This window comes from Protomyctophum parallelum (genome assembly GCF_964188405.1).
Source record: "Protomyctophum parallelum genome assembly, chromosome: 13".
Taxonomy (NCBI): domain Eukaryota; kingdom Metazoa; phylum Chordata; class Actinopteri; order Myctophiformes; family Myctophidae; genus Protomyctophum; species Protomyctophum parallelum.
The window spans coordinates 20,758,850-20,830,518 of record NC_139708.1 but is presented as its reverse complement, the minus strand read 5'-3'; the positions used below and the strand labels follow the sequence as shown (position 1 = coordinate 20,830,518).

The 71,669-nt window shown below is 41.1% G+C and overlaps 4 protein-coding genes across 5 annotated transcripts; 2 read left to right on the top strand and 2 right to left on the bottom strand.

Moving 5' to 3' along the window:
* Window positions 1-7,897: 7,897 nt before the first annotated feature.
* On the bottom strand, window positions 7,898-11,516 carry mrm2 (mitochondrial rRNA methyltransferase 2). Its single transcript, XM_083779684.1, has 2 exons — window positions 11,071-11,516; window positions 7,898-9,064 (listed from the first exon to the last, which is right to left on the bottom strand). Exons 1-2 carry the CDS (start codon window positions 11,372-11,374, stop codon window positions 8,631-8,633), a joined length of 738 nt encoding a protein of 245 aa, XP_083635810.1. The 5' UTR covers window positions 11,375-11,516; the 3' UTR covers window positions 7,898-8,630.
* Window positions 11,517-13,580: 2,064 nt separating this feature from the next.
* Window positions 13,581-17,239, top strand: nudt1 (nudix (nucleoside diphosphate linked moiety X)-type motif 1). Of its 2 annotated transcripts, none has more exons than XM_083779724.1 (4): window positions 13,581-13,765; window positions 13,915-14,062; window positions 15,229-15,374; window positions 16,355-17,239. In XM_083779724.1, the coding sequence occupies exons 2-4, from the start codon at window positions 13,920-13,922 to the stop codon at window positions 16,525-16,527; spliced, it is 462 nt and encodes a 153-aa protein (XP_083635850.1). In that variant the 5' UTR covers window positions 13,581-13,765; window positions 13,915-13,919; the 3' UTR covers window positions 16,528-17,239. The 2 variants fall into 2 exon arrangements, with proteins under 2 accessions (XP_083635850.1, XP_083635851.1); XM_083779725.1 differs by having other exon boundaries at window positions 13,581-13,786.
* A 553-nt stretch (window positions 17,240-17,792) lies between these two features.
* snx8a (sorting nexin 8a) lies at window positions 17,793-29,307 on the bottom strand. Its single transcript, XM_083779356.1, has 13 exons — window positions 29,254-29,307; window positions 27,776-27,903; window positions 26,281-26,410; window positions 23,645-23,835; window positions 23,214-23,334; window positions 22,761-22,897; window positions 22,594-22,674; window positions 22,338-22,498; window positions 21,376-21,505; window positions 21,207-21,275; window positions 19,552-19,701; window positions 19,068-19,217; window positions 17,793-18,684 (listed from the first exon to the last, which is right to left on the bottom strand). Exons 1-13 carry the CDS (start codon window positions 29,288-29,290, stop codon window positions 18,604-18,606), a joined length of 1,566 nt encoding a protein of 521 aa, XP_083635482.1. The 5' UTR covers window positions 29,291-29,307; the 3' UTR covers window positions 17,793-18,603.
* A 1,121-nt stretch (window positions 29,308-30,428) lies between these two features.
* ttyh3a (tweety family member 3a) lies at window positions 30,429-64,974 on the top strand. Its single transcript, XM_083780834.1, has 14 exons — window positions 30,429-31,378; window positions 33,971-34,143; window positions 37,365-37,476; window positions 38,426-38,646; window positions 43,259-43,354; window positions 44,517-44,589; window positions 45,446-45,521; window positions 48,573-48,628; window positions 49,693-49,785; window positions 51,329-51,421; window positions 52,894-53,030; window positions 55,883-56,059; window positions 57,741-57,825; window positions 62,075-64,974. The coding sequence occupies exons 1-14, from the start codon at window positions 31,253-31,255 to the stop codon at window positions 62,147-62,149; spliced, it is 1,593 nt and encodes a 530-aa protein (XP_083636960.1). The 5' UTR covers window positions 30,429-31,252; the 3' UTR covers window positions 62,150-64,974.
* Window positions 64,975-71,669: the final 6,695 nt, after the last annotated feature.

The window sequence follows — 71,669 nt, the reverse complement described above, 5'->3', positions numbered from 1 at the left end:
ATTCGTCTTGGTATTAATAGAGCTAATTATTGTTTTCTCGTATGAAATTTAGTGTGCGAATAATAGTCAACTGAAAAGGCAGTTAGGTGCCGCGACGTGCAAGGTTTTGCTGTTAATATCGAGATAACTTGGGACTTTTGGAAGTGAGTGAGGAAAGAGTAGTAGCGTAGGTCGATTCGTCATTTACTCGGGCCTATAAAGAGGTAGGCTACGGGATAATGTAATTGCAGCGTGCTGTTGTCCGGATCAAACTTCTGAAGGAAAATAGTTTCAAAGTATAAATGGATTATTAAGCGTGTCTGTAAAAACTTGTGTGTTTTAAAAATGGAAACACAGGGTAAGACAAAGGTGTGGTGTGTTTAAATGTCAGTTAATTGTGCTAAATCATGTTCCATTTTTGCATTGTTTGAAAGATTACCTAGTTGTCAGAAAAGTGGTTTAAATTGGAGTAAATAATTCGATAAATTGAGTCATAAGAATAGCCTATTATGAATCAAAGAGGTTTTCCTCAAGACGTAAAGAGAGTTTTCGTTATTATAGCTTAGACTCTGGCCTGTTAAGGTAACCTACCATGCCTTAGGGGAGCAGAGTCTGTATTTAAAGCAATATAAACGTAGATGTTATGACGTCCTAAATATCAAGAAAGCGGTAATATTCAACTATCAGGGATAAATGAGGTTAAAGAGAAATCATTTATGACAAGCTGTATATCCTAAAATGTAAAGTGCAATTGTCAATTTTCATATATGATGCCTGGAATTATTTTTGGGAACTTTTAAAGTGTAACTTTCTGTTGTTTTTTCTTATGTTTAGTATGTCATGTGATTGGGTCAAGGGGGGTGTAATAGAATTATTGTTCCATATTTTTATGTGACCATCATCTAGTGATGGTCAAGGGGGGAAATGTCGTATATGGACTCGATAATTCTATAACTGTAATCATTCTTTATCAACTACATTTCTGGGCTAAAGTTATTGTGGGAATTCAATCTGTAGAGGCAATGTGGCAATCTGTAAAGTCTAGCCCATTGTGCATATGAAATAGCCTGGCTCGACTAGGTGTGACAGGAAGTTTGCATATGCTATTGTTTCCACCAACAGGTCACTTGATTAAGTCTCAAGACAGCATTTCTATGCATCTCAATGTCATTTTGTATGTAAAGGTTTAGACCCCTCCCTGGAACACCTCTCTTTGATGTAGACCACATATAAGGTCTGTGTTTGCGATGTTAAAAGAGTCTTGTGGGGGCAGCCTGACCGTATGGTCAGGTGTGCTCTAGGGCTCCGCGGCTCAACTCAAGGGCCGCGGGAAGCCCTCTGTCTTTGTCTGACTTACTGCAATAAATACAATCCATCTACACTTCAGCTCATCTCTCTGCCTGCGTGTTTTTCCCTCCGATCGTCTGAGGTTTTTGATGCTGAAATACTCTTCGTCCTTTGTCTATTTTTGTCAAGTTAGATAGTGTACTTGAGGTAGAAATATTTACATCTGATCTTAAAGGGATTGTGACATTAAAAAAAAGGTTTTGGAATTGTTCTTGTTTTTTTTAGGTTTTCAAATCTCAATTGCACCCAAAAAACATGAACTTTTAACATTCAGTAGATTTTCTGTGATCTGGGGTTTTCTGGCTCAAACAGGTGCTCTGATTTGCCGGGAGTAAGTTACATCACTTACTGCAAATCCCATATATGTCAATGGGATTTGCCAGCAGATGTCACTGTTTCAAAAATATATATATATAAAAATAAAAAAAAATGAAAATTAATGTCATAAAACCTTTAACAAAATAAAAAATACAATTTTTTTTTAACTTGAAATGGGACATTCTGCAAAATGAGAATCAGCATGAGTGTGCCAAAACAACATTAAAATTAGTAACAAAAATAAATGAATTTTCTCTTCATGTATTGGCCGGCCTGCTGCTTTCCTTTGTGAGAGATTGTTAAATGTCTTGCTTTCCACTGCCTCTAGTGGAATGACTACTCTGTCAAATGTTGAGTGTTTGTACCCTCCAGGAATGAAACCAGGCAACCAACAGCTGAACTGTGGGCAGATCTGTCTACCATATAGGCGTGTAGAGGGAAACATTCAGCTACTGTAGTTCTACAGTATACAACCAGATCTCCATACAGTGCTGACAGGGCATGGGTCTTTGGGGTACTTGCTGTATAGTACGGTGTCACATTTTGCCTTCAGCATCTTTGGAAAGATTAATGACCATGTGCACTCCAAAACACTCCCTTGTTTCCACTCTGCCTTTTAAGTAATCCAAGGGGCTTTCAGTCATTACCTCATTTACCTGAGTTGCTAAGTGGAGAAAATTAACTAACTTGGATCACACTTAGCAATTAAATTGTGGCATATTGCCAAGAAGCAATTTGTATCTGTTTCTAAAAATATTATGCCTTGAGAAAATAGCCTATACATATTTATAAAACCCAGAGACAGAAAGAACCACATTCAACCAGTGTGTTCCTATTTTGTGCATTATAGGCTAAATTCTTCACGTATATATATCAAAAACATGTATTTATTTTATTTATAGCTATTCGGGATTATACTTCTACTACAGTCTCCCAGGGGTCTGTTTATATTAGGCGGCAGCCCTCTCCTTTTTTAATTCTACACCAAATCTTTTCGCTGAAAATAGGAAATGTACAAAGCATTCCGCTGTGATGCGCAGCTGACATGTTGTGATCTTGTAGAACTGTTCTTTCACCAAATGTGGACACAATACGGACAGTGACACTATAGGGTTGTTAAAACATTTTGCCTACAGTGGAATCCACAAACTTTAGTCTGTAACTTTCACAGTCCAGTGAAAGTTAAATATAATTTTGTACCATTTTGTCCACCAGCCAGCAGATAGCCCAATGACCCCAAAAAGACAGCTTCACACCTGTCCCTTGGAAAGTTAATTAATTGGAAATTAAATAAAAAACCTAATTATTAAATTCCTGTCAAAATGTAAAACTATTGTGCTTATGAAGCTATCTTTAAGCGGACATACTGTATATTGGACAATTAACACTGCATGAATGAAGAAACAATTTGCCCATACATGACAAAGGCTCAGTTTTACCCATTATATCTTAAGCTTGTGCAGTGAGCGCTGAGTAGCCAGCTGCCTTAAAGGAGAATTCCATGCTAGAATGCTTTCTTATCTTTCTTACCTTTCTTTGTAGTTGTTACGTCCCCACCAAAGAGGTCCAGGTGTTTTTTTGTGCAAAAACTCCTTATTGGCTATTTTCCCTACCATAAGCCCTAAATGAATTGCATTGCATTGAATGGGAATTGAATGGGGCTATGGGGTGTTATGCTAGTTCGCTTATTTCCATCGAAAGAAGTAGTAAAGTGTGCCGCTTGGGATATTATTTACATTATGAAGAGAGGATATATACAAAGAAATTATAATTTTGAGCGATGGAAATAAGCGAATTAGCACAACACCCCATAGCCCCATTCAATTCCCATTCAATTCAATGCAATTCATTTAGGGCTTATGGTAGGGGAAACAGCCAATAAGGAGCTTTTGCACAAAATAACACCTGGACCTCTTTGGTGGGGACGTAACAACTACAAAGAAAGGTAAGAAAGCCTTTTAGTATGGAATTCTCCTTTAAAGCCAGAAGCCTAATATCTACCTTGGCCAGAGATTATTCCCCTTTAGCTGAGGGGTACGTGTTTGGTTTTCCATGATGGACGTTTGGGTTTGAAGTAGTAGCCCGGCCTGCCTGCAGCCCGGAAGGCAGAAATCGTGATTCAAAAAGTAACATTCTGCTTGGAAAGGAAACAGTGAAACACACTTTCAGTGTGAATGTCAAAGGAGCATTTTTCTACCTTATCTGCAAATAATTGGTCCTCATAATGCTCATTATAAGATGACAACATTTGAACATTTCTCAGTGCTATCTTCATTATAAGATGACAACATTTCTCAGAGGTGGACTGTGGAGAATGAGCATTAGTGAGGAGTGAGGAGGACCAATTCTTCAATTCAAGATTTTGAAAATGTTTTAACTTAACGTCCTTCTCCCTCCCTGCCACCATTTTTGCAAGGCTCCTGCCTCCTGGAAACCCCCCCCCCCCCCCCCCCCCCCCAAAAGAAACATGCTTAATTAATATGGGCAGTGGGCACATAATTAAGACACGTAATCGTGTGGGGTGCTCTTGAACCATTTTGCAGTAACCTGGCAACATAATTAATTCTAAACCGGTATGAATGTTAAATTGTGTTACTTCACTTGACCATCCCACACCATTGAAGAGGCAGTGGTTTACAGAGAAATTAGCCTATGTGAAACTGTTTGGCAAAACAGCCACATGATGAATCGAAAGCAGCGCCAATAATAACAATAACAACAAATATAAAGATTATTATAGCCTTAGCAACTCTGGACTGAATTTAGAAATTGTGGCACTCCAACCGTTCCCCATATGATTTACTCTAATATTTACATTTAAACGACCAGCTGGCCAGACACGAGTGAATTACCCTGTGAATTAATCATCATTTCATCCCATCGCATGGCTGAGCTCCAATAGAATTTAGATAAATCCCAGAGTGATTTTGAAATAATTTGGATCAGAACACCAAAGTGAGGGCTAAACAACAAGCAATGAGGAGTCAAATTGGTCATCTGTTCACGTTTCAGTCACGTTTCATCTACTCTAGAGGCATAATCTAGTCTTCTACTGCTCTGCTGTTCTGTTGTGGCCGTTCTGGGCTGGGCAATATATATATATATATATCGTGATATGAGACAAGATATCGAGTTTGGATATTGTAAAAGTGTTTCCTGGTTTTAGTCACTTAAGCCTCATTTTAAACTTGTCAAAATGTTGAAACCTTTTCAAAGATAGCAAATCTAAAAGCTATGGGCATCAATAATGTTTTGGTGAATGACAATGTACATGTGCCTTTCATTGGCCTTTCAAATTCATACATAATAGCTTAAGACTTTCAAATGATGTGATATTCACTCTTTAAAATGACAGTAAAATACATATTTTGAAAGGTTTATTTCACAAATGTAACAGTGCAACTCTCCCTTGTAATATTTTAAAAGGAGTGTCTATACGATGACTCAAGGTTGAGCACTTTTTCCACCACTGGGTATAACTTGTTTAGTTATCTTTGCCAAGTTTATATTGGGCACGCTGCTTCTGTATTGTCATTTCAAAGGTTTATTTAATTATTGGCTCTGATGGAGTTCTATTTAATTCATAACCAACAGAATAGAATCAGATGAAGCATTAAAAGGCCCCAATGAAGAAAAACAAAAGTAAAAGCCATTCCCAGAGTATTCAGCTCACTGACTAAAAAGGGAATGTCAGATGGGAGCAGTCTACTGAACAGGAATTATTCCAAATAAGACCTCTCTCTTCTATAATCAGCAAGCAAAGCTTCTTGTTTTTCATTAGTCATGCTGTACGCGATTCCTTTATGCATTCAGTTTCCCCTTTATAAACTCTTAATGAGAATGATTATATATTTCTACTTGACTGGCAGTGCAAATTATTAACACAACCAGGTTTGGTAAACGACACTCTCCTGCTAAAACAAATACCAGATTGAATTATCACAACTCGTGGCCACAAGCCAATGAAAACTCAACCAAAGCCAACATGTGCCGCACCCGTCACTAGCTCTCAGCCCCTCCCCCTTCTGCCTCCTGGGATCATCTCATCTCCCTCTCCCTCTCGCACTCCGCAGGAGAAGGAAAAACCCGGAAGGAGAGGAATTGTCGCCGCACGATGTTGCTTATTCCTTCTAAATCTCTGTATATAAAATATAGCTTCAACAGCGAATCTCTTAGTTACATCAACATTGTTCCTCGACAATAGTTGTTTTTTGCCTAAGTAAAACGATTAGACTGTTCGCAACTTCACATTGGCTATTTCGCTACTGCACACACACACACGCATGCCTGTAAGCCACCCCCCCCCACACACACACACAACACTACCCCCTCCTGTGTGCCGTGTCCCACACACACACACACACACACACGCACCGAGAAAACGTGCCAGCAGACTCGCTGATTTAATCTTAGAGTAAGGCCGAAGATCACACACGGCAAGAGTTCACCAACATGCGATCCAGACCTGATACATAATAGGCAGTGGCTACATCATTTGTTTTTTTATTCCAATTCATTTTGACGTGCAGTGTCTCTCGGAGTCTCTCTCTCTCTCTCTCGCCACGCAACACACACTGGAATTGGGCTAATATAGGCTACCAATACAGGACGTTATAATCTTCAGTTTCATTAAATAACTGTCTTTCTCCGCACGCACGCACATAACATTATTCAAGTGAAATGCGTAACGCCAATATTGGGCTAATATAGGCTACCAACATGTGGGTATAGCCTACAGGGATTTACCGACGGAATTAATATATATATATATATACAGTGCCTTCGGAAAGTATTCACACCCCTTCACTTTTACCACATTTTGTTTTGTTACAGCCTCATTTCAAAATGGATTAGATTCGTTTTTTTCCTCATCAATCTACACACAATACCCCATAATGATGAAGTGAAAAAAGTTGTCTCAAATATTTTGTTAATTTATAAAAAATAAGAAACTGGAAAAACACAGAGACATCCTGGATGAAAACCTGCTCCAGAGCGCTCAGGACCTCCGACTTGGTCAACGATTCACCTTCCAACAGGACAACGACCCCAAGCACACAGCTAAGATAACGAAGGATTGGTTTTAGGACAACTCTGTGAAAGTCCTTGAGTGGCCCAGCCAGAGCCCAGACTTGAACCCCATTGAGCATCTCTGGAAGGACCTGAAAATAGCTGTGTAGCGATGCTCCCCGTCTAACCTGACAGAGCTTGAGAGGATCTGCAGAGAAAAAGGGGGGAAATACCCCAAATTCAAGTGTGCCAAGCTTGTAGCATCATTCCCAAAAAGTCTTAAGGCTGTAATTGCTTCCAAAGGTGCCTCAACTTAGTACTAAGTCAAGAGTGTGAATACTTATGTACATGTGCTTTCCAGCTTCTTATTTCTCATAAATTAACAAAATATTTGAGAAAACTTTTTTCACTTCATCATTATGGGGTATTGTGTGTAGATTGAAGAGGAAAAAAACGAATTTAATCCATTTTGAAATGAGGCTGTAACAAAACAAAATGTGGTAAAAGTGAAGGGCTGTGAATACTTTCCGAAGGCACTGTATATATATATATATCATCTATACCAGGGGTGGCCACACTTTTTTTTACTTGAGAGCTACATTCAAAACGACCAGCTCAACATACCCACCAAATAAAACTATCATCCCATTGCTGAAAATAGTTACAAAATGTAATTGAGGGGCCTTTCATAGGCTACATATAAGACAAACGCACATGGAATGGGAAATAGAGGGGGAAAAATGGAAATGATAGGGTTTTATTTTTGTTGGTAATTGACTTTGCTACTGATGATTGTAAGCAACAACAAGTATTGCATTGTGTGTTTGAGCTGACAGGCCCTTTTTGATGTCAATCAATCAAGTCATCTCAGGTCATCTAAAGCGGCAAATGCAAAAATTAAAATTATATATATTTTTAGGGCCATGTCATGTGGTCTACCTGCAAAGCCTTTGTGATCTATACTGGTAGATCGTGATCTACCTTTTGGGCACCGCTTAACGTCAGATCAGCGGTTTTGTCGGCCAGCGCCAAAAATGCTCCCCGACAGCATAATCGGAGCAAATACCGGGCAGTGTGTATGAGCCATAACGTGTTGACTACACTACACTACACTAATAAGGACACATAATAATAACTAATAACCCATCCGTTACTACATGTGGAGTAACTCTGGGATGAGCGGCCGCAAAGCGGCCGCGAAATTCTAGTAAAACAATATAAGAGAAAACTCAGGAATATGACACAGGTGAATCTTGAATTTAATGTTGATATTGCAACTGTTTAGAAGTAAATAAAAATCACAGCGTGTGAATTGAGTACATCATCATTCATCATCTCATTCCGGCCAATTACAATTTACGTAATGTTTGTGGTTACACAAACACTCAAAACTGGCTCAATGGCATTTAATGTTTGTGCTGGGACAATGACGTAAAACTAGCCATTCATTATCAATGGCATTTAATGTTTGTGTTAGGACAAAGTTTGTGCTTATGCACACACTAAAAGCTGGACATAGGAGGGAATAGCGCCCCTCAAATCACACTCGTGCAAAGTTGGGGGTGCTCTTATCGTCATACATCACATTCCGTGCTCAACCAATCAAATCATCACAATTTCCCGGCACACAATTTGCGTCCTCACTTTTCCATCTTCACTTTCGTCTTCAACCAGGCCATACTGATTTTCCTATAGCTTCAGAGCTGTCCTACTGATGCCTAAAGAGTGCCATCTGCTGGTCTTTTCTTCTTTTTTTTTTTACATAACTGAAAAGATTTTTACAGAATAGTTTCATTGCCCTCAGGATATATTGGATTGCTTGTCTGTTGGGACAATTAAGTTGTGAATTTTGAGGTAATATCAACATTGTACAAAGCCAAATCGCTACAATGCAATGTTTTTTTGCCTAGAGCTCAGTGTTTTATCCAAAGCAGACGCCCAAAGTAAAAACAATGTGAAAACTAGTAAAACTACAGTCATTTTATTTGGGTTTTGTACATTCTAGCAAGGAAATACAGCTCAGAAGATTCCTTTCTACTGGCTTTCGGCTTCAATGTTCTCACACTGCTAAAAGCACGACACAGTTTATCTCTCAGCGTGTGCGCAAGAGCCCCGTCCCAGTATTTACAAACCAGGGAGCCCCCAGGGTGTAAGATCTTTTCAGCCAAGTCGATCAAAGACAGACACATGTAGATGAGTCTCTCATGGTCCAGCTCTTTGAAACCACTGGCGTTATGCGCCATGTCACTCAGGATGACGTGCGCCTGGCCATTAGGAAGAAGTTCCTTTAGCTTGGCATGTGTAGCGGGGTCTGTGATGTCATGATTGGACAGGAAGTGCACACCGTCCAGCGGCGCAATGTGTTGAAGGACGTCGACCCCGACAACTGCACCACAGGGCAACTCTGGATCTGGGGAAGGTCCGGGGGGAGATAAAACAAAACAATCACCAAAATGTTAGACTTTATTCCCCCATTTCTACTATATACTGTACTCGCAGAGAATAAGTTGCAATCCAGAACCCCTTTTGGTGTTTTAAGCATTATGTTATACTTTAGCTATTGAAAAATAGCAGATCTACAAGCTCGTAGCGCGGCACTGAGTGCCACGCTACGAGCTTGTAGATCTGCTATTTTCTTTAATCTTTGAATATATATGTAACAGTATTATATAATTACACAAAATATGATACAAATTCTCCATGGTTCATGTGTATAGGAATACATAGTGCATTAGAGTGCATTAGAGCCCCTTTAAGTCTCCCCCTTTTGCCCCCTGTATAAATGTCCTGCGACACCTCCACCTCTTCCTTCTGTACTTCCGTCTTGGAACGAGGTGGGTGTCTTTGTTGACTTCTCTGTATAACAAGAATTGTATACAAGAATTGTACTTGCAAATTGATTTATAGTGTTTGTTTCACTCTGTTTAGAGAGGAGTCTGCACTAATAAAAACTAACGTGGAGACGTGTCTGTTGTTATTCTTTGTCAGGTAGGCCTATGTTACGTTTTATTATTTGTTGTGTTACTGTCGCTCAGCTTCTGTACTTCCGTCTTGGAACGAGAGAGGAGTCTGCACTAATAAGAACTAACGTGGAGACGTGTCTGTTGTTATTCTTTGTCAGAATAAAACGTGGTTTCCAAAGAGAGTTCTGGGTCCGTCTGTCCATTCAACACAACGCAGAGAGACAGATTACACCGGTTACATATATTCAAATCTTCGCTTCTGAGGGATCCCTGGAACTACATATTTTCAGATGCTGGTCCACGGCCAAATACACAATTCTGTATTCTGTTCCTTGACATGAAAAAGGTTGAGCACCACTGACATAGAAAGAAACAGAAAGTTTCAGAAAACTTTTAGGATTTAGAAGACATTGTTTCAGAATCGGCCTTAGGTCTAAATGGGTTAAACAATCTGTAGAGTATTTTAATACATTGTAACTGGCACATCTGCAGTCGTTGGAATGGAAGTGGCCTCCCTACTCTTCCAATGGGAAACGTAGTCGATGGTATCGGGTAGGACGCCTACTGGTTGCATGACAAGCAGTGGTGGAAAACGTCCTCAAATGAAAAAAATCGATACTGCAATGTAGAAATACTGAAGTTTACTTGAGTAAAAATATGAAAGTATTGGTATCAAAATGTACCTAAAGTACCAAAAGTAGAAAGTACTCGTTATGCAGAATGTTCCATTTGTTTTCAAATGTATAAACATCATTTGAAAATAGCTGATCTACAAGCTTGTAGATCGGCTATTTTCAAATGGCTGAAATGTATATATGGCTGAAGTGGATAAAGTATGAAATGTATGTTTTGTATTAATAATCAAAGAAACTAGTAATTAACGTTTTCAAATAAATGTAGTGGAGCAAAACTACAATATTTTGATCCGAGATGGTGGAGTTGAAGTAAACGTATTGGACATTGGAAATACTCAAGTAAACTACAGATACCTCAACCTAATACAGTAACTAATGTAATTAGTTACTTTACAGTTTACACCACTGATGACAAGAGCCTAAAAGCTCATAATATGTCCCCTGCCGGGTTAAGCAGGGAGAGGGACTCTGTCCTACATGGGAGGGGCATGACAAGCACTTGGAAATTCAAGGAGTTGTGGGATTACATTTAGTTTGACTCGGTTTGACCCTTACACTGCACTAACTATCAGAATATTGGGAGATACCTATAGCCTGACAGACACAGTGACAGACACATAACAGTTGAAAATGGGGGAAGCATACAGTTGGAGGGGGTAGTGGGGTACAGTATTTTGTAAACAGAGCTATGTAACATTGCGTCGTTATATGCATGTTATTATATAGGTTATAGGCTTAATTCTTGAAACAAATGAGAGAAAAAAAATTGCAGTAAGTTTTTTTTCCCTTTTTGTTTTGTAATCATGGAGGTCACTCACTTGTCCCTGCCGAGTTGACCTTCTGAGCCGCCACCTGACTCCATGCCCCAGGTGCAGCGCCGCAGTCCAAGACGCTGTGGCCGGGTCTCAATATCTTGAACTGCTCGTCTATCTCCAGCAGCTTGAAGGCGCTTCTGCATCGGAAATTGTTGTCCTGGGACGCCTTCACAAAGGGGTCGTTGAGCTGCCGCGCCAGCCAACGTTGGTCGGTCGTGCTCTTGCCTTTCAAGTTGTGCGGAATCTTTTTCACGAGACACAGCGTGGTGTGCAGATATCTCCTCTGAACGGATGATGGACGCCACATTATTCGCGTTTATGATCACAATCTTTCATCGTGTGCACACAAGCTGCGTCTGTGTCGATCGCAACATGCGTTTAATTCGTATTATGTCCATGAATGAACACTGGGAGCATAAAACATTGGAAGAGGGCGGTGAGTGTTTACGTTCCCCGTGCTAAAAAGAAAGAGCTGACATTAGGTTCCTACCAGCGTTGCCAGATTCTGCGAGAGAAATAAGCAACAACGTTTACGGGAAAAAAAAGCTACCGTACGTATAATCATTTATGCACAATCATCCACAATAAATGTATTGGCCATTTGGGCCTAACCAACAGGTGATGTTATATAGAGAGGAGTGACGTCATACTCTGCCAAATTAGGTTGTAGACTGGAGATGACGTCACTTTTTTTGTTATGTTGCGTTCACAGTTCACACTGGCAGACTAAACGATGCAGTGTACCATTCATTGTCAATGGAAGCCAGGGACATGACGTTGCAATTTAAAGACGCAATTATGCATGTAGTTGCTCCAAATCAACTCACGTGTATTTGCAATGCATCGTTTCATCTGCCCATATGGGGCAGGTGCGGGTCCATGGACTGTGGACATTGGGGGTAGGATCGACATTATTTAGGAAATAAGCCCAAAATAAGCACTACACTTAAAGGACCACTTCACCATATAATTGGTCCTCACTAATGTTCATGATAAAATACCACCCTGTCTCATAGGAGGGCTGTGGGTAGTTCAGAAACCCGTCCACCAGTGACATCATCGTTAGGCAGATTATTTTAAAAAATAAAATAAAGCCTGCCGTTTCTATTAGCTTGGATTACCCATTGTTGGGATAAAGTAGACCTTTTAAGCAGTTACCATTAATCATAAGAGTGTGCACCCTAGCTGTGCTCAAGCAAGGTCACAGAGGGACAGAAAGATTTCTATATAGTGTCTGAAAAAGTAGAGACACGTCAGAATTCTCCAGGACAGACAACCCCTCTGGCCTGCGCTTCAAGGGGCACCCGACCAACGGACTGATATGATCGAATCTGATTTGTGATGGAACAGGTCGTATTTGCTTTCATCTATGTCTTTGCTGTTCATATGCATATCACATAACCATTCATTTTGGAATAAGTATCCCGGGCAATAAAATATGCCAGATCTCATGATTCCATGACTTATACAGCCTGATTAGTGGACTATCAGATAACTCTCTCACGGTATTAACGCATCACCATCGATGATGTCACTGGTGGATGGGTTTCTGACAGAAGCGTATAGTGTCCATTTGGGCCACTCGGGCACAAGCACCAGAGATCTTGCCCAGTCTAGCTTCTGAAATACTGGGGCGAAAAAACAAGAAAAACAACAAAAGATAGGCATAGCCTAGGCTATATTGGCAGTAAACCTTGCGTCACCAGACTTAAGTTTCCACCTCACCTCGGAGTGACATTGGCATGCACATTTCTGTTGTAGCCAACGTGTCCAAATTTTGGACTCCAAAATCACACCAAGCACAGCAAACCACCTTTGTTTTAAATGGCCCCCCATTAGCAAGTCGGCAAAACCAGTTGCGCCGTCGCGATGCTAATTGGCCCAGTCAACATTTTAATCCAAGCTATGCGCCTGGTTTCTGAACTGCCCACAGCCCTCCCATGAGACACACAGAGTAGATAAAAAATGTGGCATTTTATCATGAACATTAGTGAGGACCAATTCACCCTTTGTCAAGCCTGTGGTTGTGCCCCTCTTCGCACATTAGTTGCCGTTTCGTGGTTGGACAAAAATCCTTTCTCTCCAAATCCTTTCTCTCCATCCACTACCATTGATATAAGGTGTTTTGCATTCAATTCCCATTTTAAACTTGGTGTCAGTAAAAAGGAATATCACAGGTGCAGCATAACTGGGCATATCGATGTTTGTTTTTAGTTTTTTCAAAAATGTTTTTTCAAAAATGTAAAAAAAACATAAACAAGGCCTGAACCAGGGTGGAACAAGGCAGAAAGAGCCTAATGGTTGGTCAATCCAAAGGCTGACAAATGGTGAATTATATGAAGTAGGTTGAAAAGTGGTGAAGTGGTCCTTTAAGAAACAAACACGCTCAAAGAAAAGTCGCTTATAATAAGCAGACATGGCAACCCTGGTTGCTACTTCACATTTGGACGGTTGCAGACCGAGCACATTTCAAGGTGACACATTTTCGCTGATCTTTAGAACAAGGACTGGACTCGAAAACCGTGGTGAACGTTGCGAGTAGACCCATCCACATAGTTTGCGTCTCAGTGCGTCTTGTGGCTCTCAGTTCTCACTCACACGACTCACGAGGCTGCTGTGTGAACGCTGTGTGTCAGAGCGTCTCGACACTGGCCGGGGATTGAACCAGCATTTTGGATTGTTTTCATCAGTTCAACTAGTAATATTTCTTAATATTTATGTAATGTTGCATATCAATGTTATGTTGTTACAATTTAGCTCTTAATTCTTACTTTCGTCAGTTACAAAGTATGCATGTATTGTATAGTCCTTACTGTCTTTCCCATCACTTATTGAATCTTTCCCCAGGTGCGATGAAGCAGCTAACTCTGGTGCTGGTGGTCCAACCGGGGAGAGTGTTGCTGGGCATGAAGAAGAGAGGTTTTGGAAAAGGGAAATGGAATGGCTTTGGAGGTAAAGTCGAACCAGGAGAGTCGATTGAAGAGGCTGCAAGGCGGTAAGTGAAGTTGATCACCAGTAATGTTTATGCTAGTAAACGACCAAATATTTATTTATATTTATTTCTTTCCATGTTTATTTGATATAGGCTGTATATTGCTCATATGAACTTAAAACTGTGTGTGTGTGTGTGTGTGTGTGTGTGTGTGTGTGTGTGTGTGTGTGTGTGTGTGTGTGTGTGTGTGCGTGCATGTGCCAAGGAGTGAAACTTACTTGAAAGTAGAATACCTTCTTTACCAAAACAAGTCTAGGGGCAAGACCACAGGGTCAAATTTTAGGTGGTCAGGGCACAATGCAATGTATGTCATGTGTGTGTGTGTATGTGGCGACCCCCCTGGGGATCCCTACCCGCAGGTTGAGTACCAGAGGGTGAGTAGGGTCACCGTGCTCAGCCTTATGGTTGACATCTGTTTCACACGCAATGACCCTGCAGTTCGCCATCCACTAATGCACCGCAACCTTGATCCACACAAATCAGGCCAAATGACAGGACTACTGAAATTCTACCTGTAGCAGCATCCAATAATATAGACAGTGTAAGGGAAAAAATACACACCGAATAGATCCTATTTTCAAACATTGCACTTTAATTGGTTGAAAATGGGTTCTATTTCTGACTCTCTGAATCATGTGAGCAGAGAGTATGAGTAGGGAAGCCAATCAGTGATAGGCCTATATTGCACTTTAATCAATCAGTATGCATGTAGAGGAAATGTTCTGGTTTGCACGAGTTGGCATTATTGTTCTTTGAGGTGTTGCAGGGTGAATTCCACTAGTTAATTTCGAGGATGAAATTATGCTGTGTTGGTAATTGCTTTAATCCGATTTGGTCAAATGAGGCGTTTTGGATCAATGTTAAAATGCTTTTGACAGAACCCTTTGAGCAAACTGCACATGGGCTCATTGAAATTGTTAAGTGTGGTGTGATGACGAGGCAGTTCTTTGCTGTTTATTAGTATTAATTGGTTTGTCATCCATCTGTTGATTTGACGTGTTGATACTAGTTCGGTGACATTACCATGTTGTACTTTCTACTATCGTCTTTATAACACTGGCTGACATTACCAAGGGGCAGAATGAGAATGATCATCTGAAAGAGTAAAGTGTGATTTTCTTTTGTTCTGAGCTCCACTGTAATGTTGAACATGTTCTCTCCATTCACAGGGAACTACTTGAGGAAAGTGGTCTCACGGTAGACGTTCTCGAGAAGGTCGGAAATATAAAATTTGAATTTGTTGGAGAAAAAGAGCTGATGGATGTCCATGTGTTCAGAGCTGACAGCTACAACGGCGAGCCAGTTGAATCCGATGGTATGAGTTCCAATACACCACAAAATACCACAATTATGAATCAATAGACCACATTGTGTGTGTAAAAGAAGCATAACAACATTGTAAATGTCACCATGCACATACACTAGCGCTGGTCAATATGGAAAAAGCTAATCAAACAAGGCAAATAATAGTACAGCTATAACAGTCAAGTAAGTTAAAAATGACATCACTACTATAATGCAGCCTTTAAAACCAGGATAAGACAACACTTTTTGCCAAATATGCAATTTTTCGAAATCCCATACTATATCTCATCTCATATCACAATATCGATATATTGCCCAGTCTTTAAAAACACTTGAAACCTAGCATTCCAGTTGAGGGGCAAACATTCCCCAAAATTACCTGATCTAAATATCTTTGGTGTAGAGCAGGGGTTTAACTGATTGTAAACCAGGGACCACCACCCTGACTAATAAGAATCAACATTCACTGTTGTGTTGGGTACTACGCAGAGCTAATTAAATCAAGCCTTTAATAGTCATTTAACTGAAATATGGTAGTGGTCCAGAGCTTAAAAAAGGATGAGAACCACTAATCTACTAAGCCTTGCCGAGCCATGACTGAGGCCCATAGGGGGCCAGGGCAGGAGCCTATCTCCAGTTTCCTTAAGGTGAGGCAGCTTGATGTACACGCAGTACACCCACTGGACATGACGCTAGTTATGTCGCAGCGACTAGTGGTCGAGAAAAAAGTTAAAATCTTCATTTTCTTACATTACCAAATGCATGGTCACGGACCACCAGTTTAAAACCTCTGGTGTAGAGGGAACAAGTAGGGGACCTAGTAGACCCCTGGAGGACTCCACTCAACGAAGGTTTGAGTGGTTACGGTTACCACAGTATATCTAATGGGAAAACTATCAGTGTTTTCATTAAAATGTAAATGAAGATAGCGAAGGGAGATGCTTTAGAACTCCTCAGAGTTCAACTAATTTCTTTTCCGTTTGTTTGTAGAGATGAAGCCTCAGTGGTTCGAGTGTGACAAAATACCTTTCAGTCAAATGTGGGCCGACGACCATCTCTGGTTTCCATTCATGCTAGAGAAGAAGAAATTTAGTGGCCATTTCAAGTTCCAGGGTCACGACTTGATGCTCAGCCACAAACTGGAGGAAGTGGCGGAGCTATGAGCGATCACACACTGAAGGTCTGCAGAACTGTTATTCACAACGGAGACAAAACAAAGAACATACTGAAGAAATCCATCAGCTCGCTATTTCTTGTTCAGTGGCATTTGCAGGAAGAGGTAACCAAGCCCTGCGGTCTTATCAGAGCCTTGTGTTTACTGTGTATAAATATAAAATGTCATAACGTTGGTTCTTGGAAAGTGTGCACATTTCTTTTTTGTTTTAATGTTGGTTCCCCCAAAAATGAAAATGTTTTCACATATTACGTCATACCTTGTATGACCTCAAAATGAAGGCCACAATTTTTTTTTTTTAACATAGCTGATTTAACAAACAGCTTAACGGGTTTTAAAAAAAGCATTGTTTATTATACCCATATTTACAATATAGGAGACAATTTAATTGGATTCCTAATTGTACACCCCTACTGTGTTTAAGTGTGCACATCTAATGTACTTGAATCCAAATGTTTTGCGAAAGGTAAATTTTGTTATATATTAAGTTTGTCAATAAAATATTTTTGTGGAGACACAATGGAGTGCTGTTGCCCTTGCATCTCTATTCAAAGAAATAATTCAATTTACATAACTTTTGATGCCATCCCTTACAGTATTTCAACACTAAAATCATTCTTTCTCAACAGAATTACTACTTAAAAAAATCATTTCTAACAGTTTAGCTTATAAAAGCTTAATTACAGTACTTCATAATCCATCATACACTTGCCAAAAATAAATGGTATGGACTATATAATAAATTAGGCTAATTTCAATTAGAGTAAAAGACAAAAGCCTGATTTGTTACACACATCGACAATGGCAGTTGAACTTGTAGATCAGGTATTTTCGGTGTGCGATACGATGTGCAACCCATGTACATTAGTGGCATTCCTGCAGGTGACCGTATAATTACATCCCAGGATGAGTGCCTGATGACATGTGCATGTCCTACCCTCTGTCTGTAAATCTGGCTCCTGTTACAAATTACAATATGTCCTTTTCTCTCTACCAAAGTCCTAGAATACATCTACAAAAATAAATGTGCAATACCAGTCTTGATTCTTGTCAGGTAACTCCCTGAAATTGAAAACAATCCTGGTGGTCACATAATAAAGTTGAGCAGAAAAAAAGAAACATCTGTAAAATCATGATTCAGTTGGCAATTGGCATTATGTTCCGTCTTTGGTACTGCAAATCAATAGTTTAGTGTTATTACCACCACAAAATCAACATAAAACTACATCTTATTTGAAGGATTCTGAAACTCTGCCAGTTGTAATGGAATATTTTAACTCTTAAATTTAAAAACAGCTTATGAAATAATTTTAGTATGAATTTTACACTCAAGAAAATAATTTAGTCAGGGAATGTCCTAACACTGACTGTAAAAGCACACAGAGTAAACAAAGCTGCATTGGTTAGAAGAATAGCAGTTCTCCACAAAGATATATTATAAGAAAAATGCCCCTATATTTATAAACAAAAAAGAGAAAGAAAAACATCTGTATCAAAAATATACTGGTCTACAGTTATTCAGAAATAAATCCTAGAATGCCTTCTTAACAGGTTTGAAAAACGTACATGATACTTAAGAGTATCAATCCCTTAATAAAAAACAGTATAAGATCTTCTGTTCCTCTTACAGTATTTCAGCTATATGAACATGGTTCAAGATATCAGTTAAGCCCACAAATATGCTGTTCTCCTTCACTTCTGCAGACACACTCATTTTCTTTCTATGTCTGAGTATTGAATGTTCAGTGGTCCAATTTTGCAACTCATTAGCTTCATCTCAACAACTCGATCCAACAGATTGTTGACCACAACTGAATAGCCTTTATGCAATATCCCTTCCATTTAGTGTGGCTCTTGATCAACTACGAGCACCAATAGTGGCAGATCATCTCTACATTCACAATTATCCTGTCATACTAAAAGGCAATTTTGTGAATGTATTTTGTGCATTCCACATCTTCCTGTAGCTCAGAGAGCAAAATACTTGTCAGTATGTGTCCTCATCACTGTCACAAGGTGGGGTGGGGGGTGATTTCTCTCTTGCATCCGGTTATTCACTTGAGCTTCAGTAGGGGGGTTTCATTCCATTATTAGCACCAAAGAGACACCCAAGCTTTGGCTGAAGATCATTCCACACTTCACCCATCTGGACAAAGAACAGAGATCAGGTACCTCATAAGTCACATGTAAGAAAGCCCAGTCAGACCACAACTGAAAGGTAAGCTTTTAGATTTACGTGCATGTTTTAAAATAAGTCTCAGTGTTTCCCCTAGCCAGAACTTGATAGTGTGGGGGGGAGCTTTCACACATTCTTTTGTAGTCTTTTATTTTCCTTTTTTTGGCCTATTCGCAGCCGTGTACTAAAAATCATACTGTAGTGGCTGGTCATGATGGTGTGGGGGCCCCCCACACAATCATGCAGGGCCTCCACATAATCATGCATATACAGTACTGTAGGGGAAACACATTATTTATTTTATGAAGCTTTTAATATTCTGTACAAAATGATAGTTCTAGTAATAATCTAACCTCTCTGTGTCCTTGGACCTGAGAGTTGACAAAAGCCCCCAGAATATGAGATGTGATAGGGAGGTATGTGAAGATAAGCTGTGTCTCTTGGTGAAGGCAGAAGAGAGAAAAGTAGTTTCTTAATTCCATGGTCTGAATTGCGTTCTCTTGCTATAACAGAAGGGGGAATAAAACAGATTAGATTCGTCATGAACACAGCCTTTACCCTAATTTATATATGAATGTCCATGTCATGATGAAGACTTTCAACTGAAAACATTGTCAACATTTTTTGACATGCAACATGGTCACACTACTAAATAGAATTAACCTTTACAACATCATCACAGTCATCATAGAAAGCGCAGCCAGAAGGGAAGAAAGTGCATCTAACTTTCTAATGCAAACATTGTTTTGAGTTAGCACATTGCAACACTATATATGCAACACTTTAAAATTGAATTCCTTTGGATTAAATCCAGCTAAACTATGATAAAACACCAACCTGGACGATGCGAGACTCCAGCTGTTCCACGGACACCTGTTCCTTAGGCTGCACCGTGGCACTCATCATCTGCCTCTTCATCACGCTGTACTTCTGCAGAGCTCTCTGGTGTTCATGGAGCACCCCCTTCTCATGCCGCTCACACAGATCCTAGGAAAACAACAAAACACTCAAACTCAGGAACTGTTGCCAATAGATTTGAGGGTGAAATTACACCGTGATTGCATTTGTACAGAAAAAAGAAATTACATCTGTGTGAAGTGAGGGGCGATCTTATCATTGTACATCATCATGACACTATGACGTAAAACTCTCCATTCATTGTCAATGGGAACTTAATGTTTGTCTAAGACGAAGTTTGTGGGCGGTAACTAAAAGCTGGATGTAGGAGTGCCCCTCAAACTCTTCCTACTTCCGGGCTGCTTCCCTATAGAAACGTAGACGCCTCATTCGCTGCTGCAATTCACTGGAGCGACGTGTACCGCACTGAGGGCGGAAGTGTGCCGTTATATGGTGCATCCCGGGCGTCCAGTCACGTGACTCAGATCCCTTCCTTTCATTAATTAGTACAAATGTACACTCTCAGAGTTACACACCCAGGCAGATATGTAGGCACGGTTGAGGAGGATGTAGTCTGTGTGATCTAAAGGAAATAGAAAATGAAATGCCATTCTACAACTCTATTAGGGAGACTTTTTAATAAGATAGAGCCAAATCATGAATTTATATGGTTGGAGGACTTCGAGAAACTAAAACGACTATTTGAAAAGTACACCTTTTCATTTGCCTCATTCCTTGAAAAGGCCTGGTCAATGAGGAGGATGGCCATTTACATGGCCTTGTTTATTAGTTCATTTTGTTTTCATTTTTGTTCAAATACTGTACAAATATGTATTTCATATATATTTCATACATAAACCATCTTTGATAGAGCCCAAATACAATGTGATTTGAACTGCAGAGGTCACAGCATGTACCAGTCTTGAAGTTATTTGTCCTGCTTGAAGAGCCACTTCAGTTCTGTGAAGTGATAATGGCACTCTTTTTTTGCCATCATACAATACAGAAATTCGAGGTAGCACAAGGCCACTGAGCTAGCCTATGATGTGAGGTATAATTAAATCAACACATTTCTTTGGATTCCTTGTTTACATACATATTTTGGGTGTAAAGGAATTTTCCAAACTTCCCACGTTAGTAGTCCGATTCAGTAATCTTTTCTTTGTCTGTGAATTTTGCGGAGGGCTGCTCTTTCTCAACTCTGTTCGGATGCAGACTTACATGGGACCAAAGCTTGCTATAGGTCATATGAAATGCCATATTCTAGACTACCGGTACTAACATGGGAAGTTTGGGAAATTCCTTTTCACCCGAAATATGGGTGTAAAACAGCTTAGTGAATCGGGCCCCTTGCGTTTTCTTCTGCCACATCTGTATGAAGGATCAAAACAACAAAGTAGGGCATTTTGCTTACAGTATAAGCAGGACACAGTGATCATGATGGGGTATGTCTGTGACTAGATGTTCTGTGTGGTTAGTTGTGGTTGGTTATTGTTTTTTTTTAGTGCCAGACGATATATGTATGTTTGTGTCTTTGTGCTCAGATTGAAGAAATAAAAAACTTTAATGACAACAAAAAAGTAACAGCCACTCACTCTGTATGACTGAAGAAGATCTAGGAAAAGATTCAGTTTTTCCACAACATCATCTTCTTCCCTTCTGCCCTGTAAGGAAAGGTATTAGGAAAAGTCTCAGACACAGTTCCAAAAAGGGGCTATGGTACAGTAGATTAGGGTGTCAGGCGTGAAGGGTCGTGCTTTGTACCTGTTGTGCAGCTTTGTCAGATAGCAAAGCGAACTCCACAGACAGGCCTTTCAAAGACCGACGCAGTGTACCCCAGGAGCACGGCGCAGAGGACAGGGAAGGGATGGACGAGTCATCTGAACCCAACGTGCTGAAACATCATGGACCGTTAGAGCGACGGTCTGTGACGCTGTACCACTCTCAATAGTTTAACACAGGATGTTATGGCCCGGGTATCTAGGCTGCTAATCCAGCCCGACACCGTGTCGCGATTTTGACTACCGATCCAGACGACCTTTGCTGCACGTCACTCCCCATCTCTCTCCCCCCATTTCCTGTCAACTTACTGTACACAAGGCACAAAAACAAAACAAAAAACTGGATTTTACCATTTAGATTTAGGTCCCACGTCCCAGAGATATAAAAGAACTTGTATAAATTAAGTCTGTGGTCTGGCCACAGGCCACAGACAGACTCTCTGTAGTCTTTGGACTACAGAGAAAGAGAAAATATTTAAAAACTTGGATAAGTTCTTAGGTCATTCCTGGTTCACAGTTACTGGGATTTGTTTAGTTTATCTTTAAATAATTGTATCTCTTATCTAAATATTGTAATATTTTGATGCTGACTGTATCTCTATTTATTCAAATGCACCAACCTCACCAGGTCAAATTCCTTGTGTGTTCAAATATACTAGTTGATATATATAATTTCAAAGTACTGTTCTTTCCCCTGAACAGTATCATTAGGTAGGCTGCTGTATGCACTAGTGGTTCTCAACTTTTTGGGGCCTGGCCTAAAACAAGCAGTCACTTACAGAGGGAACGTCTTGAATAGGTTTTACATATTTTGATAGCATTCCTTTATTTAGAATGTGTGAAGGAATGCAGAAGTGAGAAACCTTGCAATTACTGACTGGGTGGGTATGGGTAAGGTAATTCTACTGTAGAAAAATATTACAGTACATGCAAACAGTAAAATACCTGAGTTCTCTGCCAAACATGAGTAGATCAGTTGCGTTCTCCTTTGAGCGCTCAGCCATTCTCTCAGATCTGTCTCGCAGCTTGTGGAAGCTGTTGTGTATATTTCTAATCAACTCTCTGCTTGCCGAGAACTGAGCCTGAATGTCAGCCGGGAGATACTCCTATAAAATACATGAAGTTAGTGAAACTGAAACCGCAATCACATTTTGTTGGAAATAATGCATTGCCTTCTCCTGTGAAACAAATGCAGGCAAACCTTTGCCTGAGTCGCTATTCTGTTGGTCATGAATTCATCGCCCATTTTCTTGTAAGCATCGCGTAGTTTAGGCTGAACACCCTGTTTGGAGAAAGTGGAGAGTGGGAAGATCATCACACAAAAAAAGCATTTTAAAAGGTAGTGTAAGAAAACAAAGGCCACCTTACCGAGCCATTAAAGGTGAGGAAAGTCTTGACCAGCTCATCTTCAAAGAAGAATGGGTGTCTTGCTACCAAGTTAAGGAACCGGCAAAGAGCACGTCGTCTCCCCTCTATGAAATCTCGCTCCGAGACAGAGGTCAAGACTGTGGACAGATATAAAAGCTCAACTTGAAACCCAATGCAGTTTAAAGGCATGTGGCATAACAAAGCACACCATATTGCAGCACTTAATATGATTCTGACCACCAAAAGTAGGAAACCGGGACTTCCGGGCCCTATCTTACCCCTAAACTTTTTAAATGTTTTACCATTTTGAAAAACGTTTTAAAATACTTCAGCTAGCTTTCCAAGGCAACAGGAAATAATACAGGGATACAGTAGTTATGAATGTAAAAAAGAAAACACAGGTGTGATCACGGAAATGAAGGAGCATAATAGCATATAAAACACTCGAAGTACCTCCTTTCAACATTCTTTTAGGTGGCAGAGCAGGCACCATTCTGTAGGCAAATCTCTGAATCAAAAGCTCATGGAAGACATCAAAATCACTGTAGCGTCTGTAAACAGAGATCTTGAAATACTAAAAAGAATATATACAAAAAATAAAATAAACATGTTAAAATTGTGTTTTCAATGCAGAAATATTCTATAATGTGGGCACAAAATAAATCACGGACCATTTCCAGGCCATGGACATTGTAAGTTAGCCTGGCGCGGCCAGACTCATAGCCAGGGTTCACTGATGTTTCCTCCCGGCATATGATATATGCGGGGAGGAAGATATGCAGAATCTTCAGTGAATCCCCGCTATGAGGCTGGCCAAGCCAGGCTAATTGCAAGTGACCAACTGACCATATTTGTTATGTTCACGTTATTATTAAATCCCTTGCCTGGCTAGTGATCTGGTACTCCACGTGTTTGAGAAACAGGCCTTTCTTCTCTTGGATGAGCTCCACCTTGACCGTGTCCCTGGCCAGCAGTTTGTCCAGTGTCTGGGACACCGTCAGTGGATCCTCCTGAGCTGGCTGCATCCTCAATGCACACAAGTCTTTGGGCTCTCCCAGCTGGGGCTTTGGCAACTCTATCAAATGCAAAACCAACCGCTAATTAGAGCCCCGACTGGCTGCAGATCTACTATTTTTGAAAGAAAAAGAAAACATTTCGCCTGTAATTAAATGCCCCAAAATAGGGACGGCAGGTTGGATCACTGTGTCCTGATTTCTCCCATACCGATTTTATCAAAATCAAAACCGATATCAGTCGGCGATCTTCTGCTAATATTTACAGCAGTTTCATTGGCGTGATTTTATTCCAATTTTTCACTCTTAAAGGACCACTACACAGTCTGTGTCTCATAGGAGGGCTGTGTGGGAAGTTTAGAAACCGTCCTCCAGTGACATCATCATTAGGCAGATTTTTTTTAAACAACACAAAAATGTTTAGATTTTCATTATCGTGAGAACGATGGCTTCCATTTTCGCATTGCAACTTTTCAGGACTAGAAAGCCTGCAGTTTCTATTAGCTTGTATTCCCCGTCGATGATGTCACTGGAGGACAGTTTCTGAACTGCCCACAGCCCTCCTATGAGACACAGACCGAGTAGAAAAAATATTGCAGAATATTTTCATGATCATTAGTGAGATGAATGAAGATAGGTTGAAAAGTGGTTAAGTGGTTTTTGATTGATTGATTGATTGATTGAAATATTTATTAACAGTTTGCAGAATTACAGAATTACAAGCACAAACTCAATACAAAGACTGTTAACTGTGAGTGGACGACCCAATTAAGGATTACACTTGTTTACAACAGGGTCCACATTGTTCAATTCATCAAAACATTTAGAGACATACAAATAGACACTTCTATGTAGCTAAAGAACAGAACAGGAATTCATCATATAGGAAGCAAAAAGGGAAAAGATACATATACAATGAGGGGAAATGGGGGGGGGGGGGGGGATTTTACAGAGGCCAGTTTCGAATTGCAGCCATCCATAGGTGCCCTTTGAGAGCGGTTTTGAAGGAGTCAAGGGATTCACATGTCTTAATGACTGTTGGTAGGGCGTTCCGCATTTTGGTGGCATAGGAGCGAAAATAATTTAGACCCTTGTTTGTGCCGAATCTGGGTTGTACATGGTTTGTTGCACTCCCTCTGGTGTTGTGGGTGTGGACTTCGTTTACATTAAGGAAGTATTTAGACAGGTACATGGGTATCTTGGTGGTGTATCGAATCTTGTGGACCAGACCCATTGCAAGATGCTGTACTCTGTCGTCGACCCTAAGCCATCCCAGCCTGTCAAAGTGGGCAGGGGTGAGGTGGGTACGGGGGGTGAGGCCAGGCCATTTTATCACCGGAAAGATTGGCCTCCAGGATGGAACCTAGGTAGGTAATTTGATCTTTTCGTGTGATAATATTGTCACCCACTCTAACCAAGAAGCCATCTACCTTGCTGAGATTACTATTTGATCCGAAGAGAATGGATTCAGTTTTTCCCAGGTGTAAGGAATAAGGATAGTTTGTTGTCAGCGAGCCAGGTGTCCTTTAATAGTTTAGTGGTTGTGTTGAAATCACTTCTCCAAAATCACTATAGCCAGTACAAACCAGTGGTGCCCACTTCATGTTGTGGCTAGAATTCATGTGATCAGCAATTTTACTACTTCTCTCACATTCCAGAGAAATCATGAACAGAATGTAAACGTTCTGTGTCAAATGGCAAACTAGCAGACGTGACACACCAGTTTCATAGTATGGAGTCAGCTGCCCTATTGGCAACACCTGAAATAACATAGAAGGCCTTAAATAATCATAGTATGTTGGAAACGGAGCTAGTCTCAGGCCAGCATAAATGGCAACCCATTGAAAACCATGAAACCCTTCCCTCTCATCTTTCCCACTACAGTTCTGGTAAAAGAACAACACTAGTGCAAGAAACAGACTATGCTGAGTGAAGAAATTATTTTCACAGAAAACTGGTCTGCTTTTGATCGCCTTCATTGTTTATTGTTGAAAATAGAGTTATAAATACTGAAATTATGACATTTGACTACTTCATGCCATCTTGGTATACATTATTCTTTTCTCTTCTTTTACTTGTACAGAAAGAACCACAGTGGAGATCAGTCCATGACTTTATGATGTTTTACCCTTTTTTCAGTTAAGATTTGTTTGCTAGCATCACTTAATTCATGTAAACTATTCCATTTTAAGAGGTCAAGCATGTATACAAAACTATAAAGAGCAAGATAAAAGTCTATGTAGTCAAAAACAATATACATTTTAAGATGACAAGCAGCAGGGCCAACTAATCCCCCAGTCACTACAACTCAGAGGTTATAGGTACAGTAGGTGTCACAATAAACTGTAAATGAGACATTTCTGAGCCAATTGACTCAGAATTTCTTGTGAAGACAGAGGCCTTTACAGGAAGCTAAAGTTGCCCTTAGACACACTGAAGAATTCAAGGCTACTCATTAAGCAATACATTTACTGCAGTAGTACTATCATTAACACATTTCCACCTACCTTGTATGCAGTTCTCTAACAGTTTGGGACTTGGCTGCTTTCCTTGCTGAGCAAGAGCAATCAAAGCTAGTGCTTTATAGAGGGACAACTTGCTTAGGAATCCATCACTGAAATCAACATGCTCAGCAATCTGGAAAAAAACATAATATGTCATAAAGGTCAAATTTTTTTAAATCCAAAGGCTAAATTCAACTGTGGCTTACATTCCGGAGTAGAAAAAAGGCTGGTCCATACTACAACAATGATATGCTACAAAATCCGACAAACACAATGCGGGAATCCAACTTGACCACGAGTCTATTTCCATAGACAAGGTTAAAAATGTAATCCTGGCCAATTTGATAAAGCCATTGTACAGTGTTGTTAGCCTATATCACAGTATGATATAGCATTACTATATACAGAAGGCAAACAATTATAGATATATGTTTTAAAGGAAAAAACAAAAAAGACAAAATAATGGTTGACAGGTTTTCAATAACCATGTCATTTCAGGTCACATGTCATAGGGTTCACAAAGTTTGCACTGACTTTATATCAGCAGCCAGCATAACTGCATGTTATCTATACTACCTCATAAAAACACACTTTGCCACCCATTTTCAACCCATCTTATTTCAACCTAACCTATATCATATCACAAACACTCATTATAATTGCCTACTCGGTCTGTGTCTCAGAGGAGGGCAGTGGACAGTTCAGAAACCCACCTACCAGTGACTAATAGTCTGCAGGCTTTCTAGTTTTCAAATTAATACAAAATAAAATAAAACAATTTAAAAACCTGAACTGTCCACAACCCTCAAGTACACAGAAATGGTGCCATTCGTATATTGAGCATTTGTATGTCTCTAAATGTCTGTATGTCTTTAAATGTTTTGATGAATTGAACAATGTGGACCCTGTTGTAAACAAGTGTAATGCTTAATTGGGTCGTCCACTCACAGTTGACAGTCTTTGTATTGAGTTTGTGCTTAAAATGTACTGTAAATTCTACAAACTGTTAATAAATATTTCAATCAATCAATCAATCAATGAGGACCAATTACGTGGATATGTTGAAAATGGGTGGAATGGTCCTTTAAGCACATGAAGCTGTAGTGGCTCAAAGCCTCTGCCTGATGACCAAAGGCTAATATAATGTAATCAATTTGTATTTCTGAGATTGGACAAAAGTTCACCCTCAGAGTGTACATGGGCCAGTAAGGCTATTTTTCTCAGTTACATGGAATTTTACTTTGCAGATCTAGGGCGCTCTTTTTGCCAGGATTACCCCATATCCCTATTTGCTTTATTGACTTATTTGCCTTTCTTTTTTTTTTACTATTTTGAAAAAGAATTTGCAATTGTTCAACTAGCCGGTCTACATCGACACATTGTGGGCTATTTGAACTATTCAAAAATGATTTTCAATCTTTTCAAACAAAAAAGACAAAGATGGTTAGGGATAAGGCACTGACAAAAACAGGGCCCCTAGGCCCCCTACTCTCCTCACCTGGCTTAGAACAGCCTTGTGGAGCTCTGTCCTGTCCAGCAACCGATGGAAAACCTCAACCTGAACTCTCTCCTCTGCCCTACAGCGGACCGCCTCGTACACTTCCCTGTAGTACGAGGGAACTGATCCTGAGAGAGGAACAACAACACCTATTAGACAGACACCATCAACATTTGCTCAACTGTAGGCTACTTGAGCAAATGTTGCTCAAGTACAGCAAATGTTGCTCATTGTACAGATATTCTACTGTTAGACGGATGTTAGGTTCTTAGTCTACTTAGTACTTATGATCCTAGATGACTATTTCTATGTATTTGAAGTATTACCATGTGTTCTTGCTTACTGTAAGTCGCTCTGGATGAAGAGCGTCTGCTAAATGCCTAAATTGTATATTGTAACTGTGACTTACAACCGAGTGATACATGAATATTATCTGAAATATAGGCTGTCCACAGCAATATCCATTGACAACTAAATCAAATGATTCACCAAATCAAATGATTCACCAAATATGAATGAGCGCCACACTGCCACCACTATAGCCTCAAATCAATGCATACATTGCATAATGTATGCCCTTAATCACAGTAAATTAAATGAAGATTGATTGATTGAAATTTGTATTAACAGTATGCAGAAGTACATTTCAAAACAAAAGCAAAAGTCAAAACAAAAACTGTTACTGTGGACAACACCATGATAAAGCACTACACTTGTTTACAACAGGGTCCACCAATTGCAATTCATCAGAAAGAAAGATAGAAGAACCTCAACTCTGTGATCCTGATATATCACAGTAGGCTAAATGAAATGAAGCCAGCACCTCAACTGTGATCATCCAGATCCAGATACTTAATAATCACAGTAGCGCCTACAATAGGCTACATTATTACATAATCATAATGACTGAACCTCAACTGTGATCCTGATTCCTGATACTCAACCACAATACATTATTTAAAAAGATAGAACTGTGAATCACAGTTCTATATTTTTTAAGTGATCGTTCCTGCACCAACATTTCAAGGACTTGTCCCATAACACGATGTACAATAGAAATCCATTCAAGTATGCCACATATAGGGTCCTATAGCCTACTAATTTGCGTTTTTTTAATAGAAAATCACAACAGGTGACTCAATCCCCACGACCAAGTTCGACTGCATCGATTATAATTTGCGTTTTGACTTTTGAGGGACCCGCGAACCAATGGTAAAAGGTACTGAGGTAAGGACCGTGGACCAACCGATTCCCAACGTAATGTACCCAAAAAGAAAAGCTGTCACGGCTTTCGTTCCCGTTCGTTCGTTACATCACCACATCTGCGGACATCCCCACACAAACATGATTCTAGTAAAACAAAAAACGATCACGTTAGGAGCAAGAGGACTGGCAAAATATGCTTAAAGTTAATAAGTTCAGTAAAGTCAAGTCCAAGACGTGTAGTGCTGTCGTTCGAGGTGAAAACACAACATTACCTTCGGTGATCTCTCCTGCCATAGTCGTGATCGTCATGTGAGCACCAGAGCACCTCCATGTGATTTCCTGAAGAAACGAGCAAGGGAAGGGAGAAAAAAAACAAACCGGGGGAATTCAGTTCTTAAAGTTGTAGCGAACCTTGGACAAAGTTCATGGCAACAACGATTCAAGACACTGCGTAGCACAGTACTGTTGTATGTTACGGTTGTTGCCAAATACCAACATCTGTTACAACTGTAATGCTTTGTATTCATTGTGAATTTAATTTTTGTATTATTATTTATTTAAAGTAAATAGTAAACCAAACCTGAATCAGAATTATATTTCGTTCGTATGACAGTGTCGCTCGTGCAGATCTGAAGCTCAGCGTATCGCGGTGAGCTTAATTGTGGGCCTACATCTATTTTCAATAAAACAAGACAGCTGTTTTCAGAACTGCAAGTGCACGTTTCTGCTTCCTTTCCACTCCGCCATGGGTCCACCCTTTACTGTACCGTCTACTCTGTACTACATTTCTTTTCCATTTCTAAACGTTTTAATTATGTTTTTGCATAGTACTGTTGTTGTGTCCTTAAATGTTCAGATGAATTGAATATGAAGGACCCCAATGGAAACAAGCCATAAAGTGCTTTCTTGGGTTAAATAAAATCCTCGTTTTAGCAGACCTTAATGTATTGAACTGCAACTTTCCTGTGATTTTTTCTGCAAGCTGTTAATAAAGTATTCAGTCAATCAAATAAATTCAATTCAAATGAGCTTTATTGGCATGACAACAAATACGTTAAATTGCCAAAGCAAGTTAAATATAATAAAACAGTTGAAAATGGGGGAAGTTTTATATATATCTAGGTTAGTTGGGGCTTAAGCTTTTTGAAACGAATAGCAGCAATCGTTTGAAGTAATTTTGGGACAAATAGCAGCATTTTTCCTCAAAACTATTTAAATAGTATACAAAAAAAATCTCACATTTAAATATGTGTAAAAGTATCTACTCCAATCAATCTAGAAAGCTACTTTGACAGTGATCAATGCAGGAGCTTCGAGTGGCCTCTAGATGGCGCGCGATCCATCCTTTTAGGCGAGCGACACCGTCGCACCACGGAGTACAAATGAGTTTAGGCTTCCAATCTCTCCTCCATCTATTCTAAACGGTGTTTATGATGTTTGTGAGACACAGGAGCGTGTGTTGTTGAGAGCTTGTTGTCAGTAGAGCGGAGGAACCGAAGAATTCAGGAATAAACCAAACCAACGTCGTCATAAATAAAGCCTACAGGCAGGCGGGCATTTTATTTATTTGGTGTCACACACACAACGAACGGAGGACGAAGAGATGTCAAAGTGGAACAAAAGAGACTTGGATTGGATCATCTAAACCAGCCAGCAACATGCTAACGTAACGTAGCTGCTGGATGCTAGCTGACCAGAAGAAACCCAACAGACTGCTCCTGTTTCTGCTTCATGACAACTATATCAAATGGACACTCGGTAGTTTCTCTTCCCCAAACAAACAAAGGGCCAGTTTGTGTCTGGTCTGGAGGACTATAGTCTCTGGGGACCAGGCAAGTTGACCGCTGTTTAGCAAATTAGCTTCCTCCCTCCTCCTCCTGCATTGCTTAAAGCTTAAAATTAGCAGGTTTAGCTAATAAGGTGACGTTTTGTCAAGGTGTATTAAAGCTGTGTGACAACCTATGGTTTGTTGTTGAACATGTACGACGGACCAGGACGAGGTCTAACATTATTATACGCTGCGTTTGAATGAGGAAGTGATATTGATTGGCACCCGAAGCAACGCCTGGCTCTGGGGTGTTTGGGGATGTGCTGCTGGCTGCAGAGCACGGATGTAACCGTTATTATTATGAGATAAAATAAGTTCGGGGATTTTATTTTTAAACCCCCCCCAAATCCTGCTGGATAGAGACTTTATGAGGTGGATTCAGCTGTCTTCTCCTCACACCTCGCTTGTTGTTTACTGAGAGACACTTTGGCACCACAGCTGACATGGCAGCGGTGGCCATCTACACCCCACCATGGTGGGTGAACATGCTCCACAGACTGCCTCATTTCAACATCAAGTTCGAACAGACGAGCAGTGACTTTCGACCAGAGGATCCGGCCTATCAAGAGGTAACAGTTATCAAGTTCATAATAAAAATAAACGTTTACCATGTCAGATGAATTGAACGTGAAGGACCCCAATGGAAACAATTGGCCATATAGTGCTTTCTTGGGTTATACATCGTCTTAGCAGACCTTGTATTACAATTTAGGCATTTAGCAGACACTCTTAATCCAGGGCGATTTACACTATTAAGCAAGATTGAACTGTACTTTCCTGTTCTTTTTTTTTTTTCAATCAATAGTGTAGGTCTAATGGAGATCTCTATACAATTCTGGCTTCTGCTCCATGATGACAACCAGAGATCTCTGTTTTACACTGTAAAATCCTCAGTGATAATTTTATTCACACAGTGCAAGTACAAATGTAACCAAATGGTCCATTACTGTTCCATTTGTCATCATCTGCAATTCTGCATGTGTCTGGCCTCGAATTCAACCTGACCAGCTGGCTTCTGGCATGCATTGTTGGATATATCAGTCACCCCTCCCTGCTGTGGGGTTAGCCAATTTACTCAAAAAAGTTGTACATTTTCACCTTGTAAGCAAATATAATCAAATCATTCATTCCACATATTATGGCTAATGTGTGAATTTTGAACTGCTCTTGCAAATCAATGACAATTAACTTTTTATTAACCTGGAGGAAGTTATTGGTACGATGATGGTACGGGAAAGCCCTTGTCACCCTGATGACCCTGTTCACTAGAGGTCGGTCACATTGTCTATTTCTTCCAACTCATGTGTTCTGTCTGGGGTAAAGTGAGGTAACTTGACTTCTAGGAATGCAATAAATCAAGAATTCAACAGCTGCGTGGGGTAGTAGCCTAGTACTTGCAGGGCCTTTATTACACATGAAGGCAGGTGTAAGATGACTGCAAACTTGCAAAGTCATGAGTCGGAGGGAGGGATGTCTGATGGTCTTTTATGTGTGATGACGAAGCACAGTGTTTTTCTTCACTGGGCTCCAGTGCATGGATACCCAGTTTGGGTGCACTGCCGCACAGCGCACACATGCACTGGAATATCTTTCCAGTGCCAAAAATAATTGGGTGCATCTTGCATTCACTTTTCTTCAGCAGGTCCTTCTATAGGTTGTGTACATGTTGGTGCACCTATATCAAAAAGTTTGCACACCAGTGCAACCAACTAAAATGTTAGTCTGGAGCCATGTGTCACTGGAAGAGATTATAGGAGCCTACACTGTAAATCATCAGTGTTCAAACATTTGTACACTCTGTTAAATTAACATTCAGGATTTTACTGTGTAGTTTCAGCCAGCATTGATGTTGGAATGAGCAATGAGACCTGCTGTGGCTAGTCAAAAAAGGGGATTTCCCCCAAATGGTCTTTTAACACAGAGACTGGCCTTTTTGCAAAGCATCTGATTCTGAACCTGATATTAACAGTGAGACACTAAGCATGTGCAATACTCCCCAATCAATCAAGTGGACAGGGTCATGGTTAGTAACTAAAAGTGATCTGTTTCACACATTTCTTCCTTCCTTGTTTGTTTCTTGGAAACGGGGAAATGGTGAGTCATGACTGCAAAACGAAGGGCAAGTAGTACATGCTTTGTTTGACAGTCAGCACTCAGCAGCATATGTTGGGCAAAGGTTTTGGGGGAAAGATTTGTAACCCCCCTCTGAGTGTTTTTGTGACATAGTAACTAGCAACATTTGAATTCGGAAATGTCTGTGGAAGTGCAGTAATCTGTTATAGTTATTCTATAGTAGATCATAACACCCTGACCTAAATATTGTATGAAGTGTGGTCTACCCATTGCTGTCATTACTCTGCTACAAACTTCGAAACTCTTCTGGAGAATTATGATAATCACATGACGCCATGGAACCTGCAAATTGCATTACTTTTTTACAATTCAAATTACTCTATTAATTTTCATTACGGTTTTTTTCTCCCCAAATGTCTTCAGAAGACAAAGGCCTTTTGCTTTCCTTTCTTTGAGACGTCAACATGGAGAAGTCCAGCATCTAAAATTAGCTCCATACTTTGTATGCACAAAGGAAAGGCCTAATTAATATACTGTACGCAAATTAGTTGTTCTTGCCCAGTAACATGATTGAAGCATTTTTACAAAGCCTTTACTATAACAAGAAAAGACAGGTATATTTAATTTCAAATGTTTGTAATAACGGTGTCCTCCCTGTCCAATCTTGAGTTATGTGTGTAGTTTGTGTGTAAGAAGCTGCACGAATCAACCGCATAAAATGCACACATTTTCACAAAACAATCGCTCAAATCGTTCATAAATACTTCATAAGAGCAATATGCTTCATAAGAACAATGGTCGTATGAGTAACTAAAACAATATGTTGTATATGTCATGCATAGACTTTATTGTATGATGTAACTTTCAGACCCTTGACTTTACTTCCCTCATCATTTCATGGTCAAATGTGTTTCTGTTTTATGACTTAAAGCGATGAAGTGTGATGGTTTATACTTTCAGGAAAAGCTCTGTTCTCATGAAAAAGAATCTCATGAATGAAGCCACATCATCCGCACTACATTTATACCAATTCAGATTTTATGAACCGTATGCAACTCATGCATGAGGCTTCATTGTTCTCGTTTCAGTCTATTCTCTTGCTGGGAGGGTTGGCTCTGGCCTGTCTGGCCCTGGACCTTCTGTTCCTGCTCTTCTACTCCTTCTGGCTGTGCTGTCGCAAGAACAAGGGTGAGGAGCAGCGCTCCAACGCTGACTGCTGCTGCACAGCCTGGTGTGTCATCATCGCAACACTCGTCTGCAGGTAAGCACAGAATGTTGTGATGTTTTTTGGACCTTCAACCCTCCTAAACTCTCCAAACTAATACACTCGGCTTCAAGCTATTTCACTTCAGTTTGAAGTTGTTTTGGGGAGTAAAGGATATCTCCTTTTAGTTACTTTGCCTGCAGTGATGTGTAGCAGTGTATTGTAATCGACACTCCTTTTCTGTTTACCTTTGTCTGTGAACAAAATAACTGCAGGCAAAACATGGTGGGAAATTATCAGTATGTTGCCTAAAAAAAATTCAAAATGAAATGAATTGTGCAAGGTTTACACCTTCAAGTGCATTTAGGCATGTGCCGATAATTTAAGTGTAATATGTTTGTATTTCATCATTGGGTCAATTTTCAATGACTAGTCTATGGTAAAATGGTTATCTCTGCCCCACAGGATGTATTGTAAACACATGTGTTGTCTCAAAAACGCATAATAGAAAATTACCACCCTAATGTCTATAATGTTATTATAATACATGTTTATTTGAATATTGTAGTCGTGCACAAGTAGCTGAAAGGACAATGACATAATCACATCATCCACACAGTTTGATTCTGCCTGGAGAACTATTTAGCATGTCCTTCCCCCTTTCTGCCCTCAGTTTCCTATCTCTATTCTATTGTATTCTAATGCGTTTTCTATTATAAACAAATATGTTGTTTATAAATGCATTATCCCAGAGCAGTTACAAACCAATATTATCTATATTGTTTGTACTTTCAATATTGAGGATCCTTTATTGGCCCGACCCAATTTAAAGTATACCAAAAATAAGGAAGCTGTCTCCCTCCTCCAAATCTCCAGAATGTTTTCCCACCAACCAACACCTGTTTCTGACTTTGCCAGTGAGTGACTAGCTTTTGTTCAGCCATGCAGCTGTAATGGTTCTTTATTTGTTATTCTGTGCGAATGGCTGAAGGGCACTTGTCTGAAGCAAGAGGAGGAGGCAGCTATAGCTCATGGGTTTAATTTTAACTTGCTTGCTTGCATTTTTTATAAAGATAACCTCTCTAGACTATGGAGGCCACGGGTATAAGATGCACCTCTGTTATTACTTGTTTAACATTTCCATTTTACATTGAGGTCTAGTTCTTTCCTGTTTTCTTCTTGTTTCGCTAATAGCCAATCAGAAGACGTCAGTTCAGATTCTGAATAGCACACTAAACAGTAAACACAGACTTTGTCTGTGTGTGTGTGTGTGTGTGTGTGTGTGTGTGTGTGTGTGTGTGTGTTTGCGCGCGTGTGTGTGATTGTGTGCACGTTTGCGTGTGTGTGAGACTGTGAGTGTGCGCGTTCATGCTTGCTTGCACATATGCAAATGTGGTTTTGAAAGAAAAATGAACCCAAGTGAAATCGGTGTGCGTAGGAGACATCAAAGGGCTACTTAGCCTAAATCGACAAGATGTCATCCTTGTAAAGTGTGCAAAGTGAATGGTAAATGAAGGTGCTCCACTGCTAAGGATATTGTCGGTTAAACTCAAGGGATAAGAGAAATGATCTCGAAAATGTAGGCTACCTTGCCAACTGCTGATGGCATACGGTGATGTATGTTGTGCGTTTTGCTTTGGCCTCAAATCTTCTTTCGCTGTGATGATGATCGGGTTTCCACCAGTTTGGTCCCCAGTGGGAAGACTTTGGGCTTTGTTATTTCCTGCACTTGGACGCAGCCCCATTATTTCACCTTTTTCACCCCTCAGTGTGTGTGAGAGGAAGAGATTAGCGGTACTCGAGGAAACGGGCAGACCCATTGATTCACTGGCTGAATGCTGCTGTGTGAAGAGGGTTACGGTTAGGAGGACTCCTCCATCTCTTACCTTATCCGGACCACGACACTTATTGACCCGTTGAGACCTCGGACCAGATTCTACACAATGTCTTCTAAATCAGGGGTTCTCAACCTGGGGATCGTCGCCAAATTATTTTGGGGGGTGCCCAGATTATTTTCACACAAAAAGAAAATGGAAATTAAGAGTTTACATAGTACACACCTGCATACACTTTACTTATTATGAAAATCTGTTGTTCCAGGGGACCCCCCCCCCCCCCCCCCCCAGAAGCAATGATTTGAGTAAAAAACGTTTGCTGTGAACGAATTTCTAAAATAGCAGATCTACAAGCTCATAGGGTGGCACTCGGTGCCTCGCTATGAGCTTGTAGATCTGCAATGTTTTCAACAGCTAGTTTAAAATGATGTTTAAGTGGTTAAAAGCTAAGGCGAAACATGCATTCCACCTAGGTCTTAATGTGTTAACGGAACGACACTTATCTTGTCAAGTCGTCTGACACTCTATCCGATTGTACCGCTCGAATAGAGGGGCTGGCAGAATGAGATGGAGTCGTCGGAGGCATTAGTTAACCAAGCATGCTCTACAAACGCACAGGAAGCAACTAACTAAGCAAGTAGTTTTTTACTTATTATGCCTTCTCTTATCAAAACAAACTGCCTGAAAGATGCTGGAGTACCAGGGCGATTCATTGTCAACTTGAAACAGGCACTTACAAATTATATAGGTAATTAATGTCAATTCAAATCATAAAAACTGTTAACCAAAGAATCAGAGATGGTTTCTCTGTGACTCCCGTTCTGTCTCTTGGCGTCTGTCTGTGTGTCTCTCTCTGTCTGTCTGTCTGTCTGTCTGTCTGTCTGTCTGTCTCTCTCTCTCTCTCTCTCTCTCTCGAAGACTGCTATACTGTGTGTAATATAATATAATAGCTAATTTACTATTTCTAGTATTCATTCCAAATAGTAGTTCTTGTTGAATAATGAAATTAAATAACTTTTTTATTATTAGTGCCATGCCCCTTAGCTAGTAGCCCAACTGGTTATATGGTACAGGTCTGTGATGATCAGACTGTGTCCGCTCTAATCTGAGGCCTCTATAAATGGTCGAGGGCTGATGTCCCGTCTCAGTGCTTTCTTTGTCCGCCATCGTTTGGGGTCGCGGGCATAGCTGGCCAATTCCCCTCGGTTGCTAAGGCGCTCTATGGAGGGGTTTCCGCCGGCGTTCAATGCTAGCCTGTTCACTGTGGTCTGAACAGGGTTAATACCGAGTTCACACGCCTCACTCCCTCTCTCGTGCTCGCTCTCACTGTATCCGTCTCTCTCGTCTCCTCTCTTTCTTTTTGGTATGCCCCTCCTCCTCCTCCTCCTCCTCACCACCACCCTTCTTTCTCCTCCCCTTCCTTTTATGTGTGCCCCCCCCCAGCGCTGGCATCGCCGTCGGTTTCTATGGCAACGGTGAGACCTGTGATGGAGTGAACCGGCTGACGTACTCCCTGCGCCATGCCAATCGCACAGTCACCGGGGTGCAGAAACTGGTAAGAGAGAGTCCCCAGGAAATAAAGTGTGACCGAAATATTTGCCCCTCAGCCTTTATTGGTTCCCGGTTTTTATTTAGTTTAGGTTTTCTTAGCCAAGCATGCACTCAGTCAGTCAGTGGCATGTGGTGGAAACAGAGCTACACTTTCTAACCACCTGCCTACTATGCCAAGATATCAGAGACGCATACTTCCCACAGATTACACAGTCACACACCCACTCAAAGTGAGTATGAACACATGACCAACGACAATAAAAACTCCCATACCTATTGGGAGAAATGCAACAATGTGTGAAGTCTGTGAACATAGCAGCAAGATTTGTGAACTGCTGCGATAAAAGGTGGTTAGCCAATGGAATGCAACCACCCTAGACCCTAAGGACTACTATCTGTATCGCTTTTTTCTTTTGTTTACTATTTAAATAGTTTTGAGGATCATGTATATAACGATGCAATGTGACATAGCTCTATTTACTCCATGCTGGACCCCCCTCCTATACTTCCCCCCATTTCGTTGATAATAATCTATCTCGCCCTCGTTTCTTTCTGCCGACCTCATGCCTACCGCTCGGTGCGGCGGTTCTTGTATTCTTTATTTAGTTTTTCCGAGAATAAGGTTAGAAATAAGTTCCCTTTATGGGTTAGGCTTTGTTTTTTACCGGGGTTAAGTTTAGGAATAGGGTTAGGTTTTGGCACTGTTTTACTGAGGTTAAGGTTAGGAATAAGGTTAGGTTTAACCGTTTAAGCATAATTTACTTGGGTTACTTTAGTAGTGCCAGGCTGAGCAGTTCCGCCGGCTGTATGCCTGGAGCGAGTTGGTAAAAGTGTGTTTATATTTTGACACTTGCTTAGGCAATGTAAGCGTATGTTTTCTCATGCCCAATAAAGCTCCATTGAATTGAACTGCATGGTGAATGTGTATTAAACATTTGGAGTGATCTCTGCAGGTCTACGACAGCACGTCCTCCCTGAACCAGACGGTGGACGGCAACCTGCAGCAGCTGGAGAGCCAGTACGAGAAGCACACTGATTACGTGTCCATCATCCAGAAGCTACAGGGCCAGCTGGACGAGCTGGTGAGACAGATGGGGAAGATCCCCTTCTGGGAGAACAGCCGCATCTCCCTGGAGGAGCTGGCAGTGCAGATCGAGCTCTACGACTGGTATAGGTGAGAGACACTCGTCATAAGCGGAAGTACAGCACGCGGTAAACCTCCTAGACACTTGGAGTTTATGATCCAAAACAAATACCAACAGAAAGTTCCACTCGCCCATCTGTTCGTTGTTGTTGTTAGTTAGTTTAATTGTGAGCTTGTAGGCTTTTTTCCAAATGTATATTGTAATGCATATTACTCAAAATCTTCAAAGTAACTAGTAACTAAAGTTTTCAAATAATTGTAGTGGAGTAAATGTACAATATTTACCTCTGAAATGTACTGGAGTAGAAGAAAAGGTACGGAAAATTGGAAATACTCAAGTAAAGTAAAGTAAAATGATGATCCAAACAAAATACCCAAATAAATGTCCACTCGCCCATCTCTTCTGCTGTTAGTTCGGCAGGTGTTATATTACTGGCCAAGAACCAAGAGAATCACTCAAAATACCAAAATACATTTCCACTCGCCCATCTCTTCTGCTGTTAGTTCGGCACGTGTTATATTACTGGCCAAGAATCAAGAGAATCACTCATACAGAGTTACTTACTTACTCCTCTTCGTCCCCTATGGCAAATAAGGCTTCAGTGAGCCTTCTCCATTGCATTCGGTCCCTGGCAGCATGTTGCAGCTCACTCTCCCCATGACAAGTTCATTTGTTCCAGCTCTTGTGTCACAGTTCTGAGCCTGGTGTTTTGGGGTCTCTTCTTTTGCCTGGTGGCGTCCATTTTTAATGGCTGACTACTCCTGTGATCCGGTCCTGCTCTGTTGTTCTCAGCACATGTCCTAGCCCTCTCAAACGTCATGTGTTACACGTGTGTGTGTGTGTGTGTGTGTGTGTGTGTGTGTGTAATCTTCTTGGTGATGCGACATTAAATTTAAGTTCGTAATGGAATATTAAGAAAAGTCTGCATTTTATAGCATTGCTAGAATAACCCTTACCCTAAAATCAGTAAAAAGATAGTACAGGAACATATTGCACAGGTTATTGAATGGTTGACATTGGCAAAAGGTCAATTGATGGCAGTCTATGACGTCAGTCATCCATGACATAAGTAATCTGCTATTACTTCCGTGCTGGGACGTCAGTCTGTGACATCAGTAGAGCATGCAGCTGTGATTCATGGTTAAGTTCTCAGTCGCCACGACCGCTTTCAGTCATTTGGAGTCCATATAGAAAGAAGCCAGCATGTCTTCAATGGAAGCACATTGTGCAGCGCAAGTAGCCCATCTACAAGCTCGCAGGTGCACTGAGAGCTTGTAAATCGTCTACTTTCTTTTATAATTTTAATATTAGAGCATTGGAAATCTATCAATGCAGCATCTTCCATAAAATAACATTGGTCTGGGATATTTCATAAAAGCAAAATGTTAAAGACTAAATCTGTGATTTCTTCACCTGGTTGACAGAACTGTATGTAACAGTGTGAGGGGGCTGCTTTCACACTGTTTTCCCAAATCGCACATCGGGACACCATTTTTCAGTCGTGAGAGGTGGGAAATGTGCCTCAAATCTTATTATTATAGTGACATAGTCACTGTAATAATAATACACTATACACAATAATAACTCAAAGATTTGAGTTATTTTAACTCAAATCTTTGCTTCTGGGAGGTCCCTGGAACCACATATTTTCAGATGGGGGGTGGAGGCATATTACATATAATTTTTGGGGACCTTGACATGAAATATTGAGCACCACTGATACAGAAACATAAGGTTTTTCAGATAACTATCAGGATTATTTTTTCGACGTCAGGCCTAAATGGGTTAATCCATGCAGACTTTGGAGAGTAAGACAGACGACTTCAACTTCACTACAACTTTATAAACTATAGCTTGCCCTACAACATCACCACCGATCATTATGTTCTTTGTTTTGCTGTCCTGCCATTCAATGTTTTTTTCCCATGCTGTCCAGAAGGTGTGGTCCATCTGTCTGAATCCATGTGACCACAGCATAACAAGCACATTCCAAAGTTGTATAACCCACTCGGTTATCAATAAAATGCAACTGCAACTCTCACAAAATAAAATATTAGAAAAAGTCTTTAATGACAGTGGGTCAGGTTTGCGAAAATAGTGTTTGTGAAATTAGATCTTTTACATTGAGCGGTTCCAGGCAGAATCCTTCTGTCCTACCCCGCCAGCTGTTTTTGCACAAATTCATTCTGCTTTGTGACTATTGCCTCCACAGCAGGCTTATTCTGCACTGTGACTAGTACCTCCACTGCCTGTAGTACCTTATTATGCAGAACAGCGAGGTGGACTAACACAGCACCGTTCCTGCCTTGGAACAGGCGGTGGAAAAAAGGGGCTATTGTTAGCCAGCGTCTAATTATCTCTGAATGGGAAAGTAGGAAGCAGACAAGTGTTGCTATACTGTAAAACAAGAAAGGATTTCGACTTGTTCAGCATCTTCTTCTTTAAGCAGCCTTCCCCGCCGTGTTCAGTCCTCAGGAATCTCATTCTCAAACCAGTGGCATTTAGGGAGAACACATGGTGTTAAAATGCTCTTTTGGGCTTTGGTGTGCAAATATGTTGTTACATTTGCACCTACAATACAAACATGAAGCATAGCGTTAGTTTATACCGGGACACGTGAGTCGGATACCGATAGCTGTAACCGGCCGTCATATTCTCATTCACATCTGATCATTATGTCACTCATTGATACTCCAATCAGAGCTCACGTTCGTAGCAGAGTGTTCCTTCATATACGGCTTCTGCTTCACTATAGCTGCTTCTTGGATCACAGCCAGCTGCCGCAGGGCTGCTGTCAAAGCTCCACCCCAGCCTCCACCTTTTGATCTCAAGACTGGCATAGGCTCAAATACCTGGGACATTTGTCTGCTGATTCATACTAAAATATCAATGTCAATGTATTTCTTACGTATTGCTCAATTGTGTAATATGGATGTTGAACTGGAATTTGCGTGTGCATGACTCTTTTTTCAACTTAAATTTTATTAATTTTTCATGAACAGAAATAGACATACAAGGACATACAGAAAGCAAAAAGACAAAGAATTGAACATTACATTACATTATGTGTTGCCAACTCAACTAAAAACAGTAGATCTAGAAATATAAGCATCTATGTATCATAGACATGAATATTTGTGTCAAGGATTCAAGGATCATATCTTTTGTTTACATTCAGAGAAAAATAACAAAAAACAAAGCAACAAAAATAAAATAAAAGCCAAACATTCTGGTTCCTAGCTCACCTGTTGTTCAGTTGTATAATCAAACCATTTTTCCCATTTGTTTTCAAAAGACTCTCTCTTCAATCTCAAATTAGCAGTCATTCTCTCCATGTCGAATATTTCTGAGACTATCTGGAACCATTCATCTATGGAAGGAGGATCTACCTGTAACCATTTCCGAGTAATGGCTTTCTTCCCTGCAGCCAGAAAGATTTTCATCAGATATCTGTCACTTCCCATAATTTCATCTGGTAAATCTCCCAAATATAGCATCAAACAAGAATCTAATATTTGAAAGCCCAGAATCTCCTGTAATTTCTCTGTGACATTTTTCCAAAAGGTGAGAATTTCAGAGCAACCCCAGAAAACATGATAGTGATTTACATCTACCTCTCCACAGTTTCTCCAGCACAACTGGGATATTCCAATTCTGATTTAAGTTTTGGAGTGATAAAAAAGCGGGAGGTGTTTTTCCAGCAGAATTCACGCCAGGTGTTGGAACTTGAAGTTGTGTGTTGTGTTCTGCAAATATTTAACCATTGTTGTGATTTGGACATTCAGTTCTTTCTCCCATTTCTCTTTGATGTAATCGGTTGTATGTTTTCTGGAGTCTGAAATACTTTTGTATAATTTTGATACTATTCTCTTTGTTCCTTTCGTATGAGCCTGAGCAATCAAATTAATAAGTTTACTTTGATTCATTTGTGGTTCACGGTTCTGAATTTCTTGATTGAAATAGTGACGTAGTTGGAGATATCTAAAGAAATCTTCCTTTTCTAGATAATATGTATCTCTCAGTTTCTGTCATGATTGGAGAACCAAAACTTAAACCTCTGATCTAGTATTGCTGGCTTAAATGCCGTATCAAAGGCAACCCATCTCAGTATTTTTGATTGCTTTTCTATTTTTAGTTGTTTGACGAGGGTGTGCCATGTCTGTAGTGTGAAAGATGTGATTGGATCTAGTTTATCTTAACTGGCTTTGGTTAATTGTTTATCACCTAACATGGCTTGTATTGGGATATCCTGTTCACTTAGTTCTATGCTTTTCCATTTGGCGTCTGAGTCGTTGCCACACCATAAAGCAACAAATCTAAATTGGGCTGCATAGAAATAGTCTCTAAGATTCGGTAGTGACATGCCACCCTTTTCCTTACTTAGCTGTAATGTTGTGTATTTAATTCTTGGTTTTCTGCCATTCCAAATGAATCGTGAAATTACGTGTGCATGACTCTTAAAGTAGTAAACTAGAATTCAATATTGATAAAGTAATCTAGAATTGAGAAATGCGTTTGCATAGATGAGATTGCTCAATCTAATGCGACTGCGTGTTGTTTTATTCATGCCTGTGTGTGTGTGTGTGTGTGTGTGTGTGTGTTGCTAGGTGTATAATTGTTTAATTATGCTCGTCTACGCAGGTGGCTGGGCTACCTGGGACAGCTGCTGTTTGATGTCCTCATCTGCCTTCTTGTGCTGTTTGGCCTCATTCGTAACTCGAAGGGAACACTCATAGGGTGAGTTTAATTTCATCCCATGGTCTTTTAGGGTGAGTTTCACCACACAGTCGTATGCATATACTGTATGCAGTTGAGAAATAGCCTTTAGCTCTTGTCCAGAATGTCCGGAATGAGGATGTGGGGTGAATGTCGAAGAATGAAGTTCCCTTTTTGAAGTTCATAATTCTGAACGTTCCATTTATTCACAATTCAAAACACTAGACCGGTGCCCGCCTGTAAGAGTACCGAGTAGGTAACGATGGAAGTTGGAGATCCATACCCCACCATGCAATACCCGTTGTACCCGTGTCAGAGTACCCGTTCCCCCCCATCTGTCCTTTTTATGCCCATAAGATTTCTGTTTCTGTAACTGTCACATGGCTGTGTCCCTTTATTCCTATATATGGAGTTCTGTGTCAAGCATGCCCAAATATGGAGTAGGGGGCAAGGGCCCTGTCAGAAATTATTGAAATCTGACAGAAATTATTGAAAGCTTTGACATTTTAATGCATATCTGGCTTAATAAATATGAGCAATCTGAGTCATGCCACAGCAGAAGTGCTTTGTGTCTCTTAAAAAAATTAATGAATTTAAAGATTTGATGGATATGTATGGGTATGGAAGTCACGACAGAGATCCATTTCATTCAATAATGTATTCTGTCTTGGTGCACCTCTCTTTGAGTGAGCAGCCTGTAGTTCTTTCCATAGAGCTGAGAACACTGGCCCAAAAGGACCCTTTATTAGTTCCACTGCAACCTGATCCATTGTAAAACCCTTACACACTTTGGTGACCTACATTTTTTTAATTTGTCTGTTCAACAGAGTAAAATACTGTTACTTAAGACCTGAGATTTTCACGGGGTTTTTCAGAATTAGCTGAGCTACAAGCTTGTAGATCTGCTATTTTTCAATAGCTAAAGTTTAAAAGAATTAGTGGTTAAAAGCTAACCCGACACAGATGCGTGTGGTCCAGGTCTTAAGGGTGAAATAAAAAAATAGAAAGACCTTTGAATCCCTCCCTTACAATAGATAAGTTGTGTTTAACGTCTAAATGATGATGTATTTACAGTATATTACCCCGACACACACACACACACAATTTAGTTGAGTGAAGTAATTACCATAACAAGGGAGGTTAAAAGGCCACCCTCTCTCTCTCTCCCCCTCTCTCTCCCCAGAGTATGCTTATTTGGCGTGTTGGCTCTCGTTATTGGCTGGGCTTCCCTGGGCCTGGAGTTGGCCATGTCTGCGGTAAGTTTCTCTCTCCATGGGAACACAAGCCCATTGCTCCAATCTATGCTGGAATATGAATATCCAGCTGCTTGTAGGGATGGGTCCATAATCGTTGTTATCATAATCGCTCCCAATGACCATTTCACAGAGGTTTTAATTTATTGTGAAACTGTCATCATACTCGGTTGGCTCTGTACTCTGCTGGCCGTTTTTTCCTCCCCCATCCACACTCTTCACCCAAAAATAGATCTACAAGCTCACAATGCCTCGCCATGAGCTTGTAAGTCTAGTATGTTTTGCTGAATATGAATTTGAATGCTGGGGCGATGGTGGTTTACAAGTGGCATATAACAGGCCCATATGAAACATTTGGGGCAGAGGTTCAGCTCTGGCATCCAGGGAGTGTGTGTGCAGAATCTGGCTACGATCAAGCCAACAGTGCCAGAGATTAGCTGTTCACAGACTTACGGACGGACGGAGTGCAAAATATACTCTCCCCATGCCTTTGGCTGGTGGAGACAATAACATCATGATCACATATTGTTATTTATTGTCTGCTATGTTGTGTGTTGGAGACATTTTAATGTTAGGCATTGGTATTGTTTTCCCAACTATAGTGTGCTTGCTCATAGCATAAACTATTGTGGGAATCGGCATGACCATGCTGTTTCTAAGTACTCTGAAACAGTTTTCAGAGTAATAACAATAATATTAGCCCCCGTGCCCCATCTAAAATATGTCATGCCATTTGAGCCAATGTATAAAATTGGGTGAGGTAGAAGTGGTCAAACCAAGAAACCCCTGGGGTTGCCTGGGCCCCAGTTTGTAAACCACTGCTTTGAAAATGTGCTGTATGTTGTGTTTATTTCCCCAGGGAGCGAGTGACTTCTGTGTTGCTCCTGACATGTTTGTCACCAAAGTGGCACAAAAATATGGAGTCATGAATCAAGGTAGGTACTGCATGCAAGTTATTTATCTGTGCAATGTATTTGTCCTTTTTGTATGCCCTGTATATTTATTCTTTAGTTTAGTTTGGCGGGTTTGTTCACTGATGCATTGTAGCAGCCCATTTTGAGACTGGATGATGATGTCCTTGAATAAGACTGCACGGGGAAATCCCTCTCTGTTAAATGAGCTTGACCTCTCCCTTTACCATGGTCATCCATCAGTATGGAGGATCATCATGAGCCAAATGTTGAATGTCCCTCCTCTCTTAACAATGTACTCCTCAATGCTTTTAGTTAAGTGTGTGTGTGTGTGTGTGTGTGTGTGTGTGTGTGTGTGTGTGTGTGTGTGTGGCGTAGCTGGTGGTGTTCCTTTACTTCCTTCATCCTCCTGCAGAACTTAAAAGACGTAGAACGATGCCCATGAGAGGTGACGAAAGTCACCAATCGCACTTTCCATACATGCATCATTGTTCGTTCTAAAGAGAGGCTTTGCAAGTCCACGTCGGCCATAGCTTTTGTTGTGCATCATGCCTCATTTCACCCACGTCTCACAGATCTTCCTCTGCTGTGCTGTATTATATGTACTGACACTATCTACTGTATCAGCCCCCCTCAGGCTGATTTATACCGTAGATAATTACATGCTTCTTCACAAGAACGTATGGTGCTCGGCGAGAATAACTGCTCTTCAACTGAAAGAAATTGTATAATTATAGTAATGGAGGCAGATTCTGTGATTTATATTACTCCTACGTCTGCTGATATTATTATTTCTTCCATTTATCACCTTTTGTTGTCCAATTAATTAAAATCTGCTACTATCTTGGTAGTTTGGAAAATTGAAATTCCTCTCATAAAACATAGAAGATTGTTTCCCTTGGACAAAATTTGCCTGACTGATGTGATGGTTGATCTGAATTGAGAGAATGTTCAGATTGACTTCCAAGTGAAGTTGACGTTGCCGTTACATCACTGATTTGGCGACACAGCGCTGAATGTTGATTTACATGAATTGACGTGCTAAGAATTGCATTAGTGTCTGTCCTTATCAGAAGGCATACATTATTCTACCATTCAGACCCTTGTGTATTGCCAGTCGAGGATATAATTGTACAGTATATGTCCCTTGTCAGCACCATAATGACTGTTTATGAGGGACACTGGGAATTAGCCCAACACTACGACATAGGAGCAGTGTCGTCTGCTCGTGTGTGCGTGATTGTGCGTGCGATTGTGTGTGATCATCATTTACTTAACTGAGAACTTATTCCATTTGATGACTTAACTGGGTTGTGTGGGAGATAAGTGTGTGTGTCAGAGCCATGTGTATAGACGTCACCGTGCCATGTGTTGTTGGGTTGTCGGTGGTTTTCTCACAGCTGGTATTTCAGGATCAGAAGCACAGTCATGCCAAGTGTGTGCTGTGAATTACCGTAGCGCACACATCAGAGTCACAAGCACTAGCCTCTAATTATCATCATGGGTGATGATGTGTCATGATCATTCTCCACCTCTACGGTACTGTGAGGATGGCGAATATTGCCAAATAGAAAATGCAGGTCTTCGTCAGGCTGGGTGGCCTACCCAGGGCTGTGTCAGTCGTGGATTGCAGGCGGGCAGGACATGAGGAAGCTGCAGGGGAAATAGTGTTTCTATAACGAACAGTTATATAACAGTTCACATTAGGGATCGGCGGTATTCGGTTTGGCTGCTTTTAGAGCGGAAACTAAATAGTCAAAAGAACCAGGGTTGCCTTTCGTAACCTACTGCTTTGTTGTGATGATGTGATCAAAATGTAATCATCTCTTTTGCCATTATCATGTAGCTCTACAACAAAGGTATGGCCATGACAGCAAAATGTATGATATATAATATTGATCGTATTCGGTTTTCGGCCAACTGTTTCCTATATTCGGTTTCGGCCAAGAATTTCCCATTCAGTGCATCCCTAGTTGACATTGTGGTGCACCCTATGGGCAGATGGGAGGTGTGCACTACAATGGAATCTGAATTCTGAACATGTGATTCCAATTTGGGGATGATTGGATGTATGACTCAAAATTGTCTTTACCGGTCCGGGCCTGTTGAAGACGACTAGAGAGGTGGAACAGAATGAGTGGAAAAGTCTATAACCTTCTCGTATATAACCCCTCGACTTTAGATGCAATGTGAGCAATGAGTTCAAGTCTGATCTTGTACTAAATGGAGCTACTAGTATAACCAGCAGAGTTCTTTTCCACAGTTCTTTTTCCACAGTCTTTTCCACAGCCAGACCCTACAATATTGTGGGTTCAAATTCAGCTGTACCAATATAGCAAATGGGTGCCTAACTAACTAAATGGAAAGTTTCTGTGCAAAGTGCAGCCGGATATGCTCAGAAAGCACACGGCAACTAGAATAGCCAATGTCCACCATGGCAAGTGGTAAGCAATACAAGCACACACTAGGGGGAAAAAACTGTTCCGTTAGGTCCACTATTTGTTGGGAAAAGACTGTCGGCAGCACTGGTAGTACCACTTATCATGTACATCCAATGATTTAAAGACACTGTACAACGAACAGTTCTAAGAGTCATTGTCAGTCCGGTGTGTTTGTTCCCACACGTTAACACTGTTTACAGAGCCCTGACCCCACTGCCCCACTGACCCTCACTAGCAGCATTCCTCCTTGTTAACAAGCTAATGGGTAGGCATGCATTACTCACAGTCCCCATTCAAGGTTTACGGAAGCTGAACCAAAATGACCTTCAGGCTGTGGAAAGGCTAAGCTGAGATGGCAAAGTGTCATCCTGCCTGTCTTGGCCCCTGAGAATGGCAGTTTCACTACCTCACTGCGTATAGATGCGCCTCGAGCAGTTAAACCACAATCTAACTGTTGCATAGTTCAGTTTAATTAGCATTGCATGTCATTGCCTGGGTCTACTTTCATATGTCATAGTAACGATGGAATAGGTAAACCATGATCGCCCTCATTTCCAGTATTGACAGTTTTAATTTTTGTGTGATTTCTTTTTTTTTTCTCACATTTTCTGATTTTACTTTTACTTTTTCACAGAAAATCTTCAGTATTATCTCGGCTGCAATATGGATCAAATCAACCCCTTTCAGCAGGTATGTACTGTAAGCACATGGAAATAAATTGGATGCAAACCTACAGTATGCCCTCAACGTTTAAGTCATTATCTCAATCTGTTTTTCTCCCCAAGCTAGCTAGAGACATTTCCGTCTGGGCAAGACATGAAAGATTAAAGCCTGATTCATACTTGAAAGCACGCCAGTGTCGCATAATGAAAATAACGTGTATAATAGCTTATAGATCGGCTATTTTCAGTGTGCATCCAAGCATAAATGGAGCTTTATGCTGTTATGTAGGTGGAGATGATGCACCGGACCTATCCTCTTGCTTATTTATGATCTGACTCTTAATGAGTCACAAGAGACGCAGTACTGTGACTCACTCCCGTTGGAGCGCAGGAATGTTTTTTCAGAGAGAGAGAGAGAGTACAATACTTGAACAGTCTGCCAGCAGGAAACCGGAAGCGAACATGTGTCATCACCACACATTCACAGGAAAGACAGTATTGCGTCAGAGCACATGCCTACATTTCTTTTACGTTATACCAAAATAAAACGAGGCTTTAACCCCTTTTGGTGTTTTAAGCATTATGTTATACTTTAGCTATTGACAAATAGCAGATCTACAAGCTCATAGCGCGCCACTGAGTGGCGTGCTACGAGCTTGTAGGTCTGCTATTTTGTTTTAATCGTAAAAATGCAGCACAAATCTTTGAATATATATTATTTCAGAAGATTGTTTTCAAATCGGGTCAAAATGGGTTAAGGTTACATCCACCGAGACTTGATTGTAATACAACAGTTTACTTTCCTTTTTCCACTCCACATGAATTAATGAAATGCTGGAGTGCTCTGGCTGCCCCTGTCCCGTGCGGTACTATTACTGTTACTTTATGTCTGTATAGGACAGGGTGCTTTATATATAATTTAAGGAATTTTCCTGACGGCTACAGAAAGCCGGTGTGCTTCTTCCACCGGGGCTGGCACGAATAGGACAGCCTCGTACTAGTGATAACACGGCACTCTGTGGAGGTGGTCCTCACTGATTGTGTGTGTGTGTGCGCGCGCGTGTGTGTGTGTGTGTGTGTGATCGTTTTCAGAGGCTTTCTGGGAGCCACAAAGCATTAGTGGAGATGCAGGATGACGTGTCTGAGCTGCTGCGCTCTGCCACGAGAGAATACGTTCAAACCAAGGTCTGTTCCAACACCACTTATAAAGTCTGTATAGTATAGGATACCCTCCTCCATCCACTTCCTTCCAGAAAATGACAATCATTTAGGGTAGCTTTGGCAACACATGCACACACTATATACACTGTACCCTGCCATAGGCCACAGTGTACACAGTAAAATACTCACTCAGTGTTGATTTATCCATTTTACACTCGGGGCTCTATTTTCGTCCATGCTAAACACCTTATCCCTCTACATCGACACGTTGTGAGCTTGAAAAGAAAAGGGGGCAAAGTTGTAGGACAAAAATAGAGCCCTCAGAGTGCAGTGCTGTAGTTGCCGTGGGTGGGTCATCGAAAGGTTGCCAATTCAACCCTCTGCTCATCCCTAAAACTTCTGACCATTTTACTCTTTGAAGATCCAAATCTGGATCTCCAGATCAAGTTTACATTCTTAATTAAAATAGTAAGGTAAATTCAATCCGTAGACATATATATAAAGTACTGTACTGTTATATAAATACTGTTATTTACTGGCACAATCTGCTTTGTTTTTGTACTAAAAGTGACTAAGACTTCTCTGTGCAATACGTATAATTCAATGGGGAAATTATTGTGGATTATCACAATTATATAATGTATCTCGCCAATATTGGGAGTTGCGTCGTAATAATTTCAGGTGTGTGCAACAAATGCATTTGACAAACTCCCCAGTAACAACTAAAGACACCATTTATTTATTTACACTGAGCATTTTACTGTGTACTTTTGTGATTTGTATTGACTCAATCTGTCCAGTGAATAGAGCTCAAAGCACTGACTTGCAGAGAGGTGATGTGCACCTGGGCAGCACATAAAGGCCTGCTGACAGTGACAGCGCACCTGGGCCGTTGCATTATCTCCATTTGGATGCTGCTGTCACTGGCCGGTGTCAATGCAACGAACACCGCGGCATTGTCCCCCCAGCGAGCAGTCCTTCCACTGGGTGCACCGAGGGACAAATGAGGGCTGACATTTTGGAATGGAAGAGAGAGAATGGAGGGAGGGCGTTACTTTATACTTCACTGGTGTGGCCACACACAGACAGAAACGTGCTGAGTGCATGAAAACATTCATATCAGGTCGTCACGCACGTGTTTACAGCTGGAATGATATTGGGGAAGGAGAAAGAGAGGTTTTCTGCAGCAGAGGGACTTCCATTTGTACAGTTCCACAAGGATACAAGCCCCAAGCATCATTTATACTCTTATGGTGGTGTCGCTCACCGTAAAAAAAAAAAAGAACTGTTCTTTCAAGTTTGTGTTTTCAGCGAGCAACACGTTCATACAGCGGGATATATTAAATATATTAAATATATATTAAAAGATTAGCACTTTGGTGATTTGTTGTATATATTTCATAGGTACTTTGAGGTGTTGCTCAAAGTGTTGCTGTTCTGTAATTGTGACATGTACAGTGTAGCATTGATGTGTCATTTTATTTCTGAAAGACGCAGTCTCAATGTGTTTTTTTACTGGTTAAATAAAGGTTAAATTAAAATAAAAAATAAATCTCTCCTCTTGTAGGGCAAACTGTTAGAGATCCAGGGAGTGTTGAACAGCACAGAGATCAGCCTGCATCAGCTGACGGCCCTGGTGGACTGTCGTAGCCTACACATGGTGAGCAGGAGCATGATGTCTGTGTCATGGTATATCGTACAGTAGTGGCTGTTCCCAAAACGTCTCTGCTCCCTGGGACCCAAACTAGTGAAAATGGCTGGTCTGCTATTTTCAAGTATTTGTTTTAATGGAATTATTTTAATGATTTAAACATTTTAATAATATTTAAGTTGTGAAAGATTGTGACATTTTTGTTTGTAAAAAAAATAAATCTTTTGAAGTATTACAAATTAAAAACAATATGTAAGAATTAAGAAACTAAAAATGAAAAGGTTATTTACTTGTGAAAAATGGGACTGTTTGGGATGCAGGCATAGGGTCTGCGAGTCAATTGTCTGTCTGTTATCTATGCGGTACGCTTTGAGCTAAATGAGAGAGTTGTGGTTCCGGTTGTGTGACGTGACCCAACGCCTATGCGAATGCTGCAGTTTAATCAACTGCACGTGTCAACGTCGATAACAATTGCTTTCCTGTACTGTACATGAGCTCCAGCTGCGGTCAAATCAACTATGCTGGCTATGCACCATTTGAGAGGCTGATTGTAGGACATTAATAGACTGGTTTGCATTGCCTGCAAAGTGCAAACGAACAGTGCCCACACTGAAATCTGGAACGTGAATTTAACTTTTGACCGTGTACGATCGACCCTGCCTCTCCTCCAGTCTACTACGCTACGCTAGAGCTCATTAATTGTTGCATAAGCATTGCAGCAGCCTACTGGATGTGTTTTGGTCCCGGCGCTGCAGAGCGAGGCAATGTGCACACTGTGGCAAGCATTGTTTTTCTCTCAATCTATAACTTGAGCACATTTCAACATAGGCTCTATGGGTGAAATTTAATAAAATAATACATTATTAATCGATCCCTAGAGCACTTCATTCTAGGTCAAAGATTTCTACGAATTAGAAAATCAGACCTGTATGAAGTGAGTGGTGCAACAGCGCCCCCTGTTGGTACCCTAAACATACAGACAGACCTACAGACAGACATAGGAATGGACGGACGGACATTGCTTGTTCTAGGAGTGGTTGCACCACTCTAAAATACCGGTAGTCACAATATCTGATCTGTAAGCTAGATCTGATATTTTCACTGTTGTGAAACAAAGTTTAAAATATGGCTTAAGTGGTTAATCGATTTGTTGAAATTACGAAGAGAGAAATACGAAGAGATAAGAAAGCGAAAGAATTATCACTAAGAAAATAATCGGTAGTTGCAGCCCTAATAGGTAATTGTGGAGAGCTCCATTAGACTTTTTTTGTTCTGTAGTATATAATTAAAACCTTTTTTGAATATAGACTATTCAAATCATTGTCATCAATACAATTCTGTGTAATACCTATTTCATATTCCATTGTTCCGGAAAACATAGAATTACAAGCTATGCGAGTTTGTATATCTGCAGGTTTTGTTGAGGGACACCTTGGTTTCGACTAAGTATAATTGTGCACCCCCCCCCCCCCCCCTTTCAGGATTATGTCCAGGCCATGACAGGCCTGTGCTACGATGGTCTGGAGGGGCTCATCTACCTGGTCCTGTTCTCCTTCATCACCGCTCTGATGTTCAGCTCCATCGTCTGCGCCGTGCCCCACACCTGGGGCGCCAAGAGGTGAGTGGCACCTTCTGTCGGGACATGCTGTGTGTGTGAAAGGAAACATAGGGGCGTAATTCTGTAGCCCTGTCGCCTCACAGCTAGAAGGTCCCGGGCTCACTCCTCATGCATTAAGGGAAGCCTGGGCACAGTTCGGGGCTCTCCACAGGTTGGAAGAGGGAGAGTAGCACCCAGGTTTACAGCTTAGGCATTGACACCGGGTGTTAAAAAAATTTGATTTAAAAACAAATCATCAATCAGCATCAGTTTCTGCCCAACAGTAGCTGATCTACAATGTCACAATTCGACGCAAACTGCTCATTTTCGTGTGCGACTCTACGATGAGAAACACTGCCTGCTAGACACCTTCTACCACAGGCTGTCGTCATAATACGCAGGATCCACTCAGCCACGTTTACGTTTAGTCGGTTTGCACACATTGAGAAACAATTCAGAAGTAATTCAACTAAATGAGCCTGTCAAACAATTATGTATCATATTTGTATAATTGGATCATTTCCCTGTTCTGTACAACTGTTCTTTGTTTACATGACATGGAACAAAGGACAGCCGAGATGTTGAAACAGATGGTATATCACAAAGATGTTATTCCGTGCTTGAGGAATGCCTCTAGCAACCTTAAAACTTGCTTCATTTTTTGGGTGGACTGTCTGAGTTTACCACTGGGACATAGCCAAGAGACTCCAGCTGCGTCCTCAAATAGATTGCTTCCTGTTAGGCCCCCTTAATAGTGAAAAGCTGCCCTGAATCTATCGCAGGCGTTGCCTGCAACGCTGGTGTCACTTTGTGTGCAGCAATACTTTAGATGAAATCTATCCCATTTTACTTCTCCCAATAGTCCAGCAGCCGACAGGCTTCTTTTGTTTAAAGTGGGAAATTTGGTATATAGTCTTTTTTTATTGGCCTAAAATATTGTCTATATACAATTATACATACATTCATGAATCCATTTTGACATTTTTGCCTTTTATATAGGATGTTAATGGTAGGATCACATATAAACCCCTATAAAACAAATTGCTCAATACAGACAGCCGGTCAGCAAGTGGATTCATGAATGTAATTATTATAATATTTTAGGCCAATAAAAAAAAGCCCGGCTGCCGGATTACATTGACGGCGGATAAGATTAGCACAACGTTCTGTGAGGAAAGTGGTTCACTGCTGTGTAATTAACACAATAAGCACTCCTAAACACTGGGTCTCGACTTCCATCTCAGCTGGAGTTTCCTGTCATCAAACAAAGGAGCAAATGCCCCTTACTACTCAACACTGCACACCAACATCCTGAGTTAACTCTGAAAGTGTATACCTTGATCTATTTAAATTACAATCAACATCAGTGCTCAACAAATTAAATTATTGTTCAACCCCAAATGGATTTCCAGCCTCTAGATAGTGGATTATTGTAAAGATGTTCCCCTAATGTTAAAGATCAGTGTCAAATCTATTTAGTTCATGATAAATTATAGCTCTAACATCAAACGTCGGATTTTCCTTTGAACAGCGGGGTAAAATTGTGCTTTATGCTGCAGTGAATGCAACTCTATGATGTCATCGGTTAGTTATGCTGCTGAAACACCCGGGGGTGTGCTGAACACTAGAGGGAGACAGCATCCTTGATATCGGCCTCGTTGTTGCACCAGGCTTTTTCAGCCTTTGTTATTTGCATTGTCTTTATCTTATCTTTCTTAATGTCACAGTGCTTCATACACAGTTCCATCGGCCCCGTCTCAGTCATACAGTAGAGCCTTGTGCCTGCATGGCCCTCGAGCACAAGCTGTACCTCACAGTGAACCAATGCATGCACTGTGAAGTCTGAAGTGGCACAACTGGGGCATTTACGCAGAAGCAATTACATAAATATGAGTCTATTTTTACATTCTTTGTTCCTCTTGCATTAACCACATGAACCCCCGGCTACCCGACCGTCTCTGTCTTCTGGGCATCTCATAACGGGCGCACTTTCTGCTCAGTTTTACAAGCTCGAGCTCTGCTGTTTTGAGAAAACTGGTGTGATGTAGAGGGAAAGGGGAGTATAGATCACTGGCGGACCATAGTCTATGAATGGTGTTTAAATGGTAAAGCACACATACAGATGAAACTCAATAGAACCACAAATAACTACAAAACACGACACCATGTGTGGTATTATCATTATCATTGTGCTGCTCTTATGTGAGTGGGGGTCCCCCTGGTGGTGGTGTCTGACTTTGGTCTGTGTGTGTGTCAGTGTTTTTGGCAGCAAATTTAGATTTTAGTATTAGTCATAGTCATTATTATTCAAGTTTTCATTTAGTTTCAGTCACATTTTAGTCACCTGGAATGTTTTAGTGTTTTTTAGTCGACTAAAATGTATTTTGGCGGGCCTTGATGCCGTCGTAATGACTGTTTTTACACTTGCTGAAAATAGCAGATCTACAAGCTGGACGAAGCTTGTAGATCGGCTATTGGACGCAACTTGTAAATCGGCTATTTTCAGCATGCAACCAAGTGTAAAATGACTTAACTGGATCTCTTGTCCACTAGTCCGTTCCTAACATTTTAGTCTAGTTTATATTTGTTAACGAAATTGTCAGTATAGTTCGTTTTTGTCATAGCTTAGTGTCCAGTTAGTTTCCATTTAGTTTTCGTCAGTGAAAAATCACACCCGTGTGAACTGAGTGGTGCAACTCCCCTCTCCCCCCCCCCCCCCTCCACTGAGTGGTGCTCATAGTCACATTAACACACACATTAACGTCACATAGGTGATCACGGACATTGCTGTTAATCGACGTAGTCGACGAACATTTTTCGTCTTAGTTTTAGCCGACGAAATCAACACTGGTGTGTCATTTGTTTGGTTGCAGGGCCGAGGAGGACAGCGAGGACGAGTCCATCGCCCCCCACGGAGGCAGACAGAACCAGGACAACCTGTACCGCGTCCACATGCCCAGCATGTACAGCTGTGGCAGCAGCTACGGCAGCGAGACCAGCATCCCCGCCGCCGCGCACACAGTCAGCAACGCACCCGTCACCGAGTACATGTAAGTCACGGCAGCTCCAAAACGCCTCGCCGCTACCACAGATATAACATTACAAACATCACACCTGTGTGTGTGTGTGTGTGAAGTGAGGGGCGCTCTTATCATCGTCGTCACCTTCGTCTTCAATGTTTGTGCTTACGACGTAATGTTTGTTTTTTCACAAACGCTCAAAAATTTCAATGGCATTTAATGTTTGTGTTAGGACAATGTTTGTGTTTACACACACCCTCAAAGCTGGACACAGGAGCGGCTAGCGCCCTCCAAAAACAACACCCGTGTGAAGTGAGGGGCGTCATCATACATCATCGCGTTCTCAACCAATGTCTCCCACCCAATCACGCCGGCCAATCACAATTTGCGCCCTCACTTTTGTCTTACATTTTTTGTGTTTACACAAACACTCAAAGCTGGGCATGGGAGGGGATGGCGCCCCGTCAACAATAGATGCCTCAATGGCCGCTGCACTTCATTGGAGAGACCTGTATCGGTGTGAGGGCGGATGCCACGCTGCCACTCTACATAGCCTCTGATTGGCCTAGCGAACGTCCGCTCTGTGACACACACGGAAGCTTCTGTAGAGCACTAGTCTCGTTGCCAGACTGTTGCCTCTCGCAATTTCCAAAAGCTTTCATCATACAGTCTGGAGCAACGGAAGAGCAGTTATGAGTAAACTATAAAGCCGAAGTGGAGCCTCCTCGCCACTTCCGTTTCGTCTTTACAGTCGCGCACATGTATCCTAACATAAATAGAAATCATCTAAGCATATATAGCTTGTCGCTTAGCAGAAAAGGAGAAAGAAAAAAAAAAGCTCTAATATATATATTTTTTCGTGAATGGAAATGGCAGATTCCTTACTCGGATTTCGGGAGCTGTAGTTCCAGACTCTATATATATATAGCATTCGGAGATTGTGGAATAGTTGTCTGGCTACACGAAAGCACCAACGCGGAAGCTTGCCCTCACTTGAATACAGACGCCCCAGAGCCGAAGGAGGCGTCTACCTTTCACACTAAACCTTAGCCTGGTTATAGCCTAAATGGCTTGACTAAAACATAATTGAAGCAACTGGCTCCCGGAGACTTAGGACTTAGGAGGTGGTATGGGAAGGACTTGGAAGTGTGTGAGATGATACCGTTTTTTCTCGCACCACTATTTGGATTCTAGAGTCGGGCTTTTCGTGGAGACGAGGAATGTGAGACGCCGTGATGTGATGGAGCGCTGTTGCTTCAGTCAGTGTTTAAGAGTCCCCGGAGAGGAGCTGGCTTCTCTCATAGAGAGTGAGAGTAGTGGCTGACACATGCAGCTGTTGGCGTCCAGCTGCAGGGGCCTTTGAAAACCAACGCCAGCAGCCTTATGAATGAACTTTGGGATTAGGAACACTAATGGGTAGGGGGCCGGGTCACTCTGCCATGTCTGGACGCTACGGCATCGATATGATGGGAATGGTGGCTTAGCAATTGACTGTATGCAACGTTTAAGAACTGTAAAATTCATGCATGGGTGTATATATGATTACGAGGCTCATGCCGTGCATGTTTAGGTGAGCTGGATGATGGATTTGCGTCTTTCGCCTCCGCTCCCATGCCGTGTACTGACATCATGTACATTTTATATGCCACGTGTACTTACATCATGTACATTTTATATGCCACGTTTACTGACTACATTTTCACCCCTACAGGAATCAGAACGCCAACTTCCAGAACCCGGCGCGCTGTGAGAACACCCCTCTGATAGTCCAAGAGAGAGAGTCCCCTCCCCCCTCGGTAAGTGGAAAACTCTCCCAAGAAAGCTTGTCTCGCTGAACGGAACACCTTGCTGGGGTCGTTTGGAAGGCCGTCCGTGGCGAGGATTGTAGCGAAGCACAGCCCTGCACTCCACATCACATCACAGCACATGTCATTATTAGAGGCAAAACAATTGCCATTTAAACGACAAGCAACAGTGTTGCGTGTTGTGGGCTTGCAGATGCAGTATTTTCACTATTATATAGGACTTAAGTGGTTCATGTGACAGAAAGGTTTTAGTCAACTTCAGCCTTCAGGTCCAATCTTCTGTAGTAAAATATTTAGTGGTTGAAATAACGCTGCCTAATTTTAGTCCTAGACTCATCAGTGACATTACAGAAGTGTATAACATGCGCCCTTATCTCAAGTTGTTGCTGCGATTCTACAAATGCCTTATCACTTTCAAAAATGTTTTCAAATAAATAAATATTAGCAGATGTAAGCTCGCATCTGCTATTTCTGGACAGCCAACGTAAAAAATTATTAAAAATTACACAGATGCTTTCCCAGTTTTAATGGATCAAAACAAAATAAAAACAATGGGCGTCATCCAAATGTTAGCGGTAAATTGTTACATATGCACATTTTAACCACATTAATTCTTTAGAATGTTCACTTGAACATATTTAACAGCGTTCAACCAGGCATCCCTGTTGTAGGCATAATGTAAAAACAATGTAGAACTACAAGCTCGCAAGTTCTCAACAACACGTTGAAAGCTTGTAGATGGGCTATTTAATGCTGCACGACACCATCACACTGTATGTTAATTAGAAAATAGGGCTTAAGTGATTAAAATACAATCTACCCTAACCACATTTAAATTCAATTCATTGATGCTGTTGTTGATTAACTGCCGTGGACCAATTTGAAAACCTTTTTTCTTTTGGAGGTGTTGTTGCGTTTGTTTCTTCAGCCTGATCGGCGTTTCAAGATTGTTTTAGTGTAGTGTTTTACTAGGCTGTGTGTGTTGTGAATGGACCTCAACCATAACACTGACTGTTCCCTGACACAAAACCTCTTGCCTGAGCCCCTCTGGAGACTCTTTCCCTTCCCTGGTATCATCTCTGTGCGTCCGCCAGGGAGCCCGAGACGCCGCCCTGTCTATCTTCTCTACATACTCTTCTCTTTGTCGTTGTTCTCTCTCTCTCTTGCACACCCTTCCAGTTGTATTTGACTCCCATGGACAGTGACAGCCATCTCGGCTGGCAATTAAAGCCCTCGAAGAGTTCAAGATCGTTTTGGTAGCCTCTCTCATCGTGTGAAACAGGTACTAAACATGCCTGCAACACCTCCACTTGCTGGCCTATTCCTCCTCCCTGTGTACTGTGCCGCTCCCCAAGACCCCTCTGGCTCCACTCCACCCTCCTGTCCACTCCACAGTCCACATACAACCAGAGTCTGTTGGGTCTCTCTCTCTCACTGTACCCTTGCTAGTGTGCCACCTGATGTGTGTTCCCTGTGGCCCTGGGCTGCATGTTTCCCTTAAGCCTGACGTATGCTTGGTTTCACGTCTGTGTGTCCTGCCGCGGTACTGAAAATGGCTGATCTGCAAACCAGTAAATCTGCTTTTTTTCTGTGTGTGCGCGCGACACTGGCGTGCAACCAAGTATAAATTGGGGATTGTCCCTCACCAGTCACCACAGCTTTTTAGGAGGAACATATGAACATCTGCCCTGAGTGAGGCGTGTCCATGGCCCTTGAGTGCACAAACAATTCAACCTCAGTACCGGGAAGCCCTCAAGCTGAACTTTGTCAACAGTCCCTGTGAGGATTGTTTTTAACTGGAATTGGTGGGAGGGGGTTTGCAAGTGACATTGCGTGTCCAGTGTGTGAAAGAATCGGAATGCCTTTTGTTTACCGATTAAGTCACGGACAAGGAGTTTGACTTGGTATCGGTCTTTAAATTATACATTTGTATTTTGTACACACACCGTTACAAAAGGTTGTTGTGCTGGAAAACGGCGGAATAACATAACCAACCCACTTTTGAATATAAATCACTGGTTGTCATATAGCCTGATTAATAAGGCTATAATAATAGTACTCTAGATAATCCTTGAGTTTGAATGGTCTATAGGTGTATATAGGTATTTTTATAATGTAATATACAAAGATAAAACTGTTCTCGATCAAGCATGTACAAGACCCCCGGCTGGGTCTTTGCCAGGAATTCTGGGCCACATAAAATGATCAAATAGGATATATGATATTATATGATATGCTATGCCCCTTAACCACATGAACCCTGGGTCAAACATTCAGTGAAAGTATTTAGTGTAGTGTAAAAAAAAAAGGTTAAAAAAAATAGTATAGTGGCACAGACCCTGTTAACCTCCGGTTAACTGAAGTATATTGAGTTTAAGTGCTTAAAACAAGCGTTGATGTTGACATTAATACTGTGGGCCCCCATGTAGCCTGAGGACATCCACACTGCATTTTCATGGTCCTGTCTCCTGTAAAGTTCCAATACCAAACATTTGAGACATTATATTATGTCCACGGTAAGCCATCGTTGTTTCAGCGAATGTGTCTTTATGCAGCATCTCAACCGACCAAAATGTTGAAAAACTAGTCTACAACTATAATAAAATGTTGAAATGCTAGTCTACAACTATAATAAAAAAGATATTCCAGTTTATGTGACATCATAAAAAAGGTTTTTGTTGCTTGCATTGTTTGTTTTGCATGCATGGGTGCTTCTGCAATGGCTCTGAATGTTTGGCCCCACCACTCTGCAATGCATGGAAGTTTGCACAATTTATATACTGTAATCTCCACTGAAGGTTATTTCCGACATAATTGATCTTCCGTATATTAATATATAGAGAGAGATTTATACTATGAAGTTCTCCTTTGCTTGATTTCATCAATATGATCCATTTATAAAATGGAATAGCGACCAAAAAGGTATTTTTGGTTCTTTGACTTCACCACCCCCTATGCCAAGTTGCCAACGGGCACTTTGTTTGGAATTTCCTTCATCTGCCAGAAAATTAGTCCTCCTCTGTCTGTGAGACTCTGTGTTTTCTACATGATGTATTTATACTGTAGTCTCTCTCTGAAGATAGATCTGTACTTGGAATTAAATGCATTTAAAGATTGTAGGTCATTTACTGACCTGGTGTGTGTGTTCTGTAGAACCTGTGAACTGTGTTCTGGTAGCGTATAGACTATAGACCACTGTTTCCCAAACACCGGGTCGTGACCCATTTGTGGGTCGCGGACACATGTTTATGGCCTATTAGGCCTAAAGTAATTTCATGAATAAATACAAGAAGAATTAAAAAACTAATAAGAAGTACCGTAGTGTATATTGTGAGCTTGTAGATCGGCTATTTTCACTAGTTTGGGTAACGGGCAAACTAATCTAATTTCTCATTTGGGTCACAAGCTACAAAGTTTGGGAACCACGGCACTGACATAGACCATTTCCTCCACCATGCTTCTTTTGATGTTTTCAAGTCGACCCGGTTTCCTCCTGTTGACACCAGTGGTCAATAGGCCCTTGCTGATCGTTAACATAATTCCTAGGGAACATGTGATCATAGCACTTTGCAATGCATTCTTTGTCTTGAGCGCTCACTCTTAAGGCGCTGGAAAGGTTAACCACATTAACCCCGGCATCCCTATTTTGGGCATTATAGAAAAGATCATCAAACGATTTTCAGAAGTGTTCGAAAATGGATATACGTATAAAATTGTTATAGGTCCTCTACAAGCACACAGCATACACGATGTGTGTGTGACACAAGGTGTGCTTGTAAATTGGCTATATAGTATAACATTTAAAAATGTAACTGTTTGTATATTGTCTTTGCAACGGTGACAGATTTATCGTTGGATCGTGCTGAACTGTATATTATTGCAATCGCATATTGGTAAGAAATTCCTACGAGTAGCTTCTTGCGTATGTTAGAAATCAGATAATATCTTCACTACTTAAATCAGATGTAATATCTTCACTACACTTTCTGAGGATCTGTGTAGAGTGCAGACTGATATCGATTAGATCAGTGGTTCTCCGGGTTCATTGAGGGGGGTCCCAAATGGACACTTACAGGTCTGTAAACTCTGAGGATGTGCAAATGGAACCAAATGTGGACCACTTTCCCCCTTTTGCACACCCTCAGTTATTATCAGGCGTCCTTGAAATGCAACCGTTTGAGAACCACTGGATTAGACATTGAGTTTCTAATGAGTTGTGTTATTCCGTGTCCTCCTACAGTACACCAACAGCATGAGGGTGAAGTACCTGGCCAACAGCCCGCCCGACGCCAGCGCCTCCCCGCCGGCACGCTAGACCACACTGGACCACTTCCTCCCTACCACCTTACGGACCAATGTGAAGCTCCTCCGCTGCCTCGCCTCTCCACGTGATCCATTAATTTCGTAATTCAGTCGATCAGGCAGCCGTGTACTGTACGAAACCACTGGCTTTTATACTCCTTCAACACCATAGAACCAAATACTGCACATCGTTGTGCAGGATGGATGAAGGATTACTCAAAATAAAATAAAAGACTTCAGAGATCTTTCAGATTTCGTTCAACAATGTGTGCAAAAAGTAGGGTGTTTTGTTTGTTTGCTTGTTATTTTTTTTCCCCCAACCAACAGAGTCTCTTGTTTGGACTCCCTCAGTTATACATTACTTAACTATATCTGCAATCAAAAGTTGACGTTTACCACAAACTTGTATCTGGTGCTGGTTGCATGGCAATGAAATCAATTATTTGTTTTTGTTTTTTTTTATCTTCTAACTATGTGATATGCCTGGAATTGCATATTTTTGTTTTTAACTTGGCATTCCATTTTTCCAACATTTGTTAACTTGAAATGTGTTTTTTAATGTATCATTAAATTTGTGAAATCACATCTAACTAGGCATTGCTGTGATGACGATTGTGGAGGTGTTCATAGACTAACAATGATTTACTACTACTGCTGGTTCTGATTTAGTTAAATACTTGATACAAGTATTGTAGTATACTCTTTACTTCTGTGGGGCAGTGTGAGAAATGCCTTATTCACAACTATGGAAGAAACCTACTGCCCCGCCTACCCCACAATCTAGTTGTACCAGTAATTTCTCAAGGAAACCCTGTCAACAAAATACAGTTTACAAATTGGACCACTGGAGTACTGTTGGTTTAACTTGTCTAACAGTGTCACTCAGCACCTCATCTAGTTCTGCTAAGTGGGGAGCGCGCTCCGTTTCAATTAAAGGTAACTATAGGGAACGGTGTTTAATCCAGTTTACAAGTCGACCAGGGTTCCTCCTGGGGTCAAATAGCAACTCATCACAGCATGCACAACATGTTTGCTTGTTTCTGCATTCGTCTTAAATTTGAAAAATGTTTTGGAACCGGCTCTCTGCAGCATTGCACATACTGTATATGTGATTGGAAAATTATAGATCTTTTCCTATTGGGATGGTGACCCCCCTGTGGCTTTTTATTTTATTTTTTTATTATGTGTATATATATATATATATACAATGGATTGATAAGCCACTATTCCGCAAATGACTGTACTAGAAGTTGAAGTGAGGAGGGTGCTTTGAAGCTGTGAACGTGACTACTCATGGATGATCTCACATCAACGAGGATGAGCCGCACAGTGGAATTGCAGTTGCTTGTCTCTCAATTTGCACCGTAGGCTGCCGATTTTCATAACATTGATCATCTGAGAGAGACCACAATGAACCAAGTTTCTTGACTTCTGTGCTCTTTTTCTGGAGGGGAAAAAATACCTGTCACAGGAGAACCGTTTTCTGCTACTCGCCCACTGACGACTGGCTTCTTAATGTCGGAGATTCTGGAGCACAGAAGGACAAGGAATTATATTTACTTGTGATTTGCAACATTATTAGAAAGAAACTCTAGGATAATTATTTTCAGTGACCTCTTTATTTTTGCCAGATCTGTTGTGGTTGTTTCCATGTTCTTTTGTAAAGTGATGAGTGGATTTGTTTGCAGGGCCTCAGGTCTAAACGGAGCAGTGAAGTGGCCAGTTTCTCTGCTCTACCAACTTTTTTTTTTAAATAGTTCTCGCTATCCTGTTGCGGGTTGCTTTACATCAGCCATGTCCTACAGGAATCTCAATGCAAATGTCATCTGTTTGTTTAAGATTATGCATGTCACGGTGTCTGTGAATTTCAAAGAAAAGGAAAGATTATATGCTTTAGCAATACAGTGTCTCACAAATGTGTTCTAGCATTTAGATTTATACAAAAACCAATGGATCATGTGAGTATGCTTTTAACCCCAGGGATTGTGGAGGCGAATGTGAATGGCATTCGTTCCTGCTACTTCCTCTCTTTCATGGGAGCCACCTACTTGTCATATGAAGCATGACGATCCTTCAGATGTGGAGTGAAGTCTTTGTACTACTGACTGCTGTTTCAACTGGCTTCTCTAAAGCCTCATTTATACATTGTATTGGTGTCACTCACCAAAAATAACACATTTTTGGCGAGTGACAACGTCCTACCACGATATATAAATTGTGCTTTAGTTCTGCATTGTTAGGGGTATGAGAGGTGATTCTTGCCATTGTGCCAATCACCAAACACCCCCACCCCTTCTTTTTTTTTTAAACATGTCTTCACTCAAGAGCTGTTTGTAATTTGGTTCACAGCCCTTGATTGTCTCAGCAATCAAACAAGGAAATGAGCCTGAACTTTTTTGAAATGATACTCATTTATGCTCTGTAAACTTTTATTATATACTAATGCAATCTTACTGTTTTTGAGTAGTAATCCTATTGTTTATGCAAGACTTGTACAGACTATAAACTGCAAAATCAAGAAAAATAAGTCGTTTAAATTTATTATTAGTTTAAACTTTCATTTCTTTATAATTTCGTTTTTTTTATGGATTTGCTTTGTTTTTTAGTTTTTTTTTGCATTATAGAATCTGTGGCAAGCACAATTTATTGTTTCATTCATGTGGATATGGTGAGTAGTTTTAATCTTTGGTTGCTTTTTGTTTTTTGGTTATTGAATTCACTGTAGATTCCTTGTTTTTATATCATTTCTTTCTGAAAACTAAAATCTTGTACATGTGAAAACCTGTGGTTTGTTGAGCTTGAACGCTGTGTTTTAAAATTAAACAAACCCTAAATGTTCTGCCATGATTTGCTTGAATTCATGTGATTCACAGATCACAAATATTTCAAAATTCTTCCAAGTAGATCTGCCCTGCAGTGCTGTGGCGGTGGTTCACTATATTCCAACAATTCAACTGAATTTAAGTAAGCCTTGGGATGTATAAAAGAAAATGTGCACTAAATGCATAAACATTCCACGTGATAGAAATTTCAAAGGGGAAAAAAATACTTTCACACAGACAGACATAAACAACCTTAACTGATTTGATTTGTGTCCAGTGTTGGGCAAGCAAGTTACTCTAGTGTCATTTAGTTACTCAAGATGGCCAGCAGGTGGCTTATGATCAGGTGGTACATGATTAGTGCTGGAGCTTTGCTGTGTTTCTGCACCTGCCTGCATGTGGAGGATGAGAGACACTCATTGTCTACTCTTATTCTGGACCATCTTTAAGGTAATTTACCTTGCAATGCAGTCATTAAAACCAGTCTACCAACCGACTGGTCTGTTCCATATCTAACACAGGCCTGTGTCTGTGTCTGTATAATAGACTGTAGAAAATAGGGTCTCTGTACTGTAGGCTAGTATGCTGTATATGACTAGCCAAAGATTTAAACTCGTAGAACTCTCGCATTTTATCGATTCTGACATTTTAGACCTACGAGTCAATATAACCAACTCATAACAAACTGAACATTACCTTTCGGACTCTGTAGTTTAGTAGCCTCGCGCCCCCCTGCGGAGACTAGACTGGATGGTCAACTGGTCGCTAAACGGGAAACTGCCCATAGATCCGAAGTCCCGTTAGTCCGATAATTCCTCCTAAAAACCTCACTGGCCAAACAGGTGTGCAGGAGTTACAGAGGTGAGGACTCGGAGTGAGGACTCGTTTCCTAATAAAGCTTATTTCGAGTAGGGTGGGTTAAAAATGTCTTTAAACTAATGAAACTAGGCCTAGGAAAAAGGATAATTCATTCATTATCCTAAGTTATTTAAGACACCCACACTCACATGATTGAGAAGGGCGGGTCATCTTATCAAATAAAACACTACCTACAGAGTCGTCTGTAGTTTTGTAGTCATTTACGAAACTAGAAGGTGCCCGGCTGTAAGCACTGAGTCTGTAAACATGGAAGTTGGAGATCCATGCCCCACCCGGCTATGCAATACCCGTTCTGTTCCACGGTTCCACCCAACTTTCCCTATGCCCGCAGCCCATATATGGAGATTTCTGTATCTGTCTCTCTGTGTCCCTTTATTCCTATGGAGTTATGTATCAGGCATGCCCAAATACGGAGTGTTGTGATGTCAGGCATGCCCAAATACGGAGTGTTGTGATGTCAGGCATGCCCAAATATGGAGTGTTGTGATGTCAGGCATGCCCAAATGTGGAGTGTTGTGATGTCAGGCATGCCCAAATACGGAGTGTTGTGATGTCAGGCATGCCCAAATATGGAGTGTTGTGATGTCAGAACAGGCCAGCTCCATATGGACTCTGGGCTGGGCCCAAAATTAACCATTCGGCCGTTGGGGTCGCGCAGCCCTGAGAACTGGACTACTGGGTTTGAGGCGTTGAAAAAGATGATTATAAAACCGAAGAAACTGTAAATATTGTCCGCACGCCGCACGGGCGCTATGGGGGACCCCTAAAACATACTGGCCCAGGGGCTCTCGTGGGGGTTAATCCGTCCCTGTGTGGAACGTGTGTCGAATTTGAAGTCGGCGGGGCCAACGGTTCTCGACTCGAGTTACGTGCATTACAGCCCTACTTACAGACAGACAGACAGAGACATGGTGCATTTATAGATAAATGAAGCTTATTACAGTGGCTATTCGCGACCAGAAGAGGGCGCTGTGTCCTGGTAGCTCAGGGTGAGCTTTGAGGCAAACCTCTCTCTGGGGATTGTTAAATACTTAATCATTATTCAGTCAGTGTCATTGCAAACACAGGACAGTCAGTCAATGACATGCAAGGCAGGAAACTGATATTGAAACATTGCATTATTTTGAAGGCATTCGTGCAATAGTAGACAGGCAAGACAGAGTCTCAGAGAGAGCAAGATGACATTGATTGATTGACTGACTGACTGACTGACTGACTGACTGTACTTGTAATGGAGCATTTATATACAGTATTGATACTTAAGTAAAACAATTGAGTACTTTTTCCACCACTGCCAATCTGCGGAAGTAACTGGCCCAGCTTCTGCTGTTTTGCCCAGCTTCAGTTGAGCTAATTCCCAGCTCAGCTGATGGCACAGCGAAACCAAAAGGGTAAAGCATTTCTGGTGTTTACTAGTGAAAATATTCTTCATGAAGATTTAAAGACTATAGCCAAAACAATATTTTATATTATAGCTTCGTCGTCTCTCTGGTGGACGTAATGCAATCAAGCATGGAGCATTCAGTATTGACTCTATTTTCTCACACAAATACAGCAGCCTCTATATGATTCATGAAGACTTGCTTAAATATATAATGCACTTATAATGAATTAAATATAATAGATTTGCATTCTGAGTATGCTCCATTCATGTGTTGTATATCGTTTCATTTTGCTATTTGTATGATGTTTTTGCTTAGGGTGATGGCGGGGGGAGGAGGGATGGGCTTTCAAAAACATGACTATAGTGTCAAGAGGTCAGTGTCACCAGAAGGCCAGAAGTCTGGCTCTGTCTGCTTCCTGTGGGCCATCAGCCAGCTGCTGCCCATAGAGACACAGACTGCCTTTTAATTTCTTCGAAAGGGGGACTATGAGGGTGTTGGGATGGACTCGACTGATGGAAAGACGAGATGCTGTTCAACTTTATTATCACATGAACTACATAGTAATACTACTGAAGGTTTTACCACCTGCTGTTATTAAAAGGCTTGTACTATAAAATACTAAATGGTCAAACATCATGAGGTGTAATTCATAATAATTTCATGATGCATATATAAATACTAGGTTTCATTATGTGATAACCTTCTGGTGGAACAAAGGTTACCTGTCTGTCAGTATCATAGGGTCAGTAGCACTAGCACTACACCGTCCGGACCATTATTGGTTGATGGTGTGTTTCTTGTTATTCTTTGTGTGAACATAGGCCCATACGGCATGCCATGACTGAGGGGATGAGAAGAATGCCTGAAGAAATAAATGACCATCTATAAAGAACCCAACCTGTCCACTCGTCAACGTTGTGAGAGGAGCTACACCAACCTAAAGGTGACGCTATTTGAACAAAATAGGACTGTATAGGATGGTGGTGGTGCCCCTGTTATTTGTGTACGAAGAACCATCTAAGTCTGAGCCCTCCCGAAAAGCCCTATCTCTCCTGAGTCCTGACCTGTAACTATATCTTACACAATGTATAAGTTATGGATAATTATTATGGACTTTGATGGTTCTTTGTCTCAACTGCCATTGTGTATGTATGTCTATATTGAAGGAGGGAGGGGTAGACCTGGTTAATCATCCCACAGTGGATATCTTCCCTTGGGGACGGTAAAAGCTTTATCTCACCTTACCTTAATATACTGTATGTAGTTTTGAGTCATGTTCTGTCAGATGAAAATGATCTTGAAATAATTTTCTAAAACAATGAATCTCCTTTTTGTTCTTATTTTCATGGGTACTTTTGGCAATTATGTAATCCACTTCTCCAAAGTAACCTTGCCTTGGGCAGGTCATAGAGCTCAGAGATCTGTCTCATTGCTTTTTGTTACGATGGTGGAACCGAACAAGGTAGTAAGCAAACAAAAGCATCATTTATTTAATTATTTCTAAACAAACACACCGACTGAGTGAATTCAGCGAGGGAAGGGACAGTCAACACTAATGAAATGTCACACGGCCAGACTGTCTGTCTCGGAAATTGAATTAGCCTCCACTCTATTGTGGGACTGTAGGAATGCGTCACTAATGCTTGGAGGTGCAGTGCTGAATTGGGGGCGAGATGGTGGCAGAGCCCTCTGACCCGCTGTAGACACTTCCTGTGTCTGGCCTGGCGCTCTGCCAGGACCAAACGTACCACAGGCCTGTGGTTGTCCTCGCCTGCCTCTCTCAATCTCCTCTGTCACAAGCAGCTGCATACGATGTTCAACGCTTTCTGCACAACTGAATCTGGAGAGATCACTTAACTCTGACAGTGTACAGTTACACTTTTCAGAGTTAAGTTAACACGGATTGTAATACTTTGGCGGAGAAACTGGGTCCTCCTCTCTCGGTATCCAATGATACTGCTGCCTGTTCAGTGTGTACACACACCACCACTCCTTTTCCGCGCGAGCACTGGGACTGTCTTGACTGCACTGCAGACCTATAGTCACTTTTTCTTCCCCAGTTCTGTAGGGAATGCTGCCAGAATGCTTAAGATGGAACGGGAGTCAAAGGAAGCAGGGCGTGTTGCTCGTCTCCTTTGTGGTCGGGCTGAAAAGAGAGGCAGCTGTATCCTGGGTGTCATTGCACACGTTATTCACACCCCAGCTCCCCCTTTGTGCGCGTCACCTACACACCAGTCTGAGGCGGCATGCATCCAATGAATGGCTTTATGGGAGTCGCTTCTGTTCTTCTACCGACCCTCTCTGTACCTTTTAACTCTTCAGCTGTGTGGAAAAACCAACCAGTCATTTCAGAACAAGTCTCCGTGTCAGTTCATGGAAGTTAACTTCTCGCCAAATCCCCTCCTCCCACTCACCGTGACATTGTGCCGCCATGCAAGCCTTCCCTATTCGAAATACTTTTTTTCTTTCCATCTGTCCAAAGCGTATCCCTCTCCTTCCTGTTTCTTTGAAGGTCATTTTTAAGTATTTTCTTATGTAAAGCTTGTGTCATGATCCAGTGGTTTACCACCATCTCCACGGCGGCCATGTTTAACCCACATTAGACGGTGGACCATATGATCTCAGCTCAGCTCTCAATACCAGAGCATTAATGTTTCCATATTAGCAATGTTAACAGCAGTTCAGTTTTTAAAAATAGTCTTTATAAAAGAGGAGACGTTTACAAGGCTGTCCTAAGGCGAGGGTAATGCAACCCTTTATCTCTCTTTACAACTTTGGTTCATCATGATGACTTGGAACCATCTTTTGGTGTGGTTGTTGAAAGATTTAGCTCCGTTACAGCGACAAGATGCCATTGCCTGCAGCTAGGATATGAAGGGTTCATATGCATTTGCATCCGGTTTTACATTTATGCAAAGCTGTGTGTGTGACTGTGTGTGTGTGTGTGAGTGTGAGTGTGAGTGTGTGTGTGTGTGTGTGTGTGTGTGTGTGTGTGTGTGTGTGTGTGTGTGTGTGTGTGTGTGTGTGTGTGTGTGCGACAGTTGCCTCTGGATTTGTAATGTATACATACATTAGTATCGCTGTCAACTTCTTTGTAAGTATGCAAAAGTTATTGCCAAAATAGCACTTAATAACAGTCTTCAGATCATTTTCAGTTCCTAATTTTGTGACACGACCTTATTCCTTTAAATTATATCATGCTGAAGTACTTAAAGCTATTGTTCTTTTGTCACCCTCGGTAAAGTTGTGAATACTGTAAATCTAGTGTCCCTGCAGTACAATGCCAGGATTCGTGTTCTCATTTCAATATAGATCTAAATCTATTCTAGAAATATATACTGATCTCTGCTGTTAGACTAATGACTGTACTGTTGAAGGAGGGGATATGCATTACTCAACACACTAGCAGGTGTCAGTATTATTACCATTCAACAAGAGAAAGGAGAGCATGCAGTCAGTCCAAGTCAGATCGTTTTAATGCGATGACTGAGCTGAGGTTTAAAGACAAACTTTGCTCCCGTTTCTCGGACACATTCAGTGCCTGTTTTGTCACTTAAGTTAAAGGATCTAGAAAGCCTAAAGAATCGTGTGGCTGTAGCCTGAGTCCGATGCATTTCTGCCTACTTCCGGTCCAGGACTTGTCCCAGTTGGTGAGGGGGTTGTCCCCATGCTCAATAGAAGTCTATGTAGGCTATGGGGCCATTGGACATGGCCCCATGAAGTGAACGCAGTTTGCGTAACTCTGTCTATATCTAAGGCTCTGGCCAGAGCCAATCAGATCATTTCTAAGAAATGATCTGATTGAGCTAATTTTGTCTCTGCGGATTTGAACCTACATGCTTGTCCATTATAGTGAAAGACAAATTTGACCTATGAAGAGATTGACAATTTGAATTAACATTTTAAATTTGAACAATGTTGCAAAAACTACAGTTCAATTATGAGTATTACATTAGATGTGAGTTAGATCAAATGGCTGTTCACAACAGGACCTGTTCAAGTTGAGCCGGGCCTTTAAAATTCCTCGGGTCACTGATTCGAAGACAATGACGGAGCAACGTATCGGTACGTCTGAAGTCCAGGAACTTTCATTGTGAGGAAATGTGATATCTGGATTATAGTAAATTCCTCAACCTTTTGAGCACACCAAGGAGGATTAAAGGCCCACGACCAGTTGTTAGAGAGAACTCCCAAGTGGGGCCAGAGAATTGCACTACCTCTCCTAATCCCGCAGACAATGTGGGACGTTAATTGGAAACTGGCTAATATGGCAAAGTCACGGCGACGACAACGTGCAAGTCACCGCCATCTCTTTAATCACACGCATGTGCACGCGTGAGCGCACGCACACACACACACACACACACACACACACACACACACACACACACACACACACACACACACACACACACACACACTATCTCTCTTCGACGAATTGATTATG

What these genes read in the sequence shown, in the direction of transcription:
- mrm2 (XM_083779684.1), bottom strand. Translation starts at nt 11,374, where the DNA reads ATGTGGCGTCCATCATCCGTTCAGAGGAGATATCTGCACACCACGCTG. An exon ending in GGTCAACTCGGCAGGGACAA is followed by an intron (nt 9,065 to 11,070) that starts GTGAGTGACCTC and finishes GACCTTCCCCAG; the next exon opens with ATCCAGAGTTGCCCTGTGGT.
- nudt1 (XM_083779724.1), top strand. Translation starts at nt 13,920, where the DNA reads ATGAAGCAGCTAACTCTGGTGCTGGTGGTCCAACCGGGGAGAGTGTTG. An exon ending in ATTGAAGAGGCTGCAAGGCG is followed by an intron (nt 14,063 to 15,228) that starts GTAAGTGAAGTT and finishes CTCCATTCACAG; the next exon opens with GGAACTACTTGAGGAAAGTG. An exon ending in CGAGCCAGTTGAATCCGATG is followed by an intron (nt 15,375 to 16,354) that starts GTATGAGTTCCA and finishes GTTTGTTTGTAG; the next exon opens with AGATGAAGCCTCAGTGGTTC.
- snx8a (XM_083779356.1), bottom strand. Translation starts at nt 29,290, where the DNA reads ATGACGATCACGACTATGGCAGGAGAGATCACCGAAG. An exon ending in ACAAGGCTGTTCTAAGCCAG is followed by an intron (nt 26,411 to 27,775) that starts GTGAGGAGAGTA and finishes GTTTTTTTCCAG; the next exon opens with ATTGCTGAGCATGTTGATTT. An exon ending in TGGAGTCTCGCATCGTCCAG is followed by an intron (nt 19,218 to 19,551) that starts GTTGGTGTTTTA and finishes CTTCTGTTATAG; the next exon opens with CAAGAGAACGCAATTCAGAC.
- ttyh3a (XM_083780834.1), top strand. Translation starts at nt 31,253, where the DNA reads ATGGCAGCGGTGGCCATCTACACCCCACCATGGTGGGTGAACATGCTC. An exon ending in GAGCTCTACGACTGGTATAG is followed by an intron (nt 38,647 to 43,258) that starts GTGAGAGACACT and finishes TCGTCTACGCAG; the next exon opens with GTGGCTGGGCTACCTGGGAC. An exon ending in GAGAGTCCCCTCCCCCCTCG is followed by an intron (nt 57,826 to 62,074) that starts GTAAGTGGAAAA and finishes GTCCTCCTACAG; the next exon opens with TACACCAACAGCATGAGGGT.